The following is a 67,581-nucleotide window of genomic DNA, read 5'->3' as shown; positions in this document are numbered from 1 at the left end:
GCTTGGGTGTCTTATTGGAGTTTAGGGGTTGACCAAATGAATACACAATTACTGTATTTCCAACATTAACTGGGAGAGCCCACAGTTTAGTAAAGTTTGTTTCGCAGAATCATTACCCTTGCATTTCTTTGAAGTGTTAAGAGTTCTGACTGTATAGTTTTTAGGAGACTATATTGATATTACGGTTTGGAAATGTTTGCTTTATAATGCATTTGTATAAATGAAGTTACAAGTATCCATCAAATTTCAGTTTGGCTTGACAGGTGGAACAGACTCCATGAGCAGTAAATGAATGCTACCAATCTAGGGATAGTAGAATTTGAAATTATTACGAGAATGCTTTAGTCCAGGCTAAAAAAAAAATCACAAGTTAACCTATCAAAACTTGTCCTCTTTTATGTTTATATAAGGATTAAAGTAATGAAAAAGTGAGCTTTAAAAAGGGCTATTATGGTTTTTAAGCTTCTAAGAGAACTCTGTTGCTACCCATTTCTAGTATTTAAGCTAAATTAAGCCAACCATTTCCTGGCTGTAACCTCATGGAAACCTCTCTTATCCAGCTCCAGCCACATTTTTGCACACATTAATACCACCTCTAAATCTGAGCGCTATTCTTCTTCCTGCCTTTCATCCCTTTCAGAGAACTTCTTATGCAATGCAGGAGGGTGGCATGGTTTGAATTTAATCTGGATAGGGTGCAGTCTGCATGTGTGTCACAGAGGAGGAGAGAAAAAGATGGAGAGGTGGAGTTTGGCAGAACTACACAGTTGAACTTTTAATCCTCTTACTGTCCTTAACTATCTATCGCTCATTCATCTTTCTGCTGTCTCCATTTCCTTACTTTTAGCATCTATTTGTTTCATATTGAGACAACTTGCTAAGGTGGTAGATATGAAATTAGAGTTTGCATTCACTTGCTGCTTCAGACTTCCTTCTTGTACTTTCTGTACCAACCCCTTGTCTTCTTTCCTTTGCTCTATCCATCCCTCAGCCCCCCTGCAAGGTCGTTCCCAAGGACGGCATGCTCCCAGCGTCCCCAGCCTGATTGGCCAATAGGCTTTAAAGGGCCGGTTCCCCTATGGAGCACATGTCTCGACTCCAGCTCTGCCACAATGCTATCATGGTTCCCATCACTCCTGAGGTTGCTTACTGTACTTGTGTTGCACACATATACACACTTATGGGCTCACATGTATTACTGAATGCAATAAACAGCGAATAAAAGATGCTGACGATATATCTTACATGCTCGCATCCAGAGTCTATCCTGTGTCCTAAATCAGGTTGGGGCTGCTTGTTCTACTCCACATGACAGCTCACTTATCAGTGTGACCAAAGATGCTTGCTAGCAAAATACGCCAGTGCACAAAGGCAGAGAAAGAGAAAAAAAAACACTTAACTCACACTGACAGATAGCTTGCATGGTCTGAACAGAGCTAACCTTTTCTTTTACAATCTGTAAGTGTGACACACTACAAGCTCAGCGGACCTAAAAAAACCGCTAACAGCTTTAAAGCAGCTGGACAGTCAGCAAAATGACCAACATGGAGGACAAATTTAGTCAAATGTTCTGTCTGGAGTGGAAAGAGGTGGGTGGATGATAAAACCTAATAAATGAACATTTCTGAAAATATCCTTAAAAATGAGTGCACCACTTAATAGGTTTCACAGAGCCCTCATCTTAGGTGAAAAGCCTCTCTAATAGTCTGCTGAATAATCATACTGCTCAAAAGCCATTTTCTCTTCATCCATAGTGGGCTCCTTGACAAAGGAACATGGCATTGGGTCATTTGCTAGGAATAATTATGCTTTATTAAATGGCACATGAAATTTTTTCTCCTCGTGAAACTTTTATATAAAAACAACCTTGACTAACCTTTGAAATGAAAGTACCTCAGAGTTGTAGACATTTTATTAGTCATTTATTTGTGCTATTGTGTCATTGAAATACCTGCTATGTGAGCGGGGGCAGAGAAAAAAGCAAGCCAAGTAGCAAAGGCTGAATACCAGCACTTTTGATTCTGACACATTTTATATTGTTTCTTTAATCTGTACACACTGAACACTGTGACTCGGCTGTCTGGCGTGCACCAACCATAATAACTTTCTAGAGGTAGCAGGCAGTGACAGGAAATTACTGTTCCAGTATGACGATTGTTGGATGTTTTATGAGGGCCGTGATGAAGGTTATGAGCTGAGATGTGTTTTTCTTGCAATGAGAACTCTATACACGGTTTATTAGAGTCTGATTTTCCTTCTTTCTTTTTTAAATCGTGTTTTCATGTACAAAAAAGTAACGTGAATGGTGCTACTTTTTTTTCATATTATTCAAAAAATGACCCTTTATTTCTTAAGTTCATATTTTCTAGGTAAAAAGAAAATAGGTGAAAACATTAGGGAGGAACTCAGGATGGCTGACAACAAAAAGTCTTGGGTAGGAATTAAACCCAGAACTTTCCAAGGATTTGCCATACTTCATAATTTTTAATTCAAATGTGAAATTTGAAAAACATTAAATTATGCTGAGGGAATATTATTAAAGCATTTCTTGTGAGCTTTTCTTTCTTTTTTTTCAAGTTTTGTTGTTTTGTTGCACACTACTGGAAATAATTTGTAATATTTGGCTGTGAACATTATCACCATGTTCCCACATTTCTATGTACACATAGTTCAGGATAGTTATAGCAGACGTTTTTGCAGGCCAGCAGACACTGTAATGTGATCCTGAAAAGAAATGTAGAGTGGTTGGGAGTGGTCCCTGGTAATCAGGATGTCTTGCATAGTCACAGAGCTGGTCGATGTTCAAGACTTGTTTTGTAATAATGTGGCAAGTATTCAGTTTGCATTTAAACAACTAAATGTATTGAATTTCTGCAGAATTTATACTGAAGAGTGGGCGATGTCTGATCAGGCCACTGGAGCCGATGAATCATTGCAGAGTGGGCTTTTTGGTATAGTTGGGGGAGTCAAACTTCTGTTCCTAAAGAATTGTTACTATGAATCAAGCTCTTTAATTATATCCTGTTGTTTTTTGTTCTTTTACACATTTAACCACTGCTTATCGTCATAATTGCTGTTTCAAGACAATCTCTTCACTCCAGGGATAAAATTCAAGAGAAAAAGATTGTATCCCTAAACATCCATGATACATAAGTGCAGGGACTTAATTTAGCTAAACTAGTTATCCTCTCAAAACATTTCCTTGAATAAAAAGCAAATCACAGTTCTGCATCCACTCAGCCTGCGTTATGCTCCAGTTTACAGGGTCCACTGTCTTTCTGAAGGGTCCCTGTCTTTTTCTGAACTTGTTGAGCCCACATATGTGTAAACTCGAATAAGAATGCCAACCTCAACATTTTAGGAAAACAACACACCAAACTAAGAAAATCTCACATCCTTTCCAGGATCAGTCCAGTATGTTTTAATAAACACACACGTGAAGATGTACGTGGTGTTTGATTTTTATTATCTACTTGATTTTAGTTGACTTACAAAAAAGTCAGTGCTCACTTAAAATCTTGGTATCACTATTGTACTTAATATGTTAACTGTGCTGGTTTTAATTGCATAACGAGAATTTTCTCTGGTTTATAAACCAACAAGTGAATTTTATGTACTTCATGTAACTTGTGTAATGGGTCGAGTCCTAACAAGCAAACCGCTCATTCTTGTTTTTCTTTGTCTCTCTGCATTTCCACTCCCCCTCCTCGAGAGTTTCTCTTTAAAATACCTTCACATGAATATCAAGACAGACTCCTGATTTTCTTATCTTTCTTACGACATTTCTGAATACAGCCCCTCCCTCGCCCTCCAGTTGCCTTGCATGATAACCAAGGGATCACTAGCAGTCCTTTGCCACTCTTAACCACAGTAAACCCCAGTGGAATTTTCCACCACCCACCACGCTCTGTCCTCCTTCATCTATGTCTTACTTACTTTTTGCTCGGTTCATCCCCTTCCCACCCACCCTCACTTCTCATGCTTTGTTTCTGTCATCCTCTTTAAGCCCATCTGCCTTTCAATCATCTACCCCTTGCCATGTCAGCTCTTGTGTCATTCTGTTCCTCTCTTTCCCCCTTTCTCTATGTCTCTGCCTCTTTTCCTCTCTTCCCTCTGCTTTGGACTCTGTGAGTGGAACACAGATTATGTCAGACATTTATAAAACCGGATTAACTAGGATCACCTTCACAGATACTCACGCACATACACAGAAATACAGACTCTATACGTCCCTCGTCCTTATTTAGGTTGTTTGTAGATATAATAGATACAATGTGACTGTAATGGTTTGAGCTAATAGCCTAAGTGCTATGATATATTTACTCAATATAATTTTTTTCTTAAACAAAGTACCAGAGAGAATACATTTTGAGTCATGTGAAAAGTCTTCAGGTGTTTTTGCACAGATCCCTAACCCTAACACTATCTGACATATTTGGGATTAACTAACACTCCTTTCCAGCAAGCTAATTCTTCTTTCCCAGCATTAACTTTACAGCCAAGCTCTTGTGGAAAACTTTCCAAGAAAGAGTAGACTGTTACACTTGCGAAGTATATACTGTGAATTACTCTGGCTTTTGACTCCAAGTTCACACTTCAATATAGATCAGTATACACTTAATACATACTGCAGACTATTTTAGTCTCATGCACACATATTTTCCTAAACCCAACACGCACATGGCTTGTGATACTAAAACCTCATGACATACTACTCATCTGCAGCTCTGACTCACACAGAACACTGTGATGCCATACTTTCCAATATCACTGACAATGTCCACTATTGCACATGCACGTGGGGTTTTGTTTCTTTTGGAGATGAGTCCTTTAGTTCACTGCTCTTTAACCCTTTAATGTCCCGCTCAATCACTGGGTAGAGCAAATATTCACCACTAGCATTACGTGTGAGTATATTTTATGCAACTGTTTTGTGACATTTATAGAATTGAAAAACAACAATCACATTTTAACAATTTGTCTGAAAAAAAGAAAGTATTATGGCCCCACAGAATTGGGGAAAATGACAAATTCCCTTTGTTTTTTTTGTTTGTTGTTTTTTTTGTCCGTATGTACATTTTAAAGGTTAACCCACATAGATGAGCATCCTGTAATTTAGTATGACACTGCAACGGGAGAGCAGCAGACAGAATCAGACAGAATAATAATAAGTACCAGCTTTTTCTCTGTATCATCTCTCTGCCCCTCTCTTTCCTTCCTCCTCCTGTTCTCTCCCTGCATCCCCCTCACCCATCTCTCAATTTCTGACTCAGCAGAATAAGTCAGAGACAAGGTCATCTGACTGCTGTTACTGTGAAGCTCAAGAATTGGGATTTTTCAACCCCCTTCTTTCTTGTACTATGAGGAGAGCAAGCATTTAGTGGTTCGGAGAAGAAAGAAGAAAGGAGGCAGGAGCGTTAAGGCAGGACAGAGGTTAGGACATGCTACTGTTGGCAGCCATTTTGACTGGAATAAGATTAAAAGGAACTTTATTAACAGCACCACGATGACAAAGTCACGCTCATAAGCAGCACTGAGTGCTTCAGGATCAGATTTTTAATCCTTTGCTTGCATGATGCACATATCTCAACACTCGCATCGTGCAAATACTTTAATGCTTATAAAAACCATTAAAGAAATGAGCTGAAAGTGTCAGGGTCATCGAGTTTAACTGTAGACACAGTTGGCCATGAAGACATTTCAAAATGAGACATCAAGTGCAGCCAAAAGGTTTTCCTAAAGGCTTAAATAAAGTCAAGAGTTCTTTCAGTGTTGCAAATCCTGAAAATTAGGACTGAAATGCTTGACTGCCCGCCATGATTTGTATGAAACTGATCATTAATTCAAAAGAGATTCATGATTTGGCATTTGCTGCTTGGAATTTAGGAGAACACACATGTAGATAATTATAGATCTTAATTATTTCTATGGCTGTATGGAACAAAGCAAATGGTCAGAAATAATTAAAATAATAGTTAAAGTCATCTCTAATGATACATTTTGTAGCTTAAATAATAAATCTAACTGCATCACGACAACATGTTTGAAGAGTTCTGCAGCTCACTGTCCTCTAACCCTGAGCAAAGCCTCCCCCCGATGCTCTGGGGTTTCATGGTGCTGCATGGTCAACATCTCAGCCCACAGCAAGAAATGCAGCGAGGCATGACAACAATATGCTGCAGGGACAGCACGAGTGACTCTGACAGTGTTCTCTTGCAAACCAGGCACTGCTGTGCATGCATGTGTGTGCAACTCAGTGACTCTTCGCATGTGCTCTCACTGCAGCATCATCCCTTCAGAAAGGGAACATGCGACCAAAGGCCTACAATAGCTTTTACATGTCCTCTGACTGTCTTTCACACATCATGTCTTTGAACTCTGGCACTTTCACAGAAACCAACCCAGTCTGTCCATCAATCTGTCTTTTTTTTTTTTTTTGTCTGTCGTGTCTTGCTCTCTCCTTCCCTGACTGTCCTCACCCTTGGATCCCCCTTTGTTCTAGTATTTAAAGAATGCAACCTGATAAGTTACGAACTCACTGCTCTGTGTGCTGCACCCATCAATTCCACATGTCAAGGGTAAATCTGTTTTTAAGACTATCCTCAGAAATGCCAAGTTTTAAAATGGCAAACCGACTAGCTTGATAAAATGATTATAGTGAGGGAAAAAAAACAGTTCTTATTCCTTATTTCACCTGCTCTAACATAAACCCGCTCACCTCCATACTAGCAGAAGTGCTGACTCTGCTGATATGGTTAAAACTGTACACGTGCTGATAAAGCAGTCAGGTTGCAGGCAACTGTCTGCAGCTGATGTGCAGTGATGTGCTGATCACAGAGCTGTGACTATGCCTCCATCCATAATCTTTCTAACTGCATTCATTTCTCACGCACCGAGGATGTACTGTTCTCTTCCTTTGTCTGCTGCACCGAGGCCGGTGCTGATGTGACATATGGAGGTGCATAACATGCTCATGATAGAACCAATACGACTGATGACACATCCAGGGGTGTTTATCACATGCAATAGCCTAAAGCACACAAGTTCACTGTTTTGATGTTACATAAATACATTACATAAAATACAAACACAACCACCACGACTAGTATCTAACCTTGTTCGTCCATTTATACAAAATTTCAGCCTAGAGACTCGCGATGCTGCTGGCTGCAAGCCTCGGAATTCTGCAGTAAAGCAGGAGGGGCAGCGTTGCTTTCCTATTGGTTCGCTTGCAAACTCGGATAACACCAACTGGTCAGCGATACCAACACCGATGAGACGCTCAGAACTGTGATTGGTCAGCTGCCCAGTTAGTAGGCGGGTGTAATCTGCACCTCGAATTTCCCATTCGCTTCTTCCCTTGGCGGAGTGGTGCAGCAAGAGGAGCGGAGTACTGCGGCAGCCGGCAGAACCGCGGAGGAGGATCAAGAGCTGGAAAGGTAGCAGTGAGGCTCGTTAGTTTCACCAGTCTTTCACCGCAAGTATCAGAGAGCAAAGGAAGGAAGCGGGTCCCCGCGTGATGCTCCGCTTGAGACCACAGCATTTCATTTGAAATACGTCTCACAAGGGGGGGGGGAGAGCGTAGCCTGAGCTTTTTGAAGGTTCGAAAGATTGTTCATTTAAACCCAAGTAATATATTTTACCAGCCTTAAATAACTCGTCTTGTTTTTTTCATTAAAGCTTCCCCAAAAAAACAACTCAGCATTTATCTTGTGTTTTTTTTCAAGGCGAGGCATTTTGATATAGGCTAATTCAACGTGAGGGGCTGACACCTCTCAAGCCGTGCATCACCTGAGAGGAGAAGAGTGACTGCGCCAACATGGGGGTAAGATCGACCATTTCCAACTTTTTTAAAACTGCGTTGTAGCCCACTTGAAGTGGCCTGACAAGTGAGAGGTAGCTTTATATCTCGCCCCTGAGAAGCAAAGATGTCTCTTTTTCCCCCATATGGAAATGCCGCGTGTCAGAGTGACATTGACTGTAATGCGGAACTTTGTTGGAGGCTACTCTGCTCTCCTCGACTGCGACTAACGGATGTAGCAGCAGCCTCGATCAGGGAAGGAAAGCCCTGAACGGCTCAGTTTGATCTGAATTAAACCTGGTTTCGAGTCTCATAGAATAAAATCACATGTATTTTCTTGGGTTTTTTTTTTTTTTTGCTCTGGCTTATTCACATGCCCCCTTGTACATTATCTTAATAACTAACAGGCTTGAGAAAGTGTGAAAAGAAGAATGGGTCTGTGTGGTTTTTTTTAAAGGTTACCAGTGTGTCGTGTAGTTTAAGTCTTTGATAGGCCTTGCTTTGACTGTAACCTTGCCAGCCGCAGGCCTAATCGGTTTATTCCTTCACAGTGCTCTTGTGTGGGGTAAGTGTGTGTGTGTGTGTGTGTGTGTGTGTGTGTGTGTGTGTGTGTGTGTGTGTGTGTGTGTGTGTGTTATCTTTACCTGTTATTAACATAAGCTGTAAAAAATGAGAAAAAACTGTCGAATGCCACATTTGAGTAACATCGTTGTGCTGTGGGACTTTCCTCTTTGTAATAAATGAGCTCATATTCTGTGACCTCCCCTCCTCCCTCGCCCCCCCTTCAGCATTTTTACAGTCCAGGCGAAACCCCTTTCTCCTCTCGTTTCCTGAAAGTAACCCGGTTTGCAGTTCCTTGTCTCCGCTCCGTTGCACGAGAGAAGCATTTGGCGCTGCGCAGGGAAGACGCTGAACCCAACTCATCCATATGTGGTCGCTATCAGCTGAGCTGCGTCGGTACCCTCAATGACCCGTGCGTCATAATGCGGTTACAGAGAATAAGCGCCTCACCAGCTTATTTCCCCTTTAATTTGTGACATAACAGGGGCTCTATAATCACCAGCAATAAACACATTTATACACACTACAGATTAAAGGAAGGGCGAATCTCGTAAAGCATCAGCAGCATGACGAAACAGTATGTTCTTGGAGTTTGCCACAATGACTTTGGTGACTTCTCCTCTGACTGGGCGCATCCATTAAACCATTAGACGCATTTCAACTGTTTCCGGTTATCTAGTTAAACTTATTAGCCATTTAAATGAATCAGTGGAGCCATGGTGGAAAAATACCAGCAGAGAGCCAAGGAGCCGCCGCCGTTATGCGCTATTACGCAATTTCTACCACGTCTCTATCCTGCGATACCGGTTGTAATATTTAATCTCTGGCGTCGGTGTACTCGCCGAATGATGCGGTGGGATGACGTTGCAGACTGAGTACTATGTGCTGCTGAGAAATAGCCACAGATGTAGAGGTACTGCAAGCCGGTCTCATCGCAGACACCGGCTGTTATCCCCCCCTGCAGCATCCGACAGAACCTTCAACGATGCAGACTTCAGGGGGAAAGAGAGCCTCCCAATCCCTGTCAGGGTGTCCAATTAAAACCAAAAGCACTGGGGTAGCATTAGTGGGCACTGCGTCAAACGAGATGCGAGTACAAAAAGTGCTTACGCAGTACTGTCGCTGTGTAGAAGTTTGGTCAGGCGGAGCAATGTGAGAGGATGCTGAGTGGAAACTGGGGTTTTTTGGAAAGATAAAATATCCTTTCAGGCTAGAATGGCAGAATAAATCATTTGAGAATGAGATACTGGTGATCTATGAAGGGTGTTTCTTTGCCTTGAGGCGCTGAGGTGACCCTCAACTTGAGAAAGGCTGGACAGCTAAATGGAGAGATGGAATCTTGTGTTAAAGTTTCGTTGGAAGATCTTTATTTATTATTTTAAGTGTCGCTGGTGGATGCGCTTCCATAACAATCTTTTTGTCGTTCTGTCAAGCATTTCACGCTGGCGCACTGTGCTATCACTGCCAGCTGTCCTTCCCCCAAGGCCGCAGGGAGCATCGCCTGCGACGTGCCCTCTGCGTCAAACCGGGGGCGGGGCTTATGGAGTGGAAATTCCTTGCAAAGAACTGTGATAGGCTGGCACGAGGAGCCACGCAGAAAGGACCGGGTTAAAAGACAGCAGTGACGCTTCAGAGAAAAGCTAGAACGTGTGTCAAGATCACAAGGGAGCATAGACATAGATGCTCTAAAACTCGGGTAGCATCCCTAAATGCAGGGTGTCCACACTCACCTTCTTTTCTTATTCCCTGCCTCATTTTTTGGTGCATTGATGCAGTTGCATCTTAGTAACAAAAACTAATGAGTGTATGGGAGGAATGGAAAGTGAGATGTGGATCAAGGGCTGCACAGCTGCTTTGACTGCAGCTCTTCACCTTCAGACACGTGACACAGATAAGGGCCACTGCTGCAAGGACAAGAGGAGCAGAGAGAGGAAGGACAGATGAGTAGTGAATTGTCTGCATGCATAGTGAGAGAAAGAAGGAGGGATTGAACGTGAGGGAGGCTGCATATGCAGGGAGGTGGCTGCTCGCCTGTATATCCTGTTACAGGATAATGACCTGAGGCTCACATTACCGCGGCTCATGTTTCCTCCTGCTGCACTGTGTGGGATTGGTTATCAAGGGGAGAGGAGACATATGAGGCAGAGAGAGGAGATATTGGTTTTGGTGGATGATCTTTAAAGGACATTTATAACTGAGCGTGATGGCAAAGAGGTTGGATGAGCCATCGTAAAAATGAGGCTTTCGTAGAATGTCATCATGGCCAAGAATGAGGGGTGTGGTTCTGATGCTCTGAGAGAAGTTTTTATTAACATGTAAGAAAACACGCTACTTATTGATGTAATGTTTCTAGAACCTCATATGTGGTTACATTTGCAGAAGGGAAGTTTACACACTTATAGAGATATTTCAAAGTGTTACTGAAGATAATCCAGGAGTTATGTGGCCGCTGCAGAGGCCCAACCCTTACTTTGGTGCAGAGTGCTGCACATCCCTCCCTCTTGCACCTGCTGCTTGATGCTGATAGGCTGCAGAGTGCGTGACTGATCTGTCCTGCACGTTGCAGGACCCAGAAGAAGGACATGTTCATACAGGAGTTCCTCACCTACCTACTCTCACTCTCCAGTTTTTTTTAGCTATGCGGCCTTGGAGTCAGTTATGGTCAATATGGTGACATTTTAAAGCAATTTGTTTCCTTCAAGCCAAGTGACAAATGGGAATCAGTAAATTGGCAATGAGTACAATTTGTTTAGTTGTTAGTTAGCTTTCTTACAAGCATTCAACTAAATAAGACCAGGCCTAAACTGTGAGCTCAGTGCAGCTGGTACAAAGCTAGAAGATAATAAAGGTCAATGCTGTCTCGTTTTAAAATCACATTTTCAGCAAACCCCAGTGATTGATATGGTCAAAAGTTTCCAAATTAACATTCTGACATCTCCCATGAAGAGAACCAGTACAGGAGGGTTTGGTTGCTTAACTACAGCAACATAAAAAATGCAGGATGTTGTCATGGAGATGTGTCCGTGTGAGAAAATAAAACCGAATTGTGTAGCATTTCGCAGCCACAATTTAAATATATTTGATACTTTTCTTGTTTTGTGTTTAGTTTTATTAATAACACTAATTGGTAAATGATTTCATTGTAGATTGAACTTTTTACAAGTCCCATCTCAGAACCACAGAGAAATTAATTCTAATAACCAGATAGGTTTTTGTGTGTTTTGTTATGTAGATGTATGCTTGAACATCTGCATATCTCTGTGTGACCACCTGCCTGCCACATAGCCTCAAGTTGCCCTTTCTCACACTCTGGCAAGATGCCCTGTTCTCTACAAAAGCCAAGAAAATCCAGATTTACAATGCTAATCAAGAGGTGGCTACACACTCACTGACACACACATACATACACACACACACACCGAGGCACATTAACTACAGTAGAAGTCCTCCATCGTTCCATTACTGAGCAGTGTTTGTTAAAGTCACACAGACAGACATTTGTCTCTGACGGATGATTAAAAAAAGAGGAAGAACGGTCAGTTTGATGGGTAGTAGGACAGAGCAGGGCAAGAAGGGGTATCGCTTAGTTTGGGCTGTTTCTTTCTTGTTTGTTTTCATCTCTTGACTAAGCACAAGGCAGATGATTTGAAAGCTTAAGAGAATTAATCTCTCTGTGTTTACGTGGTTTGGCGATGAAGATTTTCTTTCAGTTCTTGTAATCTGACAGTCTTTTTTGTTACATATTCATCTGTTATGTATACAATACACCAACTCAATCTGGCACATGTTGCTTTTGCATGCAGTGATTAATTTTGACTGTTTCTCAGTTCCAAAAGAATGTCCTCATTCACTGTGTGTGTGTGTGTGTGTGGAGGGGTGGGGTTGCGGAGAGGGGGGTAGGGGGTAGTTAAGATATGTCTTTTTTTTCTTCTTCATGTCTATACAGTACCTGGAAATTTCTGTTTTTGACAGCTTTTATCTTTGTTCAAATTTGATTAGTAGTATTTGCATTACTTTCAATGTTGATATTACACATTTAAAGGCAACAATATCTACACAGTTTGGTTTTTCTGTGAGAGTACTGTTGTGGCTGAAGAGAAGTAGAAGCATATAGTAGTGGGCTAATCCAGTGAAGTAATCAGACTAGCTAATCCCACCAGCCATGTCTCTTGGTCCCCAGCCTGAGCCCCCTACTTTGGCCCAGAGCCCTTCATCCTGCTGCAAGAAACAGCAGATGGCCCAATGACCTTGCAAGGTTACACATATACACGCAGTAATGCTTGCAGTAGTGTGTATATGCTCCACAGTTACAGTACTTTACTTTTTATATTGTAGTTTGCATTTTTTTTGTTCTACATTTTACATTTTATGTCTAATTTTGTTTTGGTTTGTCATACAGATGTGCTAGATGCTGCTTTGATAGAAGCCATAATGCACACAAACATCACTAACAACCCCCCCCCCCCCCCCCCCCCCCTAAAAAAAAAACCTCCTACTTTGATCTGGAACTGAGCTCTGTATTTTAGGATAAATTATTGCACAAATGAACATTTTCCACTTCATAATGTTTCACTGGTTCTGTTTTATAATTTTTATTCACTGTAAAAGAACATAGTCATCCTTTTCCATATTTGTTGGGTTGATTTTCACAGCCTTTTGAGCCAAGCAGTGACCCAGGCTAGAGTTTGGGTAAAGTCAACATTAACTCTGAACTTTAAAAGCAGTAAAAATATCATAAGCTAAGACATGATTATAGCAGTGTTGCCTCTACTTTCACAAAGGAAGAACAAACTCATGTGTAGCAATGGCACACATGAACTGCTGTGGAAGCATACTATAAAAATAACAACAGAAATAGGGTTTAGTGGTATTTTTCCATCTACAAATCACTTCCTGATTTCAGTTTAACATCAGTGGTACAACCATGTCATTCTTGCTTTTGTATATGCATACACTGCACTCTAATTTCAGTTCCTCTGTAAAGTTCCTGTGTGTCATAAAAAAGGAAGATCAGATAAAGAAACTCCCACATGTAGTTAAACCCACTGGATGTGTGCATGTCTCAGCCTGAGCGCATTAAGCTTCTTTATTATGATTATTTTCTTAGGTGCCACTCCTGTACTGGTTGCTTCACTTTATTTTACTTTTCTGGTGTACATGTATCACTTGTGGCCCTGTGATGGACTGGAAGACCTGTCCAGATCATGTGTTATGCCTTTCTCCGACTTATTGCTACTCTAGGCTCCAGCTTCTCCGTGACCCTAAGTTGGAAAAAGCAGTATAGACGGTTGGATGTTTCACATGTGCTTTACTCAAAGGTCGAATTGAGAAGTTTAGTTATTTGACATCATAAAATAAAACTTGGGAAAGATTTTTGTGGACTCTTGCCCTCTCTGACCTATCTGAATGCACATCTTTTGTTTCTTCTTTCTTTTATTTTTAATCACATTGTAGTACCATGTTTCTGTTTCATTCATCTTCCTTCCTTCCCTTCTCTCTCTCTCTCTGCCGCAATGCGTGTAGACACTGCTCATACAGACTGTAGCCAATACAGTGACTCACCTCTGCTCACACAGACATACACAAACATAAGCACCCTGGAGCACCAACCAGTTTCTTGAATCAATTGCCGGTCTGTGCCAAACAACAGAGAAAACAGTGTCCAGTTTCAGATACATCAATTATTCCTCATCCTGGATCACATCAGGGGATCCTCACAGTACTAGACCACTGCTGAGTTTGATCACCATGCCAATGGCCATGCCGGTTGCCATGGGAACTTGCCTCCTAACACAGTCACTCATCAGCGTTCACATGTGGGCAAATTGCAAGGTTTAGTTTAATTAGCCCTATCAGGCCTTTAGGAGAATTTATTACTGAATTAAAGTCACAACGTATCGGTTTAACAACATTATTTAGATCTAAAGTACATTTTAATGACCCAAACTGTCCCTGGATTTGAGTGATTACACTATATATTATCCTGATGATGTTAGAGATAAGTGTGTCCATCGCTCTGTTTTTTTCTGTGTGCCTGTGGGAGAGTGAGTGTCTGTAATTCCAGCCTCAAGTTTCTGTTTCTTTTCTCAGAGCAGATGGGGTTCATTGAATTACCCAAAGATGTGTGAGACAGCTGCATACCCACTCGGACACACAAGCGGAACGTATTGGATTGTGTGTGCACAAAAAATGTGGCAATAAAGAGAGAAACATTTCTGGACAGACTTGAAAACAGATGAGAGCTTTTCTCAGATATGGCTTTCAATCATTTCCGTGTTGCTATTAGATGCAAGGAGGATATCTTATCAGGTGTTGACAGCTTGCTTCCTCTGGTATTAGTGCCAAGTACACTGTTACACACAAACATGATAAAGGTATGCAATTAACATATTCAGCCTACTGTAAACTGAGCAGAATAAATGACAACATCCTGTTTCTCTGTGAGTCATCCTCATAATATCTGCTTCTCCATATTTGCAAATGAAAACATTCTCAAAGGCACACAGACAGGCCTAGAGGGAAAATATGATCTATTAGCACAGAAAACCTGAGTGAGGTTGAGCGGTCTGTTGGAGTAGTGTCACTTTGGGTCAAATGACTACTGGTCAATATCTAATTAGACGCCAGAGAGAAGGGTGACAACACCTCTTTGCGCTCTCTTCCTCCCTCTCAATCCTTTCTGCACCTACCTTTCTCTCTCAGTTTGTCTGTCCCCACGTCTCATCACCTACTTGTGTCTCCCTTTCCATATGCTCAATCCTTTCTGTCATCCACCCCCATCACATCCATCTCTCTGCATCTTTACTTTTCAACACGTTTCTCTTTGTTTTCTGCTCATCTGTCCTCCTCTTTACCAACCGCTTCTTTTGTCTGGGCTTTTTTATGTGTGTGTGCTTGTGAGAAAAATGAGAAAGATTGCTGTGTGGCCATATTTACCGTACATCATCACTTCAATTATGTGTATTTCTGCCGGAGCAGATGCATTGATAAACTAAACAATGCTCCTTAAATGAGTGTTTTCGTTGTTCAATAAATCTATGAAAAACTAGCCACAACTACAACAAAAGATGCTACAAATGTATGCACAAACACAAGCCCGTCGAGTATCATGAAACTGAGCTACAAAGTTACCCTTTGGTACCTTCAGACAGACATATGAAATCAATATTAACTCATGATTTATAACATACATGTATGCACAATTCCAACTATACACACCCTTTTTGTATTCTTAAACACATGCATGCACACACCTAGGGTCTGTCTCATAGGGGATCAGCAGTAGTACTTTTCCACTGCATTAGTCTCTCCATGCAGCATCTACATCACCAGGCCTGCCTGATCATGCTGCAGCAAGAGCTTTGCTCACCTGCTCTTTTGTTGCTGAACTCAGTGTTTGCATATGGCTTTCAATCATTTCCGTGTTGCTATTAGATGCAAGGAGGATATCTTATCAGGTGTTGACAGCTTGCTTCCTCTGGTATTAGTGCCAAGTACACTGTTACACACAAACATGATAAAGGTATGCAATTAACATATTCAGCCTACTGTAAACTGAGCAGAATAAATGCTGTGTGTATTTGCAGTCAGGTCAAATGGCTCCCTAGCACTGACATGCTACTCTCTGCCCAGCACGTTTAAACAAATGGCAGTATTGTTTGATTTAAAGTTAAAAGTCATCCGTTAAGCAACCCGCCCTCCACTGTAAAGTGAGAGTTGTCATGCGCATGATTGGTAAACCAGAAAGACAGGTTATTTGTGAAGTTAAGTGTTGAGGCATGATTTCACAAAGCTCTTGCAAAACACAACAGCTAAAATGGGGACTGCTGTGGCTAATTTTTCCAGATATGTATTGTTTGGATGCATGAGTCTGTACACTTAGGATCTTAGTTCTTACTTAATCACAGGTACTTTTGTAAATATATCTGATGGATTTGGACTTAGAGCCCGTCTATTCAGAAGATTCAAAATAAATGTTCTTTCAAGATCTCTATCAAAGGTTTAGATCTGTTTTTATTGTTTCAGTTCATACCTGCATCATCAAATCTTCCCAAGTTTGCCAGACAGCAGTTTATCTGCAGTAGGTTTGTGGGTGCTACCGCCTGACTACCACTAGAGGAAGCTGAAGTTAATTCAGAGTAGTAAGTCAACAGAGATATTTAAACCAGCATTTTTATCCTCTGATCTCTTAAACACCTAATCTCGGATTAAGATGACCACATTCATGGATCATAAACTGATATATATTGTCTTCTCTGTTGAAACAAAATCAAATCTAATGTTATTTATATCCACTAGACTCTCTTACACTTCCCCATTACATTTGAAAACCACCTCTTGGTGTCAACAATATAATGATCTGCTATTGCTTTATGACCAGGTTATTGAGGTCCTGTCTACAGAGACCCAGTTGCACCTCCAGGGCAGGATTAGTGTCCCTCCTTGTCACCTCCGACCTTCACGAGGCACATTTGTATTGATGTGACCCAGCAGTGATGTTGCTCTCCTGCTGGACAGCAGGCTAGTGTTACAGTTATAGATCTAGGAAAACTAGAATGTGCAGTGCTGGAGGAAATCTGGGTTATTTATAGGCCATTCATGCTAGGTTTAACAAGATAAGCCAATTTCTAAGGGAACATTTACAGTAAGGAGAATACCTGGAACAACGAGCTATGATGTAAAGCAGGCGGAAGCGTATGAAGACGTTGGATATGTCTGAGTAAATAAGTGGTTTGATTTTTAGTAGTCTTCTTGACATCAAAGTGTCCACAATGTCACAGCTCTAACTCACTTTAATGAGTGTAAAAACCCATTTTGTCCTGCTTTCTTTGTCTCTGCTTGATAACTGAATGATAAGAAGCAGGAAGTGATTTGGTAAAAACCTACAAGTCAGGCCATTTTCACTTTATTATGTTTTGATGTGTCTGTCAGGCTTTTGTGCATATTGGAGTGATGTTTTTGATCAGTGGTGATCAGATATGTCTGGCAGAACAGACTCAGGTGCAAGCTTTGATGTGTTGTGACAGAGGACTGTTGATGTTGTAGCATCTTATTTGAGTAAAACAGAGCAACCAGGGCCATTGCCTTTCATGGCCTCACAATTTTTTCCTTTAATAAATACTAGTAGCTTTTTTTGTTAATGGTTTCCATCTTTCACAAGCTGAGAAAAACTGGCATGACTAATTGAAACGCTGCCTATCTCACAGGGCCACTTCACAAGGTTACAACAGGACTGAATGTGTAGTGAAAAATAGAAAAGAATAACTATTCAGTAAATTTCAAAGGCTTTATGTCTGGCGCAGTCTGTGACTGATAAGAACAGGCAAGTCAGCATTCAGAACAGTTTGGAAATGTAGTATTTAATTAGTATGATGCACGTTTACAAACCCAGACAAAAGCTACGGTTATCCAAAAGGCGCACAGGCTGCTATCTCCTTAATCTAGTCCAAGGGCATGTATAAAACATGTGTGTGTGTCTGTAGTATGGGCGGTCAGACAGTTACCGCGTTGCCACCACACAGGACAAAGATGACCGATCCCCCAAGAAGAAGAAGGGGGGAACCAAGGACATGGATGATCTGAAGAAGGAAGTGCCCATTGTGAGTACAATCTTGCTTGATCAAATCACTTGAAATGACTGTTTTTAGTGTGTCTGAGGTCCACTAACGTTGAATCTTTTCATTCAAACACACATTCATTTGACATGTACTGTTGTTTTTTTTGTTTTTTTTTTTTGTATTCAATCCACACTTTGTAGGATTACATTATAGACACACACATTCTCCAGCAGAACATACTTTTTTTCTCCTTTGGTGAGAGGAAATGTCTTTCCCATATAGGCCAAAATAATGCATTTTTACCCATAGAAGGGGTTGATTTGTCATCAGGAGGTTGTGATTTTGATGCCACATTTCAGCGCAAGAAACAGATACCAGGCTCCCAATACCTGGCTGCCCTAATAATCTTATCTCTCAGGTGAACTGCATGCACAGAGTAGATTTATCATTACTCTCTTTTTTTCAAAGTTGGATATCTAAAAGATACATATATTCTTCATTATTATTTAATATTATTGCATGCAAAAAATAACTTTTTTTTGTTTGTTTTGTTGCTTTATCATTTTTTTTTTTGTTCTTTTACAGACAGAACATAAGATGTCTGTTGAGGAAGTGTGCAGGAAATACCAGACTGACATCGTCCAGGTGAGTCAGTAAGAGTCTTTTTGCAGTTTGCCACTAGATGGCACCAGTGCATTTCTGCAGGTTTACTGACGTTTTGGCAGTTTGGCTCAACAGTTAACCAGGCCAAAAACTTATACTAGAGAAATATGAGAATATTGGCAGGTTGGGGGGGGGGGGGGAAAGTGTGTCAGGTGTGTATCCATGCAAAGCTTTTTTGTCATTCTTTTCTCCAGGGGCTGACCAATGCCAAGGCAGCAGAATTTTTGATCAGGGATGGTCCCAATGCCCTTACCCCGCCACCCACCACCCCAGAGTGGGTCAAGTTCTGTCGCCAGCTGTTTGGTGGATTCTCCATCCTGCTGTGGACTGGAGCCATTCTTTGCTTTCTGGCTTATGCCATTCAGGCAGCCACTGAGGACGAACCTGCAGGCGACAATGTGAGCAGCTCAAACACATACACACAATTTGTCACACAGATTTTCCATCATCATATTCACATCTGGCCCATCTACACCTCATTAACACATCTGTCACACTCAGGACTCTGAAGTATTGTATAAATAACACCTCGGCTAATTGATTTCAGCATCACACACCATATCTTCCTATTCCCAATGCACACATATTTAACTCCTTCCCTGTCTGTCCTCTCCCTCAGCTGTACCTCGGTATTGTGCTCACAGCTGTCGTCATCATCACTGGCTGCTTCTCGTACTTCCAAGAGGCCAAGAGCTCCAAAATCATGGAGTCTTTTAAGAACATGGTGCCTCAGGTAAATATGATGTTCAATCTAAATATAGTCTGGCAAACTGCATGTATGAAACCAATTTTAATTCCATAAGTGAAGATGTACTTATTCAGAAGATAAGTAAGCATAATATGATATGATAAACTCTTTTATTAAAGTACTCAAATGTGCCCACAGAATGACCGTTTCTCATGAATGCTCAAAAACAAGTATTGCCTGCCACCTGCACTGATTTCTAAATAGTATGTGTCTAATTTTTTTTTTTTACTATTCACTGATGTGTCTCTGCAGCAAGCACTGGTAATCCGTGAGGGGGAGAAGGTGCAGGTCAATGCTGAAGAAGTTGTGGCTGGAGATCTGATTGAAGTAAAGGGAGGAGACAGGATCCCTGCTGACATCAGGGTGATTTCAGCTCATGGCTGCAAGGTAGTCACAGGCACAAACTAATACCACCTTCAATCTGCAGTTAAAATAGAAAGTTTTAACTTGAACCCCTCAGTTTTAGTTCTGAAAACTTACATAGGAGCTTTATTTTTTCCACAGTAACAGAGAAAGATGTGTTTTTGCATTGATTGTACAAGTTCATTTTTGGGGAAAAGACAAGGAAAAGCACAGAAGTCTTGTTTAATAATAAACATACATGTTATTTGATACAAAATCCCAGTTGTAATTAATAACAACATCAGACACATACTTTACATATTGCATTCAAAATTATGCTAGTATCAATAAAACATGTTTTGATTTTTGTGCTGCTCACCAGGTGGATAACTCATCCTTGACAGGAGAATCAGAACCTCAAAACAGGTCACCTGACTGCACCCATGACAATCCTTTGGAGACCCGAAACATTGCTTTCTTCTCCACCAACTGTGTGGAAGGTATTGTTAATATAGCAATTTTAAAATGTGCCATTATTAACTTGTGTGCCTATATTTGGAATCAATGCTGCTAAATTTAATGAAGTGATATAGTTTAGATCAAATGCAGCATAATTTTTTATACATTTATGTTTGCTTATTCAAACAAGGCACAGCACGTGGTATTGTCATCTACACCGGAGACCGCACCGTGATGGGTCGTATCGCTACTCTGGCCTCTGGCCTGGACACTGGCAAAACACCCATTGCCAAAGAGATTGAGCACTTCATCCATATCATCACGGGTGTGGCTGTGTTCCTGGGAGTCTCATTTTTCATTCTGGCTCTCATCCTGGGTTACACCTGGCTGGAGGCTGTTATCTTCCTTATTGGCATCATTGTGGCAAATGTGCCCGAGGGGCTGCTGGCCACAGTCACTGTAAGTGATTCTGACTTACAATACATATATACTTAGCATAAAAATATTTTTCCTCTGGTACATGTAAATACAGCAAACTTTACATGAAGCCATATATGTAAATGTCTGTAGGTATGTCTGACTCTTACTGCCAAGCGTATGGCGAAGAAGAACTGCCTGGTAAAGAACTTGGAAGCTGTGGAAACCCTGGGCTCCACCTCCACCATCTGTTCTGACAAGACAGGCACCCTGACCCAGAACAGGATGACTGTGGCCCACATGTGGTTTGACAACCAGATCCATGAGGCCGACACCACTGAGGACCAGTCAGGTTAGTGTAGAAAGGGCATACTGCACAGGCACTGCTGATACCTGAAATGTCTCCCGGCTTTAAAGGATGTGTCAAGAAAGTGTCCCAATGCATGCCTACTGTTTTCAAATTTTTCCAGGTGCTTCTTTTGACAAGAGCTCAGTGACATGGCAGGCTCTTTCTCGTATCGCCTCTCTGTGCAACCGTGCTCAGTTCAAAGCAGGACAAGAGTCAGTGCCCATCCTGAAGCGAGATGTTGCTGGTGATGCCTCGGAGTCAGCACTGCTTAAATGTATTGAGCTGTCCTGTGGCTCAGTCAGGGCAATGAGAGACAGGAACAAGAAAGTGGCTGAGATCCCTTTTAACTCCACCAATAAATATCAGGTAAGCAATCGCAGAAGGTAAGTATGAGCAGACATCTGTAACCAGCTAAATGAACATAAATACATCTAATTCCTGTTTCCCTCCTCTAGTTATCAGTGCATGAGACAGAGGACCCCAATGACAACCGCTACCTGCTGGTTATGAAGGGAGCCCCTGAGAGGATCTTGGATCGTTGTACAACCATTATGCTGCAGGGCAAGGAGCAGCCTATGGATGAGGAGATGAAGGAGGCTTTCAATAATGCTTACATGGAGCTGGGAGGACTGGGAGAGAGAGTGCTGGGTAAGGATAAGTAGAAAAAAAGGAATAATTGCGAGGTAAAGGTATAGCATGGTGAGGACAATAAGAGGTTTTATGCAGTGTAACACGTCTTTTATGCTTTTGCTGAAGAGGTTCTCAAACAGCAAATGTAGAAGATTCTTGTCAACCTAAAATAAAACTAAATTAAAACTGGAATCGAATAAAACTTCAGTTCACAGCTTAGTGTCTTTTAAATACAATTGTGTTGAAATATAATTTTATGAAGAAAATTGTTAATTTTGTCAGAGGCAAAAATGGGAATGGAGCAGGTAAATAAAATATTTGCTAGTTACCTACTACCACACATATTTCCCCTCTCTCCAGGTTTCTGCCACTTGCTCCTGCCAGAAGACCAGTACCCCAAAGGTTTTGCCTTTGACACAGATGATGTTAATTTCCAGACAGATAACCTTTGTTTTGTTGGGCTCATGTCCATGATTGACCCTCCCCGAGCTGCTGTGCCTGATGCTGTTGGGAAATGCCGATCTGCTGGTATCAAGGTGAGCTTTTTCTTTTCGACACACAAAGTGGTCACATCATTTTAAGCAGAGGATAAAAACAAACTTTGTTGCTTTTATAGGTCATTATGGTGACTGGCGATCACCCAATCACAGCCAAGGCCATCGCCAAGGGAGTGGGTATCATTTCAGAGGGCAATGAGACAGTGGAGGACATTGCAGCACGTCTTAACATACCTGTCAGCCAGGTCAACCCCAGGTGAGAAATGATTACAGAAAAATACACACTAAAAAGCACACAACCTTCTAACATCACCTGAAGTCATAAGATTCACATTTCAGTTTTTATTGTCCATATTCAGGGATGCCAAAGCCTGCGTGATTCATGGCTCAGACCTGAAGGATCTGTCTCAAGATCAGATAGATGACATCCTGAGGAATCACACAGAGATTGTGTTTGCCAGGACCTCCCCACAGCAGAAACTCATCATTGTGGAGGGGTGTCAACGACAGGTGGGAACATTTTAAAATGGTGTAAATTAAACGGCATTAAAGCAAAGATGGTGCTTCTTCTGACAATGTAATTGTTTCCTTCAGGCATGTCATGCTGTGTTATACTTTGACAACAGCAGATGGCGCTAGTAATCCACTGAAGCTGCAGTCTTTCACACTGAAATGGTTTCACTGCGTCTGAAACACAGAATGTCTTCGGTTTAATTTATTGTTTGTTTAAATGAGAAAAACTGAAATCTGTATTCTGATAATTAACAACAAGTTCCCTCGTAGGATGTTGGAATATTTTCTTTTGAAATGTTTCTAGATTTATACTCAAATACACAGATTTTTTTTGTGAAATTTCGTGTATACATAATGGCTCTGAAACAGATTGTCTTAATTTCAAGGCCTCTTTTCAAATCAACATAACCTTGTTAAATGGAAGATAAGCAAATTGAACAAATACAACTTCTTTTATGTGACAATTTCAGTCTTTTCTCACCTTTCTTCCATCTCTCCCAGGGTGCCATTGTAGCTGTGACAGGTGATGGTGTGAATGACTCTCCTGCACTGAAAAAGGCTGACATTGGTGTTGCCATGGGAATCTCAGGCTCCGATGTGTCCAAACAGGCTGCAGACATGATCTTATTGGATGACAACTTTGCTTCTATTGTCACTGGAGTGGAAGAAGGTGAGGAGACCCAAAGGACAGAACTGAAAGGCCGAGAACACGTAAATCAATAAATGATGAAAACCTGGAATTTTATGTAGAAAGAGGGTAGAAATTTTCACTAATGCCAGAACAATCTGTAAAGTGCAAGGTTTGTTGCTACGATTTTCCTCAAGGATTAAATTAAACAATTATTCTAACACAAAAATTTACGATCATCCATGTTGTTTATGTTGTCAAAGCTCTAGCTTTTATTTAATATGGAATCTCTCTATTTTTCCCTTTTAGGTCGCTTGATCTTTGATAACCTTAAGAAATCCATTGCCTACACCTTGACCAGCAACATCCCAGAGATCACCCCCTTCCTGCTCTTCATCATAGTTAACATCCCTCTGCCTCTGGGAACCATCACCATCCTCTGCATTGACTTGGGAACAGACATGGTGAGAAATTATTAAACTTGACAGCGAGATCACAGATAAAGTTTCATGCAGCTGTACAGTATTTAAGATTCCCCTTTCTTTTTTTTCCATAGGTTCCCGCCATCTCTTTGGCTTATGAAGCAGCTGAGAGCGACATCATGAAGCGTCAGCCCAGGAACCCAGCCAGGGACAAGCTTGTGAATGAGAGGCTGATCAGCATTGCTTATGGTCAAATTGGTAGGTGAATCAAAGTTTGGCACTGTTGATCCAGGCTGTGAATTGTTTTGATCTGGATTTAAATTTGATCAGGCTAAGATAAAAGTATTTTGTGTTGAAATCAGTGTACATAACAACAACATTAGCTCCATTATCTTCAGGCCTTTCTTCAATATTTGGAGGAAATCAGATTTAAGACGTCTGAAAACTTAGAAATCTTTAGCCTCATCTCTCTCTCTATGTCTTTAGGTATGATCCAGGCTCTGGGAGGCTTCTTCTCCTACTTTGTCATCTTGGCTGAAAATGGTTTCTTGCCCAGTCGACTGGTGGGAATCAGGCTCAACTGGGATGACCGCTCTCTCAATGACCTGGAAGACAGCTATGGACAGCAGTGGGTAAGTGTCTGGTATTATGTGCTCTGTTTAAGTGAACTTTTGTGTTTGCCTTCAGGGTTTTGTCATCTGGTCTTACTTTCTTTCTCTCATCTCTTTCCTCTCCAGACATATGAACAGAGGAAGATTGTGGAGTTTACATGTCACACAGCCTTTTTTGTCAGTATTGTGGTTGTACAGTGGGCTGATGTTATCATCTGCAAGACTAGACGTAACTCCGTCTTCCAGCAGGGAATGAAGTGAGTGTTACATTTACATGTCTGTATATCTGCATGTCTTATTTCAGTCTTTAGAACCAACATGGAGACTAATCCTACTTCAGTATTGTACTACTTGTTAATTAAAAATTTACAGACTCAATTTTTCTGGCTAATACTTCAATTTCTGAGGTATGAATTTTCAATTTTTTGTGTGTTTCTCAACTCAGGAACAAGATCTTGATCTTTGGCCTGTTTGAAGAGACAGCCCTGGCTGCTTTCCTGTCCTACTGCCCAGGCATGGACGTGGCACTCAGGATGTACCCTCTAAAGTGAGTTTCATTTACATAAGTTGTGTTTACATATAATTAGGAGAAGTAATCTGTTTACTTGACGTTTGTTTTCTTGTCTTGTCTACAGGCCTACCTGGTGGTTTTGTGCATTCCCATATAGTTTTCTCATCTTTGTTTATGATGAAGTACGAAAACTTCTCCTCCGCCGGAACCCTGGGGGTAAGTTTTTTTTGTTTTTGTTTTTATTATGTTTTTTCCATCGCATTACGCAAGAATGTATCTTGAAAAATCTTTAGTTTCCACCAAGGCAGAATTTAATTTTAATAAATAAACTTAGATTTTGAATTTCCCTTCTGCGCCATCACAGAGGACAAGACTGTTCTCTGTACAGATTAAAGAGTGCAGGTGGTTCTCCATAATAGGTTTTTCAGCACAGTCTTTATTTGGGAGAGGTGAAAAAAGTTAAATGGTGCAACTTTAGATGAGGTAAGAATAAAGGGAGGTCAAACACTGCAATGCGACTGTCACAGTTTGTCTCATTTTTGTTCTTTTTGTCCTTTTTTCTGAACCAGTGTCTGATAATCACATATTTATGTATGGTACATTTTATCCATAATATTATTATTTTCATTATTTAATTGCTATTGTCATGCTGACAATAGCAGATAGCCAGTTATAGTTTTTGTATGGATTATATGACAAATTAGTATTTAGAAGTGCTGCTATTCATAATTTCTTTTACAGTCTGGTCAAATATTGCTATATTTTTTACTCTTTGCCCTAAGATAGCTAACTGCTTGTAGTACTTTGATATTTAAAGATATGATTGTAGTTGTAATACATTGTCTAACTCTCTGACTGAAGGTGAATAAGCATTTTTCTCAAAATATTGAAAACACTATTTAATTAACAGCAAACTCTTCTCTTTTTTTCTTTTCTCATTCATACTCCAGGTTGGGTGGAAAAGGAGACATACTATTGATCAACGGAGCACCTTTGCTCAAGCCCCTTACATCTTCCACTCATTTCAGCTACCCTATCACTCCATCCTTGGCAAGACACAGCTCCATATGCCCCTCCCCTTTAAAGACAAAAACCGCTTTGAAGCAATTTTCATCACAACTGCCCCAAAGATTAAAAACAGCAAAAGCACCTTTACAACTTTGTACACCGAACTGCCCCTCTCTTCCCATCTCCTATGATACTCTTTGCATGTGTTCTCTCACTGCTGTGTACTTAAACCAATATATCTACCAAACGGCAGCTGCATATTGTGTATGTAGATTTGAATGGGCTAAAGATACAAAGGGAGTGTCTATGCTCTGCAAAAAGGACCATCCAGCTCCTTCTCCTCCCTACTTTTCCTTCTGTCCCCCTGTTGTCTTTTGGTGTACCTTTGTTTCCTACTCCTTCCCCTCCTTGCCAACCCTTTGCTTGTCCTCCAATCACACACAGATGTAAAGATCACGCAGTGTGATCCCACCACCGACACCACTTCGACTGCCACCTCTCGCCTCCGTCTCCTGTTTATGGAGGACTAGCAGGGTGGCCATCTCCCTGATGTTCTCACTCCAAACGTTTTTCTTCTCTTCTGTTCTCAACGGCCACAGTGTTGTTGTTTTTTTAAAATATGGGGTGGGGAGGGGATTTTGATGATTTTATTGGTCCTTTTGTTTTTTTAATTTTCTGATCTGGGAGAGAAGGTGTGTGAGAGCTGCTTTTCCTCATTTAGGCTTAACACAGCATACCTCATGGTGTCCTGTCCTCCCTCTCGCTCCCTCTGTCTCTCACACCCCTCCTCTCCCTTACCCTCCTGCCCCATTTGTCTCCGTTTGTGTGCACAGTGTGAACCATTGTTCTTGTTAATAACTATTACAGTACATCCCCTCTTCCCCAAGTTGGTAAAGACAACTCAATCTCTCTGTGTGCTCTAGGAAATCTATATAATTCTATACTGAATTTAAATGAAACAATAAAAACCATGCTGAAAAAAGAATGCAAGAGAGATATTCATGAAGACCATCAATGTTGGTGAGATAGAAAAAAAGTAAAGATACGTCTCTCTTTTTGTATTTTATTTTGATTTCTGGTTTTTTTTTTTTTTTTTTTGCTGGTTTCTCAGGAGGCTATTCTAAAGTATAACAGCAAAGCAGGGTTTCAGGTTGTGTTTATACCAAAAGGCTTCAGGTTCCTGTCACTGCAAGTGTGCAGGTATGATGTGGTGAAGTGTGCTGTGATGTGGTGAGTGGTGACAATGAGTTTGTGTGCCTGGGGTCTATTACCTGATCGGATCCAGGTCCACTCCTGATGTTGACCAGTTTGGCCCAGGTCTGTGTGCTTGTATGTGTTGGGAGACCAGTGAAGGGCCAACAGTCTCAGCTGGATCCATCTCCAATGGCTGAAAGGGTTGAGATTGAAGTGGAAAAAAAAACACAACTAGTAGAAAACATATGTGTCAAATAAATGAAACCAACACCAATAAAACATCTAGAACATTTAATACAACCTAAATCTGTCTGTGTGTCTTTGTCTCTCTTTGTATTTTTCTATTAGCTTTAGCTTGTTTGATGTCTTCTTCACTTTCCCTGGTTTCTATCTTTCATGTCCTTTCATGAGTGTAGTTTTAAATAGATCTAAGACATACTCATCAGTGTTGTATGTTCAAATTAAAAATAACCCTAATGCAAAATGCAGTCTGTTCTGGAGGCCTTTGACAAAATATAATGCATGTTGCTAATGAGATTTATTGCTAATATTTGGTATTTGAAGTGTTTGGCCTTATTGATTTTACTGTAGTCAAATACAGGCCACACACACACTTTAAAATACATGAGAAAGGACTGAGCAGAAATCTGTATGAGATGCCACCTAGTGTTATATTTGCACTTCAGCCTGCAAACTGCATGATCTACCATAAGGGATAGACTTGGCAGCAGCCCAGGGTAATGCACCAAAACCAGCTTGTATGCTGTATATGTCAGCCTTGTCTGACACCAACATAAATGATCTCCAAGGCAAGACTGGCAGACAGCTGGAGAGACTGCATGCTGCTGCCCTAAAACTTATGAAGTTTAAAACAATGTGAAATAATGACACCTCTCAGGTGTCATCTGTTTTAAATTACCTTCTCATTGCTTACCTACCACATGAATAACATAAATTATACATAAGGTCATTCTCTACAATGTGAGAGATACAAATTTAGTGGTATAAGAGGTCACTTTGCCATATTCTGTAAGAATTTAGCACACGACCCTTTGAGAAACACAAGAACTTTCTTGGACTGGTCCACCACCGTCCAATGACAAACGCACTGTCTCCAGCTCATACATACACACAGCCACTTTCTGTCACTCTCCCTGACAAACACCCTCTCACTCTCACCCTTGTTCTAATTTCCCCCGTGTCTCTGCAGTGAGCTCACTGCAGTGTGACTCCCCCCCCCCTCCTTCACCACCCTACGTATAATAGAATATCGATCGCTTGCCTTTGCCGCAGTGTGTAAGCGAGTGCTCCTGTGGACGAGTGTGTGCCTGACTGGGGGCCTCCAAGGTCATTGCCATGGCAACCTGAGCATGGGGTCCTCTCACTGTGCTGTCACAGAGCACAGGTCACAAGGGTCACATGGAGAAGGGAACAACAGGGGGGACAAAAGGGGGTTGGTGGGCGCTGCAGATTGCTGTATTAGAGATAGTGAAAAGGAACCAGGAAGGTTGGAACCATCTTACTCCACTGTGTATTCAGGTGGGACCAGAATAATAAGAAAATGTACAAACTAAATGCTGAGAGCCACTGAGTTCATTGCAACCACAACCATCAATATTCAAGCAAAATTCAGCTGCAGGAACAACCAAACAGAATTTAACAATGAACTTTAATAATGAACTGATAATGAGCTTTTCATTGTGGGTTTATTGCACTTTAAAAATGTAAATACAAAACACACAACTTATATCAAAATGTAAACAGATTATCAATTTCAGAAACACATTTAATGTTTTTATGACCTTAATGTTGCAAGAGCGAACTAATACATATACACACGATCAGCAAAGCACCACCCCCAATTCAAAACACCACGGATAAGCACTGACCTCCCCTGTAGTCCTCCCAGCTTATCAAAAAACCTACCTGAATGGTCAATTGAATTCTGCTTTAACTTTAATAATTTTTTTTTTTTTTTATTTGTGCATAATTATCAGGCATAATTTTAAAGCTTTAAAATGGCACTTCACCATCATAAAATTAGTTTACAGATGTGAAAATTACATGTATACACCTATTCTACATGCCTGTCAGACAAAAGACTCATTTTCCTAAACTATCTAGAACAGATTGCAGCACAGATGCATGATTACCATGATAAGGAGAATGTCATCATATAAAGGGCCAAGCTGTAACTTGGAGACTTTATGACACAAACCAGAGGCATTGCAGGTTGAGAATATGATAAAGGCATATAATCTGATAAATGTGCTTCGTAATGGATTAAGAAGGTAATTATTGTGTACATTTTATGTGCTTGGCCTTTTTTTGTAACAAGCCATTTATGAGGCAAAACAGCTGTACGCAACAAAATATAAAATACATGAAAAACAGGATATATATTTTACATAGCAAAGGAATGAGTCTAAGCCCAGTTTTTCCCCAGCCCGAGAGGGCAAACACAATTACAGGGTCAAAAGGCTGACCGATGGTTGACCACCTCCTGCAAAGAGTTCCAGCTCTTTACACAGGCTCCATGAGGAGCTCCTCGATATCAGACCCCTCCAGCTCACGGAACGCAGCATGAGAGCCAATCACAAACAGCGTTGCTCCTGAGAGAACACAACATAGAATGAGGAAGAATGGGTGTTAAAAAAATAAAATAAAAGTAGAAAAACCTTTACAAACATTTAGAATACAATTGACAGATTTGCAGTTATAAAAGATGAAAAATTAGAAAAAAAAGGTTCAAACTACATTGATATCCAAAACAAAAAAAACACACAAACAGCTAGAATAACACAGCTTTGACAAGTATTTAAAAACAAATTCTGTATGTCCAGTAAAATAATGCGCAGTAAGACCAACTAATATGTTTTAACTTACCAAGAACCCAAAACACAGCAGCTCCAGCTCCAGCCAACCAGAACACAGGCAGAGAGACGGCTCCAGCCAGACTCATCTGATGTGGGACAGTTAGCTCTCTGCCTGGTTATGAAAATGGCAAAATATAAACAAATAAATAGATGTGTCACACATAGAAAAACCTTTTAATATCTCACACTAGATCCTGAAATGCATTCAATTTTTTAAAATTACATTTCCTTTTATGAGATTAAGTAACAGCGGATTTAATTCACATTTACAGAGAAACCTGTTATGAGACATTTACTACAAGGATTAATATTAAGCACCCAATGAGGTACATGGAGACATGTACATGCATTTATACTTACCAAGAACAACCAGTTTGGACTCCAGAGATTTGAGGTGGATTATGTAAAAGGCACCAGCAAACACAGCCAAGGCAATTAGTAGCATGGGTGAGCTGATACTGGAGAGCAGAAACATCACAAGGTCTAATCAGTATAGTATTACTCACTGCATCACCTGTAAAGTTCGTTTAAAACTTAAACACTATTGAACCTTTAAATCAGATTCATCCTATTTTGCAATTACATAAGCTAGTGACTTTTTATATGTTAATAGTTATTCACATTTTCTTCAGAAAATTCCTATATAGATATGAAGACAGACTAAATAAGCAGGAGCTTGGCAGCACAAAGTGAAAACATTTTCATGATAAAACGCCCGTCTCTCATTGGCCTTACATGCAGTAGAGGATGAGACCCAAAAAGATGAAGGTATAGTTGCTGTTGTAAATTTCCACATTTTTCACAACTCTCTGACACAACTCTCCAAAGTTGCGAGGTTTTGAGAACTTCCGTTGGTCTACAAAGCTGGCCCACGGTCGGATGGACAGTCGGCGCCTGTCAATCCATTCTTTAGCCATGCCAGCTGAGAGGCCTTTAGGGAGCCAGAGCCTATTAAATAAAGACAATGAGAAAATTAGACAAAAAAACAAACAATTAAATATTAATAGTACAAAAATAAGTGGCTATGGATTTAGACAAAAAATATATTTTAGCAAAACAATAACCAGCCGTATGTATGGCAGCATAAATAAAACTGTAGAGCTAAAAGTTCAAACAAAGTGGCTCATACTTTGAAAGCACTCCTGCTCCTCCAGTGCCAGTTGGATGAGCATCATCAGCACTGAAGAGATCTCCAGCCTTGCTGTCCATGTCCACTTGACAGTTCTCCCCCTTTGGTGCTCCGGATGGCATCTACAGACTTTCTATTGAAAGAGAAATACATAAATCTGTCTCTCTTACAGTCTGTCTGCCTCTATGCGAGGCCAAAGTTGAGGGTTATTTATTTAAAGAGGCCTTTTGCTTGCAGTATTTCATTTTAATGTGTTTTATACTTTTAGTATTTTTTGTGTTACCTATTAGTTTGAATTAGTTTTGTGCTTTAACTGCTTTCTATTAAGTTTCCTTTATTTTATGTGTATGTGTTTTTGTATTTACACGTTTTTATGATGTTAAGCACTTGGTTCAGCTTTAGCTTTAGTGTTGGCATAAGGTGTTTCAGAAATAAACTTTGATTGACTGACTGAAATGGTTGTATTGGCTTGTAACTGGTTACCATGAAGAGCTCAAATCATTACTGACTGAAAGACAACTGGGCATCAGGAAACATGTTCAATTTAAAAAATACAAAACAAAACTTCGTTAAATATAAGTCGGATCTTATGATTTTTTTCCTTATACCAAAATGGTGTGTGTGACACATCCGAAATACAACAACAGAGCAGTGGAAAATATCAGTCATAAAGGGGCTTGGTTACTGCCACAAGCCACATCATTAAACAAACAAGTTAAGCGAGAAACTCTTTCCAGCAAGCGCCTCTTTAATGATAAAATGTTCCAATGAGTATATTCAACACATATATACCAATCTATTAATCAAATATACGACATAGACGACATACTTTACACTATAGTTAGCTCTTATGCTAACATTTATGTTCACTCTGTTCCAGGTTGATCGCATTACATTATTGTACGTTTCAAAGAATCAGTGATGACAACGAACTAATCAAAACAGTACAATATAATCGTTCAACAAAACATGGGTACTTACGGTGGTAGTTTTATAGATTGATCTGAAATATTTTGGTGCTTTTCTGGCTCACGGATGTGATGTGGCTGTAAAAGAAAAAGAAAACTTCCTACTGCGTTGCAGCCAAGCATCGCCACCTACTGACGGTATTAAGGACCTCCCATCCATGGCTTAACTGTAGCATCTAAAGCTAACTCCTGGGTTACCCTGACAGACATACCTGCTCAAATCAATTCTGTAATATTATCCAACTGTTTCTAAGCACATATCACTTACGGCTTGGGTTATGAAAAAAACAGAATAAAGAATAGGGATCGGCTTCATATTTTCTGGTGTGCATACTTAAAAAGGAGAAAGCTTAAAAACAAAGAAAGTTAACAGACTGCAGATCAGTGGCAGAAAAACGTGACGTTACGTCACCTAGCAAATTGGAGAGCTGTGGTTGGTCCGTTTCCCAACGTTGTCGTCCTGCTGTCACAACGCACGCGGCTTTGTGGAAGTTGCTAGATCGTCTGGCGAAGAAAGGCAATCTTAGTAAGGTGAGTCGCTTGTAGGTCTCGACCAATACTTGTATCATTTTTCATGTATCCTAAGCCTCACATGGCAATTTCGACACGGTGAATACTGACAAAAATAAACGGGAAAAATTGCGCTATTGTGAACCGTGGGTCTGTTATATAAGCAACAGTACGTCAGATTTGATTCTACTTGCAAATTCTAGGTTATTTATTTGGCTGGAACCCTGTCTTGTCGTGTTTTTTTCTGTTTAATATCTTAGAGAGAAAGATGACTGGTTACGTAAAGTTCAGAAAATACAATTTTACTCCAGTAGGTCTGTGCTGGGCGTCGGAAGAACAACTTATCTTCGGCTTCCGGCTGGTCTAGTACATAATGTTTGGCACGGGGATGAAAAAAAAGCACATTCATGGGCGACACTTGGTGTTATTCGGATAAGATACAGTCGAGCTGAAAAACAAAGTAGGTAGGATTGCTGAGCTTGTCAAAACAGAGCTTGAAACATTGTGGTCTGTCGGGCGGACAAGCAAATGCTAAATTGGCTAATGTTTATTTACGGTAGATGCTAGCTTACGGTAAAATAAACATTGTTGATTCTTACGCCAGTTTTGGTCAAGCCATTATGCATTTTATAACCTGGACATGTTTTCCTGCATAAAACAAGTAACTCGGGAGATAATAAGATAAATAGAGGTTTAACTAATACGATATACGTTCTACTAGGTCAAAATAAAGACTGTACAGTGTATTTATGTGTTTTCCATACAGCATGTTGTTTACATTTCATTTTGAGTAATTTGAATTCCCATGACGCTAAACTATGGGTATTTAACCATACTCTTCCGGGGAAGAGTTGGACTATTAATTGCCAAAAGTAATGTTTGTGTTCATGTTTTGTTTTTGTTTTTTTTTGTTTTTTTTTTTCAGTTTTGAAGTAGATCAGCAGCGGAGGAAACGTGAGAGGCCTTCAGCCAAACCCTGATCATGGCTGCCATGCATCACGCAGGAAACAAAGTCAGGAATTCATTCTACTGGGATGAAACAGAGTGCCTAAACTACTATGGGATGTTGTCTCTGCATGAGGTCTTTGAAGTAGTTGGATCTCAGTTAACAGAGACTGATGTTGAGGTGTTGTCTTTTCTTTTGAATGAAACCTATTCTGCACCACACCCTCTTGACCCATCAGGATGGACAGTTGACCCTGCTGAGGACAACCCAGAGGACTCGGGTGTGACACCAAGTCCGCAGCTGTTAAAAGCATGGAGACAGCTGAAGTCTAAAGAATCCCAGCAACCCTTACTGGACTCAAAGCCTAAGAATGGCCTTGACCTGTTACTAGAGCTTGAGAGGAGAGGATACCTTAGTGATGGAAACCTTGAACCTCTGCTGCAGTTACTAAGAGTTCTTACCCGTCATGATCTTCTGCCTTTTGTGTCTCACAAGACAAGAAGGACAGGTGAGGGTTTCAAGGTTAAGTTACAGATAGAGCTGTTATTATTGACCTGTCAGAATGACCTGACATCATTTACCTGAATCATAATTCACGTAAAGTTGCTGGCTAAACATCAATTATTTTGTATGTTTTTTCAGTGTCTCCAGAGAGAGTTGGAAAGAGGAATGACATACACGGCATAGACTTTATGTATGGTTTAGAGCATACCTGCAGACAAACAGAAATGCCACTTCCATCTTTCACACAGTTGAGAACTGGTAAGTACATTGTGTTGTGGTAGGGAAGTCCCAAACCATGTTTTGATATAAACTATTTTTAACAGTGACATTGAGTTATTTTTGTTTCTTTCTTTTAATTATATTTAGAAGTTTTCACTAGAGGCTGACATTTTTTCAGGGGGATTCCCCCAGGATGGGACTCAATTTTACTATTAATCATGGGATTGGGGTTCTACAGGATAAAGAGTTAATGGGAGCAGAAACCAACCAACAAAAGATGAAGAGAAAAAAGACTGGTGCTGCCATTTTGTAGTTTTCACTCAATAATCCTACATTGCAAGCCAAGTTTAAAAAAACAAACAAAAAAAAAACTACAATACCCAGAAGTCATCACTGCTTCGAGCCACTGCTTCCCCGTCGGAATTGAAATAAGAAAAAAGGAATTGAGTTGGCAAAAACCCGCAGAGAAACCAGAATGGATTTACATTGCAGTGTTATAAGTAATGATTAGGTTATCAGAATTTAATCAAATTTAACATACTGCATTAAGATTAAATACATTTTTAAAAATGCGAGCAGTAATCATTGAGTGGGAGTAGGATGGGATTCAGAGTCATTTTATTGGAATTGGGATGGGACAGGTCTTTTTATTTTGCTTTGACCCTGGATTGGGATGGGACAAGATTTTTTCTGTGGGAGTGAGATGGGACAGGAGTAAAAATCTACTCCTGTGTCACCCTCTAGTTTGCACCTTGCCTTATTCTATTATAATGTTTTGGTTCCCACTCAAATACCCTGTACTTGTGGTAAACTTTGAGTAGATAAATAAAAAAAAAAAAGAGGATTGTTGATGTCAGTTGCAAAAATAAAAATGTATGCAACTGGTAAAAGATATCACAAAGCACAAATATTTTCAAAAGTTGGCATTTTCTTACATCTTATAGGTCTAAATTCACAAATGTATTTGAAATGTTTCAGATATTTATCCTCCTGCGGCTGGGTTGTCTAGTACAAGGCGGAGGAAGAGGAGAGGAAATGGCTGGAGCCGTAGGCCCAAGAAAATGGCCAGAAAGGTCCAGCCACTGCCTCCAGCACCACAGAAAGTGTCATGTGGTAAGTTTAGCACATGTTTATCTAACCTCAATCTAACCTTTTTGGTTTTCACATCTTACCTTCACTAGTGTCTTTATCCCATTTCTTTTCCCCTTCTTTTATTCAATTATACAAATAAGTATCTGTCAGCCTTCTAACTCCTTCACCACATTTCCTGTTTTGTCCGATTTAATATTGATTTTTCATCTGCATTGAAACTTTGAGCTTGGACACCAAATCTGAGAAATTACTCTTCTATCAGTCATTCTTAAGAAAGCACAAAATCGTCTTGTCCCTTTTTCAACTTTATGAAAAAATCAATGCAACAGAAAAATGTTTTTACTTTTGGTGGAGAAAGAAAAGTTGATGACACACTTAAAGCGATGGACAAGTGTATGAGACATAACAGCTCCTAACGTAGCAAATATTCATACAAAGCAATGGACAAATATATGAGACATATCTGCTTCTAATGTAGCAGATAGTCATACAAAGTGATGTGTCCAGTGTTAAAACCTGTCAAAAATGCGATGTAAGAATTTTGCCTGAATGCCAGCTTACTTTTAAGGCATTTACAGGCGTACAGTTTAAGCAAAAACTGTTGCTGTTGATTATCACAATGCTGTAATAATCATAATTTCTTGCACTCCCCTTTGGGTTGACTAAGATCCTCATTCATTCTGCTTCACTAATGTTTTCATTGCTACTCTAAAGCATTGTGAAGATATGCAATATCTCATTGACTGTCTGTATTAAACATGCAACATGAGAGATTGTCATTTTATCAATTTCTCCACCTGCCCATTTTTTAAATTCTTTTACGTTCATTTAACCTTTTTATTAGCTCATTGGACTTTGTTCAGTTGCTCACATTAAGAGTTCAGGTCAGTGGCTGTTTCCTGTCCTTTTGTCTATACTTATAATACAAGTGTTAACTCAAGCTGCCACTGAATGAATGCCTTTGTTCTGCTTTATTGGCAACCTTGACACAAAGTCTCACAAGTTGGTTCTGACAAGTTTCAAACCTTATGTCATCCTAAAATGTTGTTTGATGTGTTCTTCAATTAGTTCAAATGAAAGTATTCACTAAGTAACTTAGTGTCAATGCCCTGTTACATATCAATAATTTTTCTTTTACAAGGGATGGGTATCAACAACCAATAATAAATGGGTACGTGTCGGATGTACAATCATCACTGACTTTACTTCGAGCCAATAAAGGCTTTAAAGTGCCATATGGGCAACAGCCAACAGTAAACATCAATTGGCAGATACAACAAAATTTTGATTATCAGGAATCTCTCATAGATTTGTCATTTTATGTATTTTTAGCTCACATGTAAGTTCAAGTAGTTCTTACTGTATTTTTCTTAGGATATGATGCATTTTAAGAAACCTTGAGTTAGACTAACTATAAAAAAAAATATTAAATGCCTCTATTTTTGTTTTCAATGGTGCTGCTAATCTTATGTGTGTAATGTCCATCCATCCCTACGTAGCTGATGTTATAAATTTGCCAATCATTCCTGAATGGCACGAAAGCCGATGCCATCATTTGGGTTTATCCTCTGCTTTCCTTTCATGACTAAAAAGGTAAAATGATTAGACTCCATTTAAGTCATTTAAAATGCAGCACAATTCAAAATATGCAAAAAGTAGTTGTATGTTATGTACCGCTCAAAAAATAAAGGGAACACTTAAACAACACAATGTAACTCCAAGTCAACCGCACTTCTGTAAAATCGAACTGTCCACTTAGGAAGCAACACTGATTGACAATCAGTTTCACATGCTGTTGTGCAAATGGAATAGACAACAGGTGGAAATTATAGGCAATTGGCAAGACACACCCAATAAAGGAGTGGTTCTGCAGGTGGTGACCACAGACCACTTCTCAGTTCCGATGCTTTCTGGCTGATGTTTTGGTCACTTTTGAATGCTGGCGGTGCTTTCACTCTAGTGGTAGCATGAGACGGAGTCTACAACCCACACAGTTGGCTCAGGTAGTGAAGCTCATCCAGGATGGCACATCAATGCCAGCTGTGGCACGAAGGTTTACTATATCTATCAGCGTAGTGTCCAGAGCATGGAGGCGCTACCAGGAGACAGGCCAGATCATCAGGAGACGTGGAGAAGGCCGTGGGAGGGCAACAACCCAGCAGCAGGACTGCTACCTCCTTCTTTGTGCAAGGAGGAACAAGAGGAGCACTGCCAGAACCCTGCAAAATGAGCTCCAGCAGGACACAAATGTGTCTGCTCAAACAGTCACAAACGGACTCCATGAAGGTGGTATGAGGGCCCGACGTCCACGGGTGGGGGTTGTGTTTACAGCCCAACACCATGCAGGACGTTTGGCATTTGCCAGAGAACACCAAGATTGGCAAATTCGCCACTGGTGCCCTGTGCTCTTCACAGATGAAAGCAGGTTCACACTGAGCACATGTGACAGACGTGACAGAGTCTGGAGACGCCGTGGAGAACACTCTGCTGCCTGCAACATCCTCCAGCATGACTGGTTTGGCAGTGGATCAGTAATGGTGTGGGGTGACATTTCTTTGGAGGGCCGCACAGCCCTCCATGTGCTTGCCAGAGGTAGCCTGACTGCCATTAGGTACCAAGATGAGATCCTCAGACCCCTTGTGGGACCATATGCTGGTGCGGTTGGCCCTGGGTTTCATCCTAATGCAAGACAATGCTAGACCTCATGTGGCTGGAGTGTGTCAGCAGTTCCTGAAACACAAAGGCATTTATGCTATGGACTGGCCCGCCTGTTCCCCAGACCTGAATCCAATTGAGCACATCTAGGACATCATGTCTCGCTCCATCCACCAACGCCAAGTTGCACCACAGACTGTCCAGGAGTTGGTGGATGCTTTAGTTCAGGTCTGGGAGGAGATCCCTCAGGAGAACATCCGCCGCCTCATCAGGAGCATGCCCAGATGTTGTAGGGAGTTCATACAGGCACGCAGAGGCCACACACACTAGTGAGTCTCATTTTGACTTGTTTAAAGGACATTACATCAAAGTTGGATCAGCCTGTAGTGTGTTTTTCCTCTTTATATTTGAGTATAACTCCAAATCCAGACCTCCATGGGTTGATAGATTTGATTTTCATTGATATTTTTTGTGCAATTTTTGTTGTCAGCACATTCAACTATGGAAAGAACAAAGTATTTAATAAAAATATTTAATTTATTTCGATCTGCAATGTGTTACTTTAGTGTTCCCTTAATTTTTTGAGCAGTGTGTGTAACTCAAGCTAAAAAGAATGGAAAGCAGTATATTTTAGCTCTTTATGGGAAGGTGACTCTTGCATACTACAGCACAATCCCATGGCCTTAAAAAAGTAAAACTAGCTCATTTTTAAATGTATGACTTTGTATCATGGCGTTAAGATAACACTCATTGTGGTGGTATCAATCATTATAATGAAAATTAATCTAAAATTAGTACTTTGTGAAATAATTTTGACCAATTTCAGTAGCCTTTCATTCATGTTAAACAATCCCAGAGACAGAGCAAGTCAGTTAAGGTATTGTGTATCTGGATTTGCTATTCAAAATAGCTTAAATATGAATCATAATTCATAATACAACTGTAATTCATTGCATATCTTCTCATTTTTATTTTTGTTCAAAATTGAGTACTCCATTAAGTAGCATTAATATTAATACTAACAATATTTGAACGATACCCATCCCTGCTTTCAACCATTCAGTGCTTAGTCAGTCATGCAAGCTCAAATGTCTTGCAACTGTAAGTCAGATATACTTACTTCACCAAAAACCTGATGATTCTGACTAAATTTAAAAAGACAATTTAATAATGAAGACAGCTTTTTCAAGCTATTCAGGTTGAGTGATGTGCCTGTGACCTGACCATAAACATGTTGCTGTCTTGACTCCACATTTGATTCCACCAGGTTGACTCCGATTGTGACACTGATCGAGTAACCTAAGACACAATGGATCATGAAGACAGAGCTGGAGACTGAGGAACAAAACAAAAAAGTCTGTCACTCCACTCTGTCCATACATACTGCAGTGTGCGTGATCAACTCAGTCATGTGCTCTCACAAGTCTGGGCCGATGCCTAAGGTAAAAAAAAAAGGCTCTCCCCCTTGTTACAATGGGGGTTGGTGCTGCTGCTTTGTACTGTATACGATGCTTGTGTTTCATAATGTAGCTGCTCCTTACCTGGTCCCCCTCATCAAGCCTACTTTGCTCTTTAAAAAGAAAAAAAAAATCATCCTGTGATGTTCTTTAATGTTGTGCACTGTGGAAAAGAAAACAATCTGTCTGAGATTGTGGATTCCTGCTTGTTCTGATAAGAGTTGTTCATGTCAGTGTTTCAGAGAACTGCCAGAGTCCTCAGCAGTAAGCCATAAGAAACCAAAAGCTGATAATAAATACACATATGCCAAGCAAGAATGTGAAAAGATTTGATATCTCTAAAATTATACCGATTTTCAAATTTGTAGTGAAAACTGTTTATGAAACAAAACTGCATTGGGATAACATGAGTTCAAAAGATTTTCACAAATATGGCCAACATAACTTTCAGTGGTTGCAGTTTAAATGTATCATCGTATCTGTTCTTTTTAATTGTTGCTCTAATACTGATGAAAGAAAAGGCAATTGTCACCATTTACTGCCCAGCAAAAAATATTTTTTTAAATCTTTTTAAATAGAGTTGTGTGAAATAATTATAATTGCAGGGTGTAATTGCCATCAGTGTGTAGGAAAGCTGGTCCTAAAGGTGAAAGATTTCCACATGGAGAATAGTATAGAAGTGAGTTTATTAAAAAAGGGAAAAAGAACTCCATCCTCAAAAAAGTTATCACAATTCCTGATAAAGCTACAAAAATACCTTTTTTACATTGTACCAAGTTTTCATTAAGACTGTTATTTGGTCATTACTTTAACTCAACTAATTTAAATTTATCATTCATTATAATGTAGAGGTGTATTTTTAGAAAAGATGACAAGAAGGACCAGAGATGACAGACGTATGTCTGCTTTAGAATTCTGATGACAATAGTGACTCAGATCTGTCATCCAGGTGAAGAAACTCTTCACTGCTCAGATCTACACAAAGCTTAATGCAACAAAATGTTAATCTCTTGAATTTAAATGTACATTTTTAAAATTTAGCACAATCCTTTATCCAAAGAGACTTACTTGCTACGTTTACATGGGAATTTTAATTCCTGTTTAATTCCTAATAAAAGTTAATTCTGCCTGAAACTGATGAAAACTGACCATGTAAACACTTAATTCTTAATGCAAATTTCTATTTGGAATTAAACTTAATTGCGATGTAAGTGGCTGGTTTATTCGCATTTTAATTCCAAACTATTTAATTCCTCTGTCATGTAAACTTTAATTCCACTTCCATGCATGCTCGTTACTTTGTCCTGTCCCGATGACGCGTGTTGGTATATCTTTCTTCTCCTTCTCAGGTGGTACAAAAAGTGAAGTAGTGTGCTCATGTTGAGCTGGTACTTCAAAATTATGATAAAAATAGCGGTGAAACTGGTACTTATTTTGTAGTTTTTACAAGTTACAAAAGCAGGGAGCAAACTTTATTTCGGTTATACGTCACATGCACTACCTGTCCAAACAGAACCCTTCTCAACCTGCCGCTCTCAAGAGGAATGAAATGAGGAGGGGCTTCATGTAAACTTCTATTCAGAATTATTATTTTCATGTAAACTCATAGGAGAATACGTTAATTCCGAATAATTAATTTTGAATTAAAAAACATCATGTAAATACAACACACGTGTGGGGTGTTAAACAACTTTGTATAAGCATAATCTTTGTTTAGAATAATGTTGCACACCCCCCAAGTTACCAATCAGAGGTAGTCTAGTCCTGATGTGAATGCACCCTTAGACTGAAAGTTTGTTAAAGACCTGAATAATACAGGCAGTAGATAAATTTGGGCCAAAAAAGTCCAGTTGGTGATTGCAAAGACCATAGAAGTATGTTGGACATATTTGTGAATGAACCTTTTTAGCGTTGAATTTGGGGAATCGTTTGGACCCATCCTTTGCCATCATCCTCACAATGGATGGCTTTTATAAACGTAGTCACGAAATTAAGGAAATATGTGTGAAGCTGATTGTTTCTCCTCCTTGATGGAAAGGATCTTCCCCAGTAGACTGTGGAAGATCCATATAAGCCACAACAGCTTGTCACCTCCTCATCCTGGTAACCTGGTGACATTTTGCCTTCTGATGCCATCCCATTCCTCAAACAGGAGTTGTTGAAGGTCAAACAGTGTGGTTGTGTTGGTCACTCTTGCACAAGCTCTTTCCAAGTGTTCAAAAGAGTTGAAGATAATAATGAGACCCTCATTCTGCTCAGAGACCATCATTCTACTTGTTTCAGTGCTGGACAAAACAAGGTTTAATGTCTATAAATTGGGTAGCGCCAAGTCACAGTAATACATCTGCGACTGGTATACATCAGGCAGTGCTTAAATCCCAAAACAAGAGTGAATTCCCAGGAACAGGAAAATGTTCCTGGGAAGTTTGTCCAATTTACTACCCACACACTTAGCTTTGTTGCTCATTTTTACACGTAATATTCCCCACTGTAAAGGTGACAAATATGGTTTTCCTATAATGTGGCTTACAACACCAATTAGTACTATTAAATTGGAGAAATAATCTACCAAACTCAAATTTCCTTACTTTTTGTGCTAACTATGTACCTGCCTTGAAATTCTGATACTGCAAATGAAACTGAATAAGGAAGCAAAGTGCTAATTGGGCTTGTTTACCGTCTGTTTGGACAGGTTTTGTATTGTATTTCAGGCTATCTAAAATGGCTGCCACAGCTTTAAGGAAATGCCTTAAAAATGAGATTTTTCCAATTCTGAGGACTGACTAAACAGTGCTCTGCTGGGCAAAGCTCATGGTGTATCTTATCTCTGTATCCCGTGTCGGGCCGTGTGTATTTAAGATATAGCAGAGGTAAATGGGGCGGTTTAGCCCAATGCTGGCCACTAACATTTCAGCAGACATCAAATAGCCTTTTGTTTTTTTTGGTCATATTTTATCTCTGAATTATTTTAAAGTGTTTGACTGAAATTCTGAAAATGACAGCTGTTCTGATAAACATCCATCAGCTCAGTAGCATTTTCATGCTTCATAAATGGGATGCTTGCAAAAGTCCCCCCTTTGTTTGATGGAGACTACCTATTAATGTTACAGTTATGGGCTTAATTTGTTGGTGCAGATGACGGGATTGGCCGAGGTAAGAGGTATCCCAAGCATCCCTTCATTTTATAGAGATACAGCTAAATCATTTCTGGCCTGATTCAGTTGCCACTGCCAGCCAATAGTCCAACTCAAACCTTTTTACAACTGAGAAATGCCTGCTTGATCTTTATTTATATATATATATAAATAATATATATATATACATACATACATATACACATATTAAAAAAAAAAAAAAAAAACCTCAATCAACGGATATCCAACCCATTTGTGCTTGTCTCTTTTTCTCTTTCTCTCCTTTCTCTGTATTCACAGTTCTAAACAGACCAACCTGTGTGTCAGGAAAACGATATCCTCACACACAATGAGCGAGAGAACGAACACTAAAAGTTCAAACTGCACAAAATGATAAAGAGTGATTTGTCTATGGGGTTAAGAGAGATTTTTGTCTACCTGTCTCTCAATACTCTTGTAGCTTTTCACTCTCACGGTCAGTTGTTCAGCTGAAAAATGGATCGATAAAGAGTTGAAGCTCTCCATGCCAAGCGACTCCTCATAAATGGGTACTTTAACTTTTTTTGAAGACTTTTTTTTTTTTTTTTTCTTTTTATGTGCGGGGTGGTGGGATGAGTTGAGGAAGCCAAACGAGCTTGGTGTTTAAAGTGAGAAAATGAAAGCTGTGCCTCCCAATGTCCTGTCTAAGTGGATGTCTCTCTGTCTGATGAAGCATGAAGTGCTCTGTAACCCTAACAAAATGACTATCACTGTGTTCCCATGATTCCGAATGGCCGCCTTCTCAGTGTAACTATCTCTACCCCCATCCTGCTCAGTATAAAATGGGAAAGTGAAATGGAGGCCGTCCATAAATGTAGTAATTGTGTGAAGGGCAGGTGTTTATCGCAGCCTCAGCCCTCACATGGTGTAATGACCAAAACAGTCAATTAACGAGGCTAAGATTTATATTCCTCCCTGGCAGTGTCACCACAAAACTGAAACGCATCCTGTCACTGCTGTTTAAAGCTTCCTTGCAAGAACCAGATGCGTGCAATTACTGGAACTGTTTCACCTTCACTGGCATGAATAATTTTTAAGTTAAATTAAGGTGAATTTATTAATTAATACAGCTTAATAATAATAATAATAAAAAAAAAAAAAGCACTGCACTGCTAACAATTCTGTAAAAAAGATTGGTAGTTATTTTGTTGGAGAAATGAATCAGACTGCAGCAGGTTTTATGCACAGTTGTATTAGACTGAAAGCTTTGTTGCTTTTGAATCTTTTTTGTATCATTTTCCCTGACTGATACTTGAAAAATCAATGTAATAGTTATACTATTATCAATGCTGGTCCCTTGGACACAGTCTTAACCATCTGTTAGTCCACTGTTAACAAGACAGTTAAGAACATAACATGAAACCTAATGTATCACACTTGTATCTTTTTTTTATACTGTAAATTGATTGAAATGAAGACTGGAATTTAAACATTGTAATAGAGACACAATTAATTCATTTTTTTACTCAAAACCAAATGTCCTTTTGTAAAATGTTATGTTTCATATGATTGTATTATAAAACTTTCCTAAAGGGAGAAAAAAAGAAAAGAAAAAAAAACCTTTTTCCCCTTATTTTTTCATTATACTTAATGGCAAATTAATGATGTTCTGCAAGTGGGTTTTCAGCTTGATCTTATAAAACCTGCATATTTAAACATTTGTTGAGCCTTATCGATTAAGTATGTCCCTTGGATCCACTGTCTGTTTTTATATTAATCTAATTACAGACTTGTGAAGCTTGCAAGCACATAAAGCTAATGTTTGGTTACCCCTCCTCTGCAAATGTTAAGAGATGCGAAATCGATGTCTTAATTCAACATTTGCATTTCTAATGTTGGCATTTTCCAAACTTTATCTCTCGAGTCTTGTTCCATTCCCTATAGCCTCAAACAAAATATGGCTGCAAAGAGTGGAGACATGGGTCTTGATCATTTGTCACTTCAGGTACTATCTTCCTATAAGACACAAATGTGAGCTGCACACACAACTGTATTTCACATGATGACAACACACTTTAGTGTGTGTGCGTTTTAACTGATTGTAACAATTAAAACTGATTCCACATTTTATGACATTCAGTATTTTGCAGTCTCAGCACTCCAATAGTAAATTTGATTTTTTTACTTATGTTTCTCATAAGAAGGGAGGGCTGAGATTTACTTTTAGCTATAAAATTTATTGGAGAAATATTTGCATCGATTTGCAACTAGACATTCAGAATGTTGCCAAGAAAAACTGATGTCATTGGTGGCAAATGCTGTATACATTTCCTGAAAGGATTTCATTGGGAGAAATGGATTTTTGTTACAGCAAAAGTCGTCAGCAGCTGCTTTCCACTTGGAGCTCTGGAATAATGACATGAGGGATGATCTCAGCGTTGCTCTTGCTCAGCACAGTATGTATCCTCTAATCTTTCTCGCTGTGCTGTTGCATGACCACCAGTCGTGTTAACAACAGGACTCAAGAAGCTATTTATATTCAGCACTAAAGATTTTGATCAGAATGAGTCTTGATGGATGTTTAAAACTCCAGGTTGAGACAAAAGACCTCACCAGGTCTTGGCACAGCCATGTTGCTCTCTATCTGTTCACAGTCTCAAGTTCATTTGAACGTGTTAGCTACATGAATGCAACAACCGTGATTTAAGTGGACCTTGAAAGCTGTCTTACTGAAACTTCTCATGCACCAGTTTCTTTTGACTCAGTCATTTTGTTAACAGCGGGCAATGATGCTCAAAATGATAGAATTGCCCAACCAAGAAATGGAACTACACTACTGGATCAGATGAGTATTTCTTTCATTGTTCCGACCTGTCAAAGTCATTTTCTCCCAAACAAGCTACAGGACTCCTTAGTTCGAACATGCATACAGACGAGTTGGTCTAGTTTCAGTGTGGTGCAGTATTCAGTTTGCTCTGCCCTGTTGACTTTTTTTTGGAGGGGTGGGAGGGGGTTCTAATCTAAAGAAACATCCTGAAGTATAATTTCAATTCCCTTCAAAAGGAAAAGACAGCCTGGGTCACAAATTGCTATTGGGAACTGTGCCCCCTCTCCCTTGTTTTTTGTTGTTGTTGTTGTTGTTAAAAATCCCCTCCTTATAAATGCACTTATTTGGTTCAGTTAAGCCATGTTTTAACTGGTTGTCTTATTTTTTCTCTTCCCTTTGTTTTGACCCCTTATGATTCCTCCTCAACTTTCATCTTTTCCTCCTTTTCAACTCTCTTTCCTTTCCCTTGTACCCTCTAAATTCACTTTTTCTGCTCTTGGTCCCTTTCACCACTTCTTTCTCCCACAACTTCACTTCTGTCTACCACTGTTTCCTCCCATCTTCTGCCATTATCAGATATTCGCCTCCGTGTCCGTGCAGAGTACCTGGAGCATGAGTCGGCTCTTCGTGACGGTGTCTCCTCAGACAAGCGTCAGCCGCTGGAGCGGCAGTTTGAGTTGTTTAGTCGAGCCAACACGCTGCTTCGTGCCAGAGACCTGGGTTCCATCGTCTGCGACATTAAGTTCACAGAGCTGGACAACCTTGATGCTTTCTGGGGGGACTACCTGAGCGGAGCCCTGTTAGAGGCCCTAAAGGGAGTCTTTATCACTGACTCTCTGAGGATGGCAGCGGGCTCCGAGGGTGTCAGACTTCTGATCAGTGTGGACCAAGATGACTATGAAGAAGGCCGAAGGTTGCTAAGAGCCAGGAAAATGTCATTAAATAATGGTGGGCACATGGAGACATGTTAAACTTTATGCTGTCATAAGACACTTTCTGATGTATTATATTACCTTTAAGAAATGTATAGTATGGACAGTAAGTTAAGGTTTTGGCTTTAGGCAGAATTGAGAAGCACTTTCAATGGTCTCCCATTGTAGTTGTAATCCAAGTAACCACCACTAGATGGCAGAACTTACCATTGGCTGTTTGTATGGAAAAAGCGCCTTTCATTTTAAAAAAATAGTCTTAAGTTGGAATATAACTATTGTTTGTGGGTAAATGATTTATAATTGTGGATCGGTGCTCTAAATTCAGTTTCAAGCACAGGTGCTACTTTGTAAGACAGCAGGATGAAACAGGATAGATCAAGATGTCACTTTGAGTGAAAACAGGAACAAGCAAGCCAATATCACCTTTTCAAATGGTAAGCCCCTCGTGATATGATCTGTTATTTCGTAGATGAATTGAAGGCAATCACGGACTGCCACAAAATATAGAAATGTTATGTGGAGTGTTGTCCCAGCAGCAGTCAGAAGTTATTAATGGACCACAGACAAGCCAAACTCCTACATTTATGTATGGATGGTGGATAATAAGATGTAAAGAGACAACTTTATAGTTTCAAATGCAAGTGAACCAAAAAAAAAAGAGAAGATGCCACTATTGGGTCCACTTTTTGTTTTGATTGAATATTAGAATAATTATTTTGGAAAATTTTATTATTAAAACTAAGAAGTTACAGTTTTGCTATTTTTGAAAAGAAAAAAATCAATAATTAAGGAAAAGTGGCTGCTTTCACCACAGTTTGACTTTTTCTGTGCAACTTTGGAGAGCCTTGTTCACACAAATGCACCTAGATAACTTAACACTGGAATTCTTGGCCCTGTGTACCACGATAACCCAACTTATGATTGCTGTGGTCAGTGGATACAGCGGTTTCCAGTAGATGACAGCAGTGATTAGGGATAGGTCTCAACAGACCATGGAAGATTCATCATCACAAGCTTGTCAAGAGCTGCCCTGATAATGCAGTGGTGGCTTGTGTCCAGGCTTCCAACTAGGCCTCAGCAAGTGCTTCTCTTAGCAAGTAAAGCACAGGACAGTGCGTCGGTCAATAGAAGTGATGTTGGGGAGATCAAAATCAAAAGTGCACATCCCAACTCCACTCAGCCCTGCTATGTAGGCACAGTAGAGTGGCTCACGGACAGCTGTCTACTCGCCCTGCTGGAACTAATGCCTGGACTTCACTCATAGAAGACGATCAATAAGGCGCCTCACTCTTAAGTCCCTTCATACTGGCATGACTTAAGCAGGCAGACACTGTATGAAGTACAGGTCTCTGCAGGACAGTGTAGAGACAGACCATGGACAGATTTCCATGTTTACGTTTGTGTGTTTTTGGTAGTATAATTAATGTATGTTTGTATTGTTTACTGATTCAAAGGAAAATTTTTCTTTAAGAAAAAAAATCTTTGATTTTGCAAGGGTAATTTTTGTTTTCCTTTTTTGTGGAAATCTTTATATATTGAAATTTATTTCTGGTGAATAATAAAGGTTTTGATGGCTTCAACCTGCATTTTCACATTATTGACACATTTAATGTTGTACAGTATTTCTTAGGGGTACATTTGTGCAGATGAAGCTCTGTATCATTAAATCAATTGATTTAATTTACAACAATTCACGACAATAACCAGGTAGCAAATTTCAGGCTGTTGGAAAGGAGGGGGAGGGGGGGTCTTATTCAAATCTAAATTGGACTAAACTTCTGGCATCAACACTGGGGATCATAAGTCTTACAAAAAGTTCACCTGCCTGTCCCGATACGTAGATTTATAGTATAACATTTTTCCGTTCAGATTATTATACATTATTATAGATTATTTCTATCAACTTTCTCCTATAAGAGATAGTTACTATATCCTTTGGGATACTATACTATCCCATAGGATATAGGGTACTATATACTATGGGATATATGCAGGCCAGATAGTTTCTATAGTAACTATCTGGCCTGCAGGTGTCAAAAGGATTGAAATGTTACTACCGTTAAATTAACGTTCAGGTCAAATTGACTTTTGAAGTGTTTATTTTCTCGAAGTATTTGTGACTTTGTTCTGAATTACAATTATCCTTTATTCATCTACCTTTTGTGGATGGGATATTTCATGTTTGGTTTCTTTATGTTATTTTACAAAGACAGCTGGAAAATACAAATATCAGCAGTTTTCAATACTAATTAAATGGCAAAGTATATCATTGTTTCTAGAAGTAACAAATTGTAGTTTACTTCTTGTTTGTTGTAGCCCGTATTATATTTTCTTAATTTCAAATCAGATTCCGGCTTTTTTTTAAGGCAAATATGATCTTGAGAGATTGAATGTAGTTTGAGCCATTTTAAGATGAATACATACGCATCATTTCAGAAGAAACACGGGCATTCTGATGCACACAAGCTCTAGAAATGATGGATAAATACAACCCCGATTCCAGTGAAGTTTGGATATTGTGTCAAACATGAATAAAAACAGAATACGTGTATTTAATCAAATACACTACAAAAACAAGGTATTTAATGTTTTAACTGATACACTTTGTATTTAGCAAACTTTCAGTAACTTTGAATTTGATGTTTAACCGAAGAAAGCTGGGAGACGGACTTGGAAAGTCAAGGAATGCTAAAATAAAAACTGCAATATTCCACAGGTGAACAGGTTAATTGGCAGCGGTGTATAAAGTAGTATAAATAAAGTAGAAGTCCTGCCATGTTTTGGATTCACCTTTCCTTTCAGAACAGTTTTTTTTTATTTTTTAACAGGCTCATCCACTTGCAGTGGAGCTGAGCTAATTAAATTCAATGGTTTAGTGACTGGTTGGAACAGATGGCGGACACGACTTCTCATTAGCGGCACCTTTATACACCTCTGTTAATTGGAAACAGGCGAGTGTCATGATTGGGTATAAAAGGAGCCTCCCCAAAAGGCTCAGAGGTTCTCAAGCAAGGATGGGGGAGGTTCACCACATAGTGACTGACTGTGAGTAAATAGTCCCAACAGTTTAAGAACAATATTTTTCTCTGTACAATTCCAAGGAATTTAGTGATTTTATCATTTAGAGTCCATAATCAGAAGATTCAAATGATCCGGAGAAATCTTTGTACTTAAGCGGCAAGGCTGAAAGCCAACACTGAATGCTATGACCTTCAATCCCTCAGACGGCACTGCATTAATTTAAAACTCAGTATCATTGTATAAGGAATATCACCACCTGGGCTCAGGGACATGTCAGAAAATTAATGTCACTTTTAATACATTTCGTCTACACATCTACAAGTTCAAGTTGTAACTCTGCCATGTAAAATGAAAGTCATATATCAACAACACCCAAAAACATTGGCAGCTTATCTGGGTCCGAGCATGAGTGTGGGCATTAGGCTGGCCTACCTGCAGTCCAGACCTGTCTCCCACTTAACATGTAACGCATTATAGAGTGTAAAATACAACAACGAAGACCCTGGACTGTTGAGCAGCTTAGGTTTTACTTTTGGTAGGAATGGGAAAGAGTTCCACCTACAAAGCTTTAACAATTAATATCCTCAGTTCCAAAAACCTTTTTGAATGTTGGTAAATGGAAAGGTAATGTCAAACAATGGGAAGCATGCACCTGTCCCAGCTTGCCTATTGCTAACATCAAATTCAAAATGAGTTTACATTTGCCAAAAAAGAAAATTATAGATATATATATGACTGTTTGAATATTAAATGTCTCGTCTTTGTAGTTATTCAAATGGATGTGGGTTTAAAAGGATTTGCAAATCATTGTATTGATTTTCTATACATTTTACAGAACATCCCAACTTAAATAGAATTGGGCATTTAGTGTAAATATTTGGAAAAGGGCAAACTGACATTTTCTAACTACCCCGTGTAGTTTCTAAGCCAGATCATGAAGATGACAAAGTATTAAAAAAAAAAAAAAGTAAATGTTCCTATTAGATGCAGTCTGTTTAATCTTGCATGGATGTGGAGTACTGCAAATATCGGGTGCACCGTCTCCATGCCACAGTGTTAAGCAGTGGTACAGTTATCACCATTTTGGGGTTCCCTAAGCCTTCTCCTGGCACACCATGTCTGAAAAGCTGCTATATCATTGATCTACCATCATGGAGAGCAGTAAGAGAAAAACCTGATGGGGCCTTTTCTACCATGTTAAGGGTATGCTTTGTTTGATGGCCACCTAAACTGCCCAAGGCCTGCTTCTGGGAAAACTGAGGTTTTTTGGGTTTTTTTCTTTGTTTTGAAAGCCCAGTCCACGCCTTAAAGCAAGAGCAGCATTGCGAATAGACCCAGGCACTCTAAGACGTCTGCAAGACTATAGAGGTCAAATTCAGTTCTTTCCAAGGCTGCCTTTATTTAGATGCTTCTGTTTAAATCTATTTCTATAACTTTCTATAAAACTTAACAAACCTACGCAGATGCCGTTCTAACCCTGAATGGATCCATCTGAATCTCCAACCTCACAGAAATGGGTGTCTGAGATCTGTGCAGAAAGTCAACATATCTCCAATTTAGTCTCTCAAACAGTGTTTGTGCTCTGGCATGGATCAAGTCTTATTTAGCCTCTTGCAAATGGCTGAAGACTGATGTCACCATGACCCCCACCCCCCCTTTCTTCACTTACTAGCACCTCTGAAGTCTACTAAAATAAAGATGTGACACTAAAAACTTTTTTTTATCCAGATGATCTTGTGTTTAACTCTTTCCTAGAAAAGCTTGGTGACACTTATTTAATGGGTTTTTAGAAAAACTGATGGGGAATTTATTACCTTCAATAAATTAAATTGCTCAGTTGTTGCCTTTTTTTCTCTTTGTGGATTTGAGCCTGTTACAGTCTGCACTCCATCACCACAACAATCACCCCTGCTTCAGCCAAGAAGGTCCCTTTGTGCTTAACTGATCTACATCCAGGTTAAGTAATCCACAGACAGGGTTAAACATCCTGTTGCTATGGTGACAGAGATGGACTGGACAGTGGCAGTCTTCTGATGTATGTTGCGGGGAACCCATAAGATGATTAGAAGACACGGCAAAGGAGCAACGGCGATGGAGCCAGCAGTGCAAATAATAAAACCATATTGTTTTTTTAATGAATCGATCAGTTTCAACATGTGTTTTCACTTTCCATTACCTGTAGTGGAGAATAACTTCAAATAAACTATATGAAGCTGCCTCTTTTTTTCCACACCATATCACAGTGAACATTCAGTGAAGTGAATGTTCAGTTTATTGCCTAAACCACCTCATAGAGACATCAGAGTTAGCTTTGTGTTCCATGGTGCAAATTGTATTGGGTGCAAAAGCTAATGCAATGCTGGTTTGTGTGGCAGGGGACTGGTCATCATCCTCCTGTAGACTTTATTCCACTGTCCGCAGGTGTTCCTCCTACTACATTGATTGGATGGAGACTGGAGTCATCTTGTGGTAGCTCAGGCCTAAATCAGTCTCCTATCGAAACGTGTCATCTAAAGCTGATAGACACTATAGCCTTCAGTGGGCTCGCTGGGGCTGCTGTTATTGTATGTATACCCTGCAGCATATCGTACATCCTTCTGATGGGAGAAATTCTCTGCTTTTATTGAGGGGAGAAAATTAAATAAGGCGATCTTCCCAAAAGCCTTCTTCCTTGTTGCACCTCTGTACCACGGAAAAGGCTGGTTTAGGCACGCTGCAGATTCTGAACCACATCTTATGTCACATTTTGTTCAAAAACACACATAAAATGGGATGTGTTGGATCATTTTTTAAATTTGCAGCAACTCAATAAATTAAAAAAATTCACTTCAAAGTTAAAGCTTAGCAAAAACAAAACCAAATGTATTGAGTCACCATGTCAGCAAGTGTGTGAACAGAGGAAAGCAGTGCCTACATCTGTGCTGAGCTGACACAATCATTTTCTGTGGCCTGCAGGTGGCAGCACATTTTAATGCATAGACAATTTGAGGAGGCCTCATATTCAAAGCAGTGAAGCTCTGACTATCTCTGCAGCTGAGTCATGGTTAGATTCAGGTCAAGAAGTTGGAGAACTTGCTGTAAAACACCCCATAACACACTATGCCTGTGGGATTAAACTGAATAACTCAATTGTTTGTTTTTTTAATCAGATCAGATTATGCAAGCACTCAGACTGTGGATCACAATGGAGCCTTTGAAACGTATTTAATCTGGAAAGTAAAACAGGCTTCATTATTCCAAAATGGTGTTTTTAAGTCAAGCTAACTCAGGACTTGGATGTTGATCATTTAATCCTTGAAATACTAATGAGAGTTAAATTACATCACATGCGGCCTGATCCCCCTTCCTTGCACTGACAAATGACCGTCTCTCTGGACTCCCTCTTTTTTTCCACTGTAATGCACGCGCCTCTTTCTTCATAGCAGTGCCACAGCCACCGGGTCGCCATAGAAACCGGTGAGAGACATACGTAAAGGGTGAGAGATAGAGAGAGAATAGGGGGACAAGGAGGGACAGACAGAGGGAGAGGAGACATGAAAGGTTAGGGTGTTACCATATTCCCTCCCCAAACCCCACCACCAGCAGCTCCCGGTTTAATTCTAAGCCCCCAACCCAGACCAAACCGACCCCCCTTTCACCTACCTCTGCCTCCCCCGTATAACCTCTCCCCCATCTTTTTTTTTTTTTTTTTTTTGCTCTCCATCCCTCTCTTGTTCAGACAGGCTGCTCGCATGGCGGGGATGGAGACGTTCACCGATGGAAGCACTGGTAAATTTTCACACCCACAAAAAAACAAAACAAACAAAACAGGAACATTATTGTTGGGGTGGGGCATGTGACTTATTTTCCACCCATGTGTCTTTTTTTTTTCTTTTTTTTTTTAACCTTTCCTTAGCTCTACAATACACTCCCCCCCTTGCACCCTTTCCGTTCACAATCTTTCTGTTATGTAAAAGGGGAAAGATTTGAGTCCACTTGCAGAGGAACCTGACTTTTCCTCCTGTGGAAAGGATCCAAGAGAGGAGAAATATCGGTCCTAATGATTTTTTGTGTGCTGGGCTGGGCTTTTTCTTTTTTATTGATTAGAAAGAAATTAATTCAAGGGGCAACCCTCGTGTTCTGACTCTCACTCTGTGTAGGCTACTCTCCCTCACTCCCTCTCTCCTATCCTCCCTTGCTCCTTTGCTCTGTGGACGAATAGCGTTGTGTCTTCTTGCCTGCTCTGCATGTTGTAACATCGCGGGAATATTCGACTCGGAATATGCTCTGTGTTATGCAAAGCCATATGCTGCGAATCCAGCTTTCGCCAATGCGTCTAATTCTGTCATGATGTGCCAATATCGTGTACTGTCTGTCATTAATCATTTGTCTGAACATGTGGTGGCTGTCATTGCGACTGGATGCGATGTTCTCATTTAGCATATTCATATTGTGCCTGCATGGAGGTTTGGTGTTAAGATAATCAAATAGCCTTTACGTTTTCAGACAGTTTTCACTGGGCTATTTAGGATTTGTTGTTCCGCTGAAGCTTTTTTGTCACGTGAATCCTAATTATGAAAGGCCACTGGTGATTATATCGCCGTTTCCGCCCGTGCAGGTGCGCGTTCAGGCCGGTGTGTTTGGGAGGCAACCGGTGCTTGTATTTGTGCATACTAACGCGCCAGTTCACAGCCAGATTCACCTGCGCTGTGGGGATCGTAATCAATGTGGTCGATTTTTGCACGTCGGTATCCCGATGTCCGCAGATAGCACAATACTACCTCGGGATGGAGGGTTTACACGCCGCCGAAGGGAAATCGATGGGCAGACTGAGTTAATTATGAGAAAATCAATTAAAAGGAGGGGAACTGCGGGCTTTATAAGGCTGAGGAGCAGGCTCGCGTCGGCAGAGGAGGGATGAGAGCAGGCTGTGGAGGAGAACCATCCGGCGGCTGCCTCCCTCTCTGCTTGGCCGCTCCGCCGACGCTCTCCGCCTGCTGGCTGCGCACCTCCCCGAGCGCCAATGACTCCGAGCATGTGGCCCATTCTGAGTCCTGCCACATCACATCAACATGTTGCTAAAAATCTTTAAAAACAAAACAAAATAAAAAAGCCAGAACAATTAATAAAAGTGATTAGTGTGACGACTTTATTTGCGCACTGCTTGTAGGTCATTGATACACTCTTCTGACATTATTACCCCTAATTATCTCTGCTGATGTTGGATTCAGGTGTGTTTCAGAACACACCTGACACTCTCCATCTGACCTTTGCTCTTTATTAGAAACACAACATAAACAGTTACAAGTTACTTTCTTTTTTTAGCCTAAATGCAAAAAATATTAGTCTTAAAAAGCAGCAGGCACGTGGGTTCAGCTTTTTTCAAGAAACTCACTTTGATTTTTGGAGTGAAATTCCTCATTTTGAGATATTTCTCCAGGTTTATAAAATTGCTTCAAGGCACAAGCCTGAGCACGTCCAAGTTGGCTATGAACAGTTTGAACTTAGGCTATATGTGGTACCATGAGTACACCATGCAGTATAATGTTATGTGAATTTGTTTACCAAGGCCCGCATATGTAAAAACACACACATTTACCGTCTGAGTGTTAAGACTTGTAAGTCAGAATCTTCAAAATATAAAAGAAAAAAAAAACGAGCAAAACAGTGTGAGAACCACAGAACCAAATGAAATCGGGACACACTTTTTCATCAAAGCAACCCAACTCTGAAAGACAAGAAATGCTTTTTTAATAATAATATTTTTAAACAGTTTTCGACACTTAAATCAGGCTGTTTTCATGCTTCATAATATGCAAACAAAAACAAACAAACAAAAAAAAAACGGGAAAAAAAAAAACAAAAAACCAAAAAAACGTCCAAGTAAACGTGCAAGGATTTGATGTATACTCTGCTGCACTGATGACGCTGATTCTTGCATCTCTATCCAGATATCCGTGTTAATGTAAGCTACCTGTTGGTTTTGCATCTATGTGGAACTTGATAATACCACGAACTGGATGGACGGAAATGTGTGACTTGGTTTCTTCTTAATGTGACTCACGCTGCAGAAATATAAGACTAATTTGGATAAGTCTGATCAATAATCAACATGTGGAGTTGCAGCTTTGTTTTCATACTTTTCACTCCTCGTCTACATCTAGTGTCTGTGTTCATGTGTGTGTGTAAGAAATAGAGGAATAGTCGCAATTTTAAATCATATTTGCTATATGCGAATTTTATGACTTTATCTTGATATTTAAAAAATTGTTTGAAATATCAGGATATTGGAGATGAAGTTAAAACTCGGGAATAAATTTGATGTGTCGCAGTTTCAACCAAACTTTCAACACATTTAGTTTGAGGGAAAGGTTTTGTTTTGTTTGTTTTTTTTTTTTTTTTTTAAAAAGAAAGGAAACTAAAGTCTCAAATATGCTGAATTATTTTCTTTACAGAAACACATTGTGACTGTCACTTATTGATCATATTTTAATTCTTTTTTTTTTAATTTCAATTGACGCTTGAGTTCAGATGTAGATTTTCTTCAGCTAATATGTAAATGTAAATGCAGATTGTTTTGCATATGTGGATTTTATTCCTACGTTTCTGAGGTTCCTTTTTTCCCTCCTCGTTTAGCGTCACAGTTTATGGAGCTTGCATGTGTATTACAGTATTTAAATAAAAAGATTATTCAATGTTCGTTTCCATGTCCGCGGATATTCTACGAGAAAACTGTGTGTCTACAAACGCAGTTTAGAGGACTTTGAACATTTATTTCTGATTCATCTGAATCAATTAGTCTATTTATAAACTCTAATTTCCATATTTAAGCATCAGTCCCGTGTTTATTCTGCTTTTACGTTTCTATGTGAAACAGTATGTGATCATATATCTGTGTCATTATTGTAGTGTTTAATTACAGGGTTTGAATATTTTCAGCTCAAATAACACACATACACACTCTCTCTCTCTTACACACACACACACACACACACACACACACACACAGTACGGGTGCGTTTTATAACACCTGATCATATTTAAATTGCAAAATGAAGGCCAACTATTTGACAACATCAGACTTTGTGGAAAAATAGGAACTAACTCACGATATGAAAGGATGCATTTTTGATAAAAAATAGTTTTTTATGTTGTGAGGAGCACATCAAATCCTCAAGACATTGTCCGTATAATAGTCCAATATTCTGTTGAAGACCATCTTATATTCCATAGTCATTTTATAATTCCCCGTATTTTTTGCGCAGTATTTTCCTGGACTGTATTTTTCTTTTATCAGACACACTAAAGCTTTTTTTTTTTTTTTTTTTTGTAAATTTTATAGCCAGATTTACTAAGTTGGGGTTTTTCCTATAGAAGTGGCACCCTGACATCGTGTCCTGCACTTTATCAACACTAAACACACTATCACAAGCGAAACGTCCAATTTTATGGTTTATGTAAACGCGTGTTACCAAAAGCTCGTTCCACAAACGGGGTTATTGGCTCAGTTCTGATCGTCCCTGCAAGGCTTTGATGTCAGTCTTCTTTTCATTTTCGTCACTTGCCATTTTAGTCGGAATCAAGCACCATGGGCCATACGAAATTAATCCATTTTCTGCGCAACTCTCCTGCCAAATGGTGTGGTAGCTCTCCGTGTCCCCGTGCACAATGAGCTAATGACCTCCAGGTCAAAGGTCGTTTGGCCAGTTCCTCAATTAAGGTGGAGAGATTGCAGTTGCACGATGCATTTATTTTTGTGACATGAAGAGGGCCAGCAATGACCGGTAGACAGAATATATTAATTTAGGATTTGCTTGAGTTGCTCAGATTTGATCCCAAATGCAGTCGAACTTTGTTTCCAATAATTTATGAAATTCTTTATTTTCTGATCTTTAACTGGTAAAAAAAAAAAAAAAAGAGATATCTTTAAAGTATTTTTTCTTTTGAAATATTTCAAAATGAGAAAACTTTGTGATTCAAGTTTTGTCTTAATGTAAGGTATTAACACACTCACACACACACACACACACACACACACAAAATTTAAAACCACACTGCAGGGAGTATAAATTTTAAACAAAAGATAAAAACAGTGTCTTTTAAATTTTGGATATTCCTATAAAATCTGAGGAAATTGTTTTATAAAACCTTCAGATATCAATGTTAAAATTAACTGTGTGAATGTGTGTGTGCGTGAGCTTCTGTGTGTCTTGTCCGTGGAATGCTTTTTTTTCTACATAGTAATTTACCAGTTGTGGTTATTGAATGTAGGCTAATCAATGGGCAATCCACAATCATTGCTGCATCGATTAGCTGATAAATGGAGGTCGGATTAATCATCTGAAAAGAATAAAAAATGCTGTTGTCAATTCCGCTGCCTTTCTTAACCTGAGTGTTCGGCCAGTACAGCAGCTGCACAGACTGAGGCTTCAGCGGCACAGACAGGACTTCAATAAGTGACAAAAGAGAGGTGATAAATTGATCAAAAATGACCACAATGAAACAGGCCTCTTGTGAGGCCACACATGTCCATTATGTGAGTGTGTCTGCCAGTTTGTGGTTGGAATACATCAAGGGCTCAGGGTCAGAGTTCAGCTTCATCCCAGACTGATGACCCTGCAGACTGACTGACCTCTGAGGGTCTAACAGCTGGGGGAGGAGGCAGCATACTGGACCAGCAAGGGAGCAGCGACAAGGCAAGGCAAGAGAGGAAGAGGAGCTAGATAGAAATTAAATTTAGTGTAGAGAAGAGAAAAGTAGGAGAGAAGAAATCATTTTAAGAAGAGTATTATTCTCACTCTGGATCTTGAATATTTCCTTGTGGTTTTTGTTGATGTCCTCCTTCCATGGACCCCCCCCCCCCCCCCCCCTGGTTTTGGAGCTCGGCCCTGGTTTGAAGCAGTGAATTAACACCTGACCCCAGTTTCTGACCCCACCTCGTCATCCAGCTACCCCCTCCAGATTAGCAAACACGCGCTATCTACCCTGGACACACGCATATAACACTCACTGCAGCCACCCACAATCACCATCGCACATGAACACACACATAACTACTTAATGAATAGAGAGCAAAAAAACAAACAATGCTGCGCGTATATAACATCCACACAACCTTTACGCATCCCATCATCTGTCCACATCTAATTCCCCAGAGTGGAGCTTCAGTGTGTCACTGCTTGTCACCCTAACGGTCAGTCTGTAATAGCACTCTCCCCCCATCACACAATGTCCAGAGAGGCAGTCTCTCCCCCCACACACTGACCCTCATCCATTTTACCTGCAGGACGTAGCTCAGTATTGGCCCCACTGCCACAGCTGTGGACTGGGATTTGCTCTCAGACTGGCATCCTCCCACAGACATGACCAGTAGCTTGTTGTTCATACCACTTTACTCTTGGGCTCTCTACGTTTACATACCTGATGAAGACGTGTTTTTATCGGAAGTCTGAAGTCTGGAGAAGCAGGAACAAAACAGAATCAGACCACAGTGTGTAACCTCGACTTTGTATTCCTAGCTGCGGCCGGCTCTGTGAGGTTTGGGGTCGGGCTTATCACAGAAAGTACTTATCATATTTGTAAAGTGGGTTTTCTGTTAAACTGCAAGACTTAATATTTGCCAGCAAATTCTACAAACACCTGAATGCATGAAATAATATATAATAAAAAGAAAGAAAATTCTACTCATTTCCAAGCAATATGAATGTTTAAAATTAAGTTAAATTATATCCACTCTAATATTTAGTTTTTCAGTAGAATAAGTGTTGCCAATACTGGTTTTAATGGATTTTTGCTGTTATGATCCAATCATATCAATGTCTTTAGATATCAGCATCACACATCCAAACAAAACAACTGTAACTGTTTGACTTTAATCACTGTGTACATTTTTTATTCCATTATTTTTTTTAATGTATTTATTTTTTTATTGGGAATGAATTAAGTTCACTCTAAAATCTAGGAAATTTTGACAAATGCTGAAGTTCCCAAACGGATAGATTAATACATATGATTTTTAATTCTCATTCAGAAATACAAGAAAAGTAAACAGTGCATTTTTACAGTGGGACAGATGTAGTATTTAATAGTTACTCTTATCCTATTTAAATTATTGAATGCAGACATAAATTATTTTGTCTACATTTTAGGTATTCATTAGTAAAGCAAGGAGAAAGAGATGCTGCAAAGACTGATTTGAACTTGAACTGGACGTGTTCTGGTTCATGGTCAGCACCCCTAACCTCTTCCCTCATTATTAGATTAGTTTGAGATAGTTTCATTACCAGAATCAATTTTCCACTAATCCAATAATCAATGAAGTGACAGAAGGTTTCAGGACTCTGGTATTGTGGTTGGAATCTACAAGAGAAATTTATTCATGATCATTTAAAGTACAAACCCTTTTTTCTGTGGTTTTAGTGGATTTTTTTGCAACCTTTTAATTCTTCTCATTTCAGCAAGTCTCTGTGTTCTTCTCTTCTTCTTCCTTTTTGTGGTAGCTGTGTAGTACCCACTGAGCATCACATCACAGGACCGCATCCTCGTGCTTCTCATCCCATCTTCCTCAGCCTCCTCCAGGCTATTGTAGTGGATTGATGGCCGCTTTGGCCGACAGGTGAACGAAGGAGGGGGGGCGGATTGTTTCTCAGCTGGGCTGGTCAGCAGAATTTGTAGTGCCCACCCTGTGCCTGTGAGTGTCAGCAGAGAGCAGGCAGTGTGTCTGGCTTGATTAGGTTTCCTACCTATCTTCCCACTGTGTCAGACAGAGGAGGAAGGCGGCAGAGAGGGGGAGAGCAGCGGGAAGTTGCCCAGAGGAGAGGGAGGACAACAGAGGAAGCAAGAAAAATACATCTTTTTATCCCTGCTCTCTCCGTCAAAAGCCCTGTACAGTTTCCTCTTGCTGTGTCTCTCATTCTTCTGTGTTTTTGCTTCTCCATGCCTCTCACTTTGTCCTGCTCTCACCCAAACCCCTAATCCTCCGCCTTCTACCCCAAACCCATTCCTTAATCCCAAATCTCCTCGACTAGACCCTTTTCGATTGTTCTCCTTATTCTTGTCTTTCATTCACTTACACCTTTTTCTCTATCACATCTGAACATGCTATCCCTCAGCATAACCCTGTTACACACTCCACATGACTGCAACACACTTTCTTCTTCATCCCTTCAACATTGTTCCTCCCTTTACCCACCCACACAAATGAGCTTTCCCTCCACTTCTCTGCCTGCTCTTTCATTTCATTTATGTTGCTTCATGTTTAAAAAGTTCATTAAAGATTTTTCCAAAAATCATTTTTCAACCATGATGCAGTTGCAAGAAAACAAGTACTGGTAATCTCTCCTCCCTCCCTTGCCCCCCCCCCCCTTTTTTTTTTTCTTCCTTTCGTCCCGAACAAGCTTCCACCAATTTTAGTCAGTGCAGCCATTTTGTTGGATGTGATCAATTTTCTGTGATTTGGTCACAGTGATTTTCAGCTCATCAGGTTCTGTGTTGTGTGAGGGGTTTGGAGATGTCGCCTCACCTCAACACTTTGAGCCTTATCTGAGAGCTGAATATGAAGATTTGAAGCATAATTGCGTGCAGATTTGGTCATTTTGAGTGATATAACAAGATTACTTAATATAAAAGGCTTTTCTTCGACCAAGATGAGAAATAAAAAAGAAAAAATGAAACTGATCTTGTAGCTATACAGTGAAAATGTACCTTTTTTTTTTGTAGTGAGAGCAGGTAGTAATTTCAACCCCGAGATTAATCACACAATGTTTCACAAATAGTGTTTCAGTGCCACCTCAGCACCGCTCATATTATTCAGATAACAAGAGAGTTTCTGTCATGTTCAACAAAATAGGATATGTTTTCTTAATCTGTCTATGGCGGCCCTGAAAGACTTCATTTTGGCTGAGCAATGAAAGGCTCAAAAACATCAATATGGCTGAGGAGGATAAGAAGAAAAGGCCATATTCCTGGTCTGTATTACATTCCCTCCATATCCCCCTATTTGTATGGTGCAGATATTGGGTCTCAAGCGAGAAATCAGGATTGCGTCCTTCCTGAATGGCAGCATCCGTCTGTTGAAGTGGAATAGGAATGTTATACGGAACCAATGCATCCGGGCTTGCCTGGACATCTCAACAATACCACTTCACACTTACTTTCTCCTCTCCCTCTCTATTGCTCTGTGTCTCTCTCTCCCCTCGGTAAGTTTCCTGCTCCCCGTCTCCATCATAGCCATGACAGTGTGGAGGAAGAGGTTTGGATTAGGCCTAAACATACAATCATGTCGGACGGGCCATGACTGCCAGCAGCTTGTGTTGGGTCCACCATGAAAATAAGAGAAAAGGAGGGCAATAACAGGAAATCCAGTCCACTACGGTTCTCACTTCCATTTTCTTTGTGCATTTAACTTGTGAAAATGATTGCAGAGAGGACGTTGGGAAGCAAGAAAAAAAAAAAAGAACAGAGAGGAAAAGAGAGTTATCCTTGCTTTCCCTCTCCTGTCACACTACAATGTGCATGGTTGATAACTAATTCAAAAAGCATGCACAGGCTTTGTTAAGGTTTTCAAATAACTTGTATGTCTGAATGGGATTTTAAAGGGTGTTTTTATGCAGCTGCCTGTAGCTGATCAATGCTGTTCCTGCTGTCACACTGAAAGAATATCACATTGGTATACAGTAACTCAACAAAAAGCGAAGAGACCATTTTGCTTTGTCTACGGATAACATTTGGTTTGCAGAGTATGATGTATATGGATGGGGCTTGGGACTGTTGTAGTCAGTAACTGTCAGTGCAGAGAAGAGAACAGTCTCAACCCCGCAGACTGCGATTACACCGATGCACAGTCGCTGCTTTTGCCTCCTGCCTTTTCTCCCCTCACTCATCCTATTTTCAGCCTTTCATTTTTTACACAAGGGGAAAATGAGGAAGAACAAAACCAACATATGAAAACTAAAACATGACAGAGAGGGGTGGGGATGGGGAGGGAGGAGAGGAGGAACAGAGGAAGGAGAAGCAATCTCAGAAAACAAGAGGGCTTTCAAAAGTAAGGGATGAAAGCTAGTCAGGCTGTTATTTTTGAAAAATGATCCTTGTGTAGTGCTCCTCTTAAGAGCCAGGTACATATTATTTTATCTTCCTGAGGAGACTCAGAAAGGTGTTTTGGCACAAAAGAACTCAGCAATGGTTTCCTTAAAGCTTTGCGCTTTATTGACTTTAATGTTATTTTTGACAGCTGTGTTTTAAATCATTTAGCTCCTCTCTGAAGTGTTTTTCTAATCAGCTCTTTGGGTTCTTTTGCAAAGTAGGAAAACCAAAGACTAACCCAGTATTTTAGGACACAGTTAGTGGAAAATGTTTAAATTCATGCATGAATCTGAACTGGAAGTGTGCAGTCATGTTTCAAGCAAACACACTCATTCACCTGCACCTGCTCGCTCTCTACACCCGTTCCCTCTCCCTCAGTTGAGGCTGTTTCTGGCTGGCCGATGGTTTCTACGTAGTTCTCCCATTTTTCCTCATAACTTCTGATATTTTTTATATAATTTCTATGATAATAAAAACAGCATTATTAAAGATGTTTCATATTTTACTTGTTAAGCTCAGGAATGATGGTGTCTTCATCACACTTCTAAGCAGGAAGTGTAGATCAAATCAAGCAAACCATGTAGTTATAAACAAATTCATTTCTATTTCATTAGAGGTAGTTTGCTAAATTATTGTTGAAGTTTTCTACTGTTCTGAAATTCACAATGTCTTCGAGTGTGTGTGTGTTTGTTCTCATCCTGAGGAGGATACGGCAGCACACCTGTTAGTATAGGAATGTGCATCGGAGTGTGCGAGTGTGTGTTTGTGTGTGTGTGTGTTCGACACGTGCCACCCCGTATCAATAGGTTAATAGCTGAGATGTCAGTTTCAGTGACTAGCTGATTAGTTGTGTGTTCACTAATCCACTCCGGGGCGGGGAACTATTGGCTTCCCCATTGATTTTAGTGTGGAGAGTAGGCAGAAGATAGAGAGAGGGGAGATCTATTGATTGACCCCAAATTAGCCCACCACCACCACCCAGCAACCCAACCTGCCGTTCCTGTACTCAGTCGCAGCTTCCTCGTTGGGTGACTGTGCTGACAAACATTGGTTACTATTGGCTGCTTCAAGGGAGAACAAAATGTTTCCTTTTTTTTATGTTTTTCTGGTTTGGAAGTGCGGCTTGTTTGTGACTTGGTTGCCACTTGATTGGCCGTCTTGTGAGAGTGAGCTACGCTGTGCTGTGTCTGACCGTAGGGAGAAGCTTGTTTGGAAGCCTTTGATGAGCAAAACAGCAGTCTTTCCACAGGGAGGGTATTACTTTTGTGTTTCTGATCACAAAGCGTGACTTTATTTGTAACTGTTCTTCTTCCCCCCCCCTTTTCTTTTAAGACAAAGAATATTCATACAACAAGAAGATTATAAAAACTGTACCGTTCATGTAGGCCCTTAAACTTTGTCTCCTCTGTTATCCTTCATAACTGACAACCTGCTGCATCACGTTCTCCCCCTTTTTCTGCTCTTTATCTCCATTTCTGTCCTTTACTCTGCACTCACCCCTCCAATACATCTTTTCTTGAGTTTAAGCTTTGACTTTCCTCTCCTGAGCCTTTCCATTCCATGTATCACGGCATCTCATCCCTCTACTTGCACTGCTGATATTCCTCTTCAGGCCTCTTTTGCCTCCATCACTCTTCCCCCCTTGCCCCTTCTCTGTCTATGTAAGCAAGAGGAGGTTGTTAAACATTTTTCTTCCCTCTTAATTGTTTTGACTGGGCCGATTGGCATCCCGATTAGGCCCATTGATTTCCTGGCGCTAAGTGCATTGATTTTTAAATTTCTTATTGATCCCCACTCTAAATCTCTTGCGCGCTCACTCACACAGTCTCACCGTTTGCAGGGGCAGAGATGGAGAAAAAGGTTGAAAGAGGAAGACAAAGGGGAGAGTGTTAGGTGTTAGGTAAATACACTGACCAGTGACAGTGGAGTGAATTAAACGAGTGGGAGAAGAAGAGCATGAGGTGGGGAAGAGAAGAGAGTTATGGACTGTGGGGGGAGGTCAAATGAAATGGCTTTGGAACACAACGCAACGGGTGATAGGAAAAATGTATCAGTAGCTTTGCATTACACATCAGCTTAAACCTTCACAATTATTATGATTTTAAACTTATCTTTCTTTATTTACATACATTCCTGTCAGCTAAAATCTGTCAAATGTAAAGAAAAGCAATGATTCAGAAATTGTAAGAAGCACCAGGAAACTGTCAGGACAGTAAGTTTCCAGGCTACAGCCTCCTTGATGGAACATGTTCATCTGAGAAGAATGAGACACTTTATGGGTGAACAGAGGTTTATGAGGGATAGACAGATATTGGAAATGTCAGAGATGGAATGGAGTGTTTTGTCTTTGCCTTGCTATTTCACATGGTCTGCAGAGCCTGTTGGAGACGCACGCGTGTGTGTGTTATTTCTGGCTTATGACTATGTTAGGTTTTAGAGGCCTGCTAGACTCCGAATCTTACATGCCCACTGGTGTTTCTCAGAAGGTGGTGGAGCTAATTGGCTGTATCTGAGTCTGTGCAAGTGGGAGTGCATGTCTCTCTGTTCAGATGCACACTTGAGTCTGTGAGTGTGTGTGCAAGCCCAACTATATTTGAAGTAAATGACTAGTTCTACCAGTGTGTGCACAGGGACATGCATGTGTTTGTGTTTTTTTGTTTTTTTTAAAAAAATCTGTTTGTATATTTTTCTTTTTGTGTGTGTGTGTGTGTGTGTGTGTGTGTGTGTGTGTATGTGTGTGTGTGTGTGTGTGTGTGTGTTTGACCTTTTCTTGGCTTAAGTGTTGAGGCTCACACTCAGACATTCGGCTGATAACATTTTCTTTTTATATCCTCGATACTTGACAAAATTGTGCTAACCTTTTCTAAAGTCATTTGCTGCTTTTCTGTCTCAATGTGTAGCAGGAGGTCTTACACAACACACAATATTATGGACCATATGTAGCATTACTGTGTTGCAATTACAATTTACTCTGCGAAGAACCACTTAAGATGAGTGCTTTGAAACGGCAAGAAAGGAAAAGCAGCTATTGTCAGCAACGCTGAAAGAAAAAAACTTCTGTTGTCAGAGATGATGTAATGCTTCTCCGCTGCAACATTAAGTGTATGTTTTTTTTTTTAATGGTTTCGATAGTACCTCCATTATAATGACTGTGAAGCTTGCAATGACAGTAATTACGATCCTTGACAAGGGAGGTGATTTGCTTAAGCTTTCAGTGTTTACATCTCCTCCTCTCACAGTTTGCATCTGCAGAAAATGTAAAATAACATATTTCAGGGTTGTGCAGAGTGTATGTTGGCTAAACAATGCAAGATAACGTGTTTAAAATACATACCCTGAGCCAAACTGCTGTTTGCCTAGTAGTGATGGGGTTATGGTTTGCACTGATGATGGGGACAGCATTGTAGCGCACACACAAACTGGTTTAAAAACTGAATATGTGTCTGCTCATTTGTAAAGACTCCACTCAGACAGTCTGATGGTCACTCGCAGTTTTAGATGAAAGGTTTCATCCTGTGGAATCAGCACACATTACCAGCTCAAACGTGTGCACAAAATGTCCCTCTCAACAAATGCACACACACACACACACACACACACACACACACACATATATATATATATATATATATATATATATATATATATATATATATATATATATATATATACATGTTCAAGAAACGCACACTCACTGTCCTTGGACTCACAGGAGTCTCTCACACATTCACACCGACGGACACGCACTTTGTCCAGCACACTCAAAACATAACCTTGACCTGTCGTACTCCCAGCCTGCAGTCTCATACATACTTCATACGTTCACTGAGGGATGTCACACACACCGACACACATCTTTGAGCACATATTGATCATATGGGCATTGCGAAATACAAATTCAAATCAGTAAAATTATGAGATTTGAAAACAACAAGAAAGAAAGAGGAAACAATAGTAATAATAAACTGATGAAGTCATTTGTGTCTTACACAAATGTACACTCCTATATTTATTTTCTGACTATTCTTTCTTTCTGTTTTAATATTTAGTCTATAAAATACTTAAATTGGTAATTTAAAAAAAAAACTTTTTTGGAGACTAAAATAGAAAAGCTAAAACTTAATCATCAGTCAGCTCAGATTTAACGAAGGAAAACAGAAGATTAGAAAATATTGGAAAAGCTGCAGGAAGAGGAGGGTTTTATTTTCCTTACAGGCTGACTGATTGATTAATAAAATAGTCACAGCAGCTCCTCTGATGAATTTCAGATTTATTTCTCACAAATTGGAACCTTGTCTCCTTGTATTCATCCAAATGTGTCTATAAAATTAGAGCACATACAGGCCCACTCAGTGATGAATTTCACTGTCAAAGACAAATTCGAAATAAATCTCTCGCCATGGACTTCTAGCATGTGTCGCACTCTGATAATTTCCACAATATCCTCTGCAACCCCCAGGGGCAGATTTTTTCCCCTCCTGTTATTTCTCTCTCCATCCTGTCCTGTTTGTTTCTATCCCTGTAAAATGCTGGTTGCTTTACTGAAATACTGCAGTGCTTTATCTGCCCTCTTTTTCCTCCCTTTAGTCCCTTCTCACTCTTTTCCTCCCTTCACTGCTCTCCTCCTCCCCACACACACCTTTAGTTGTTGTTGTTGGAGATGCTAGTGGAGGTGGTGGTGGAAACGGAGGGTGAGGTAAAGGGGTGGGTGGATGGGTTGGGGGGTTAGTAGAAGCAGCCGAGACCCAATGACGTGGGTGCGACATGTAACCGTGGCGCAGGAGAGGAAATCAATACATGAAAGGATGAGGAGCACTGGGGTGGATTACCGTCTGGGGCCCTGGCTACTGGAGGGATGGAGGGAGGTGCAGGGGGTGTAGATGAGGCCTGGGGGGGTTGGAAGGTGTGTGTATGTGTGTGAGAGAGACAGAGAAGGGGAGGAGGAGGGATGCAGAGGGCGAAAGGCCAGATTGTCCAGTCCCCTCTCTCCTGCATCCCCTCCCCTGACCAAGCGCTGCTTGAATCTTGACCCCTCCCATCAACCCTCCCTTGGCTTCTAAACACCGCTCAGCACCGGTAGGCTACCATAGGTGAACCTTCAGCACTCCATGCACACTCATACACACATGCAGGTGCAGAGGACTCTATAATGCTGAGTGAATACATGGATGGTTGCAGCCACTGTGTGCCAACATTCCTGATAACCCTGCACTATCTGTATAGGGAATAATCGCCTGATATTACCACTGTAAATTAAAGAGGCCTACAGAGGCTGCCGTGTGTGTGTGTGTGTGTGTGTGTGTGTACACTGAGTTTACCAGTATGTAAGTATACAGCAGGGGTGCATCTGCAGCACTGC

General features: G+C 40.1%; 3 protein-coding genes across 4 annotated transcripts; 2 read left to right on the top strand and 1 right to left on the bottom strand.

Moving 5' to 3' along the window:
• The first annotated feature begins 7,477 nt into the window (after positions 1-7,477).
• On the top strand, positions 7,478-25,783 carry atp1a3b (ATPase Na+/K+ transporting subunit alpha 3b). The gene is made up of 23 exons (XM_079241285.1): positions 7,478-7,601; positions 7,728-7,825; positions 17,845-17,961; positions 18,505-18,564; positions 18,777-18,980; positions 19,202-19,315; positions 19,583-19,717; positions 20,055-20,172; positions 20,322-20,590; positions 20,702-20,900; positions 21,019-21,263; positions 21,353-21,545; positions 21,888-22,063; positions 22,144-22,280; positions 22,384-22,534; positions 23,039-23,207; positions 23,475-23,629; positions 23,722-23,845; positions 24,074-24,219; positions 24,325-24,455; positions 24,644-24,745; positions 24,834-24,925; positions 25,660-25,783. Exons 2-23 carry the CDS (start codon positions 7,820-7,822, stop codon positions 25,686-25,688), a joined length of 3,072 nt encoding a protein of 1,023 aa, XP_079097411.1. The 5' UTR covers positions 7,478-7,601; positions 7,728-7,819; the 3' UTR covers positions 25,689-25,783.
• Positions 25,784-28,604: 2,821 nt separating this feature from the next.
• Positions 28,605-32,077, bottom strand: rabac1 (Rab acceptor 1 (prenylated)). Its single transcript, XM_079240896.1, has 6 exons — positions 31,898-32,077; positions 30,917-31,049; positions 30,523-30,735; positions 30,148-30,245; positions 29,798-29,899; positions 28,605-29,523 (listed from the first exon to the last, which is right to left on the bottom strand). The coding sequence occupies exons 2-6, from the start codon at positions 31,036-31,038 to the stop codon at positions 29,435-29,437; spliced, it is 624 nt and encodes a 207-aa protein (XP_079097022.1). The 5' UTR covers positions 31,039-31,049; positions 31,898-32,077; the 3' UTR covers positions 28,605-29,434.
• Positions 32,078-32,354: 277 nt separating this feature from the next.
• Positions 32,355-47,708, top strand: dedd1 (death effector domain-containing 1). 2 transcript variants are annotated; one of them, XM_079240834.1, is made up of 5 exons: positions 32,355-32,415; positions 33,320-33,848; positions 33,983-34,102; positions 35,042-35,176; positions 45,784-47,708. In XM_079240834.1, the coding sequence occupies exons 2-5, from the start codon at positions 33,377-33,379 to the stop codon at positions 46,176-46,178; spliced, it is 1,122 nt and encodes a 373-aa protein (XP_079096960.1). In that variant the 5' UTR covers positions 32,355-32,415; positions 33,320-33,376; the 3' UTR covers positions 46,179-47,708. The 2 variants fall into 2 exon arrangements, with proteins under 2 accessions (XP_079096960.1, XP_079096961.1); XM_079240835.1 differs by lacking the exon at positions 32,355-32,415 and adding an exon at positions 32,428-32,563.
• Positions 47,709-67,581: the final 19,873 nt, after the last annotated feature.

This window comes from Telmatherina bonti (assembly GCF_933228915.1).
Source record: "Telmatherina bonti genome assembly, chromosome: 5".
Classification (NCBI taxonomy): domain Eukaryota; kingdom Metazoa; phylum Chordata; class Actinopteri; order Atheriniformes; family Telmatherinidae; genus Telmatherina; species Telmatherina bonti.
Note: the sequence above shows the minus strand (reverse complement) of the source record. Positions and strands in the feature narration are given on the sequence as shown.

Coding starts and splice junctions, on each gene's coding strand:
- atp1a3b (XM_079241285.1), top strand. Junction 19,316..19,582: donor TTAAGAACATGGTGCCTCAG/GTAAATATGATG, acceptor GTGTCTCTGCAG/CAAGCACTGGTAATCCGTGA. Junction 23,630..23,721: donor TTGACTTGGGAACAGACATG/GTGAGAAATTAT, acceptor TTTTTTCCATAG/GTTCCCGCCATCTCTTTGGC.
- rabac1 (XM_079240896.1), bottom strand. CDS start 31,038: ATGCCATCCGGAGCACCAAAGGGGGAGAACTGTCAAGTGGACATGGAC. Junction 30,246..30,522: donor GGTCTCATCCTCTACTGCAT/GTAAGGCCAATG, acceptor TCTGCTCTCCAG/TATCAGCTCACCCATGCTAC. Junction 29,900..30,147: donor GTCCAAACTGGTTGTTCTTG/GTAAGTATAAAT, acceptor TTTCATAACCAG/GCAGAGAGCTAACTGTCCCA.
- dedd1 (XM_079240834.1), top strand. CDS start 33,377: ATGGCTGCCATGCATCACGCAGGAAACAAAGTCAGGAATTCATTCTAC. Junction 33,849..33,982: donor TCACAAGACAAGAAGGACAG/GTGAGGGTTTCA, acceptor ATGTTTTTTCAG/TGTCTCCAGAGAGAGTTGGA. Junction 34,103..35,041: donor TTTCACACAGTTGAGAACTG/GTAAGTACATTG, acceptor GAAATGTTTCAG/ATATTTATCCTCCTGCGGCT.